Here is a 72089-nt window from a genome sequence, read left to right as displayed (position 1 = left end):
GAATTTGGGTCATATATTAAAGACAGTTACAATTTTGTTTTCTTGGTTGCCAACATAATTAATACACTGATGAATACACAAAACAGTAAATAATACTTCTTACATTAATGCCTATTTTATTAACTGTTCACAAGTCTCTTGTACTAAGAGTGATTTTACATACCATGAACATGAAAACTGATGCTGGAGAAAAAGTTAAAAAAGAAGACTGTCACAAAAAAGTCAATGCTTGAAACAAAGGTCTATATATATAAGCAGTATGCAACATCAGTAAACCTGATAAATCTGTTAAAGATAAGCATGCAGATGGAATTAAATAAAAAATTGACATTATACCAATATTTGACAAAACTAGGTGACAAAACTAAAGCAAAAATAATTCAAATAATAACCTGCAACAAGACCTAAGTAATTTGAGTACCCAGAAACTAGATAAATGTGTTGTTGTGATTTTTCAAAGAATCATGGGAAATTAGATCTTCCAATACTAATATCTAAAATCTTTTCCATGACATTATTTTGCCCTTTCAGAAAGTAAAACAATATTGGGACTTTCAGTGTAAATAGTGATTCATATATTTAGGCAACTGTTGAAAAGAAACTACATATAAACTTTGCACTATGTATAACTGATATACCCTTCCAATGGATTAACTACCCAAAAATCTCCTGAGTTGATAATGACACTGCATCCAAAATGTATTTTTTAAAATTCTGCAGTTTTGACTTTGCTGACAGAAAGATACAGATACATGTATAATCATCATATGTTTAGATTTATTCAAAAGTGCATTATATATTTCTACATCTCCTGACACCAAAATTATATTAAAAATTATAAAAAATTATATCACAAATGGGTAATGTCCTGTACATTTTTAATATATATCTAGTATGTACTTTATGGTGATTAAAGATCTGTAACACTTCCCTAGATACCACATATCTTTAATGAATATTTATTTCATCAGTTTCAGGTAGATGCATTAATATGTGGCACACTACAACACCATTTTTCATGATGACAGCCTCAGTACAACAGAATCTCCTTGGAACACTGTTTTATCACAAAGATTAACAATAGTAGTAACATTACTACAGTAATAAGTTGTATCTACAGTGGCAGGTGTTATCACTACATAAGATTCAATGTCAATCACATAGTAATATTACTACTTCATGTTATGGGATCACAGTGGCAGGAGTTATCACTACATAAGATTCAATGTCAATCACATAGTAATATTACTAGTTCATGTTATGGGATCACAGTGGCAGGAGTTATCACTACATAAGATTCAATGTCAATCACATAGTAATATTACTACTTCATGTTACGGGATCACAGTGGCAGGTGTATCACATAATAAGATTCAATGTAAATCACATAGTAATATTACTACTTCATGTTATGGGATCACAGTGGCAGGTGTTATCACTACATAAGATTCAATGTCAATCACATAGTAATATTACTACTTCATGTTATGGGATCACAGTGGCAGGTGTTATCTGTCATGGAATTGTATAAATTCTTTTATTTATTAAATACATGTACTCAGGTTTCATTTTTTGTGTACAATGATACCCGAGGGTGATTTATGTATATTGTGTTGTATTTCGAAATAGTGAGTTTGGTTCATCTTATACCGCACATGCGAAGTGCTTTCAATGGGAAGAACTGAATGCCTTCAGTGCACAGACGATATCTGTGTATAAATGCTTCACCGTAGGTAAAGCTCTTTACATTACGTTTAGTCTTGTTAGCCAGCGGTCTACTATAAGGACTTGCATATCTTCAACTGTAGAGGTATGTACGTTTATTAATTTCTTGTGTATAAGATATAACTATTGTACTACCACATTTATTTTTGTATGTTTGCTATGTAGCTTTGGTTTATGCAGTATAATGCACGTATTTCTATTCTTGTTTGCGATTTAGCAAGGGATTTATATTAGTAATATAAGGCTACATATTTAAGAAATGTTTAGTACAGTAGGATTCTTATCGAGCAGGATTAGGTTTATTTCTGAACCTGTTGTTGTGTAATTATTGTTCTGGTAATGTAATCCGTATAACTTAAAGTGTATAACGTCATTAATTTTATGCCCATATCATGTATAGTACACGGTATTGGATATATTTTCAGCTGTTCGGAGTGTTCCGAATGTTAGAAGTTTTCCGAGTGTCTGGAGTGTGTTAGCTGTCTGGAGTGTCTAGAGTGACCAGAGTGACCCAAGCGTTCACAGTTATCAGTGATCGGGGTCGACGTGGTGCAAGCTGTAAAGCCAACCACAGGAATTAACCGTGACAGCTGTGAAGCTAAACTGTAGCAGCTGTGGAGCTGAAATAAAGTGTGCTGATGACAGAGTGTATCTCCTTACATATAATTCTTTAGCCGTGGGCTAATTTTGGGGTTTGTAAAACCCATTGTATCTTTCGGGGCTGTAAAGAGAAGTTTTATATTTGTCTCTTTTTATCACCATAATTTCACTACCTGAGTGAATTCATTTTACTACACGAGTAAAATTCTACATTGTTTACTATCTGAGTAAACTATATCCATCGTTTCATTGTCAAATCGTTGTGAACCATCCACCCCTTGTCTTTGTAATTGCTAAATTAATTTATTTGTATTTCTCATCATTAAGTCTGTGCGTTCTTATGTTAATTAAATCCAATATTTGGATTATATATACACGCACATATTCATAGTTAATTGCTCATTCAAATCATTCATTATTAAACAATGAATTTATATCATCATCAAAAGTGTTCTGTTGTGAATCCGGGAATCCCACCTGGTTATCTTGTTACATTACCACTATGTAAGATTCAATGTCAATCACATAGTAACATAACTACTTCATGTTATGGGATCACAGTGGCAGGTGTTATCACTACATAAGATTCAATGTCAATCACATAGTAATATTACTACTTCATGTTATGGGATCATAGTGGCAGGTGTTATCACTATGTAAGATTCAGTGTCAATCACATAGTAACATAACTACTTCATGTTATGGGATCACAGTGGCAGGTGTTATCTCTACATAAGATTCAATGTAAATCACAGTAATATTACTACTTCATGTTACAGATCACAGTGGCAGGAATTATCACTACATAAGATTCAATGTCAATCACATAGTAATATTACTACTTCATGTTACAGGATCTCAGTGGCAGGTGTTATCACTACATAAGATTCAATGTCAATCACATAGTAATATAACTACTTCATGTTACGGGATCATAGTGGCAGGTGTTATCTCTACATAAGATTCAATGTAAATCACATAGTAATATTACTACTTCATGTTACGGGATCACAGTGGCAGGAATTATCACTACATAAGATTCAATGTCAATCAAATAGTAATATTACTACTTCATGTTACGGGATCTCAGTGGCAGGTGTTATCTCTACATAAGATTCAATGTAAATCACAAAGTAATATTACTACTTCATGTTACGGGATCACAGTGGCAGGAATTATCACTACATAAGATTCAATGTCAATCACATAGTAATAGTACTACTTCATGTTATGGGATCTCAGTGGCAGGTGTTATCACTACATAAGATTCAATGTCAATCACATAGTAATATAACTACTTCATGTTACGGGATCATAGTGGCAGGTGTTATCTCTACATAAGATTCAATGTAAATCACATAGTAATATTACTACTTCATGTTACGGGATCACAGTGGCAGGAATTATCACTACATAAGATTCAATGTCAATCACATAGTAATAATACTACTTCATGTTATGGGATCTCAGTGGCAGGTGTTATCTCTACATAAGATTCAATGTAAATCACATAGTAATATTACTACTTCATGTTACGGGATCACAGTGGCAGGAATTATCACTACATAAGATTCAATGTCAATCACATAGTAATATTACTACTTCATGTTAAGGGATCTCAGTGGCAGGTGTTATCTCTACATAAGATTCAATGTAAATCACATAGTAATATTACTACTTCATGTTACGGATCACAGTGGCAGGAATTATCACTACATAAGATTCAATGTCAATCACATAGTAATATTACTACTTCATGTTAAGGGATCTCAGTGGCAGGTGTTATCTCTAAATAAGATTCAATGTAAATCACATAGTAATATTACTACTTCATGTTACGGATAACAGTGGCAGGAATTATCACTACATAAGATTCAATGTCAATCACATAGTAATATTACTACTTCATGTTACGGGATCATAGTGGCAGGTGTTATCACTATGTAAGATTCAATGTCAATCACATAGTAACATAACTACTTCATGTTATGGGATCACAGTGGCAGGTGTTATCTCTACATAAGATCCAATGTAAATCACATAGTAATGTTACTACTTCATGTTACAGGATCACAGTGGCAGGAATTATCACTACATAAGATTCAATGTCAATCACATAGTAATATTACTACTTCATGTTACGGGATCTCAGTGGCAGGTGTTATCTCTACATAAGATTCAATGTAAATCACATAGTAATATAACTACTTCATGTTACGGGATCACAGTGGCAGGAATTATCACTACATAAGATTCAATGTCAATCACATAGTAATATTACTACTTCATGTTACGGGATCATAGTGGCAGGTGTTATCACTATGCAAGATTCAATGTCAATCACATAGTAACATAACTACTTCATGTTATGGGATCACAGTGGCAGGTGTTATCTCTACATAAGATTCAATGTAAATCACATAGTAATATTACTACTTCATGTTACGGGATCACAGTGGCAGGAATTATCACTACATAAGATTCAATGTCAATCACATAGTAATATTACTAATTCATGTTATGGGATCTCAGTGGCAGGTGTTATCACTACATAAGATTCAATGTCAATCACATAGTAACATAACTACTTCATGTTATGGGATCTCAGTGGCAGGTGTTATCCCTACATAAGATTCAATGTCAATCACATAGTAATATTACTACTTCATGTTAGAGGATGACAGCATCATTGCTTCAGACTTACATTGCAAACAGAAATACTCTGGTATTATCAATCAAGTAACACTACTACTGCACTGGGGACAGTATCAATCCATATCATTACACATCAGTCATGTAGTAATATTGCTACATTAGTTTTGTTACACTGTTACATTGAAAATAGAGTACTACTACTACATGGGTTTGGAATTTAACAAAGATTTGGAATTTAGTAAAGTAGTAGTAGTACTAACATACAAGTAAAATATGTATTCTTCTTTAGTTTCTTGACTTTGTGCCTGGTCCAACCTAACACAGGATCCATCAGTACAAAAGAACAACCCATAATATTGTTGTTTCTTTTATTCTGAAAGCACGTACATAGCAAAGCATTACAATTATTGTGTGCAGAATAAAAATTACCAACACATAATACTACACCAGTTTTATATCACATTATATTTATACATTTCCAGCTTTCAAAAATCCTACAAAAAAAGTAAACAAAGATGATGAGGAAGACTGTAACACTGTTAGATTTTTTAAAACAATGACTGCAATTACAACATATTCCTCCTCTAAGTCCATAACAAAGGGAGATGCTGCTGGTAACATCATGGGGCTGCATTTCATTTCTTTAGTCTCTGAAAAGTTGGGCTATAAATTCTGGATATCCATTTTGGTAAGTAAATACAACATATTAACATTTTATCATCTCATGAGTGGTAATTTACTTCTCAGCATGCAGGCAATGACAATTTCAAATGAGATCAAAGACATTCAAGCTACAAACATTTTGGACATATCTAGGCATAAAATGAAGTTTCTTATGTTTAAAGCAGCTGGGAACAGTACTGTGCAAGGAAATCCTACAATGCTAGGCAAAATTATGATATAATATCAAAGTGTTTCCATTCAATACAGCATACCTTCAGGTGTGAAAAACAGATGTAATGGTCATGAAATTCTTTGATGCTCCTTTCTAATACATGATCAACTCTAATAATATTAAAGCATTTTCTGCAGATTGTTTGCTTTCTTGATACGATCCTTTAATCTAGGAAGCCCATAAATAAAACTGTCAAAAAATAAAGGACTACACTCAACAGTATATGACAAAATCTTATGTGATAAAAATCATGTAACAGTTCTCAAAATAAAAACAATACAAAAGATGACATTAGACAATCAATTCTTTGTCACCATCATATACTCATACAAACAACAGAATTCTATAAATGACACCTTTTACCTACCATGTATTTAATAGTCCTCTATGCAGATACCTTCTATTTTTGTGACGAAACCATTTTTCTTGTTTCAGTGACAGTATACATGACTTATGACCTTTTGACTCCAAACTGAGAGGCTTCTTTCTTACCCAAAGTGCAAGCCATCCGCAAAATTTTGTCCAGGTCTGTAATGCAGACTTAATGTTACAATGCAGAAACATTTTTCTTCTTACAGTCACAGTAATCTTTACCTCTGATTCCAAAATCAGTCAGCTTCTTCCTTATACCAAGTCTAAGCTATACACAAAGTCTGGTCCAGGCTTATGATGTACAACAATATTATTGTGTGGTACCCATTTTCCTTCTTTCCACTACAGTGATATTAATCTTTGACATTTTGTCCCCAAAATTGATTTGTTTCCTCTTTATTTAGTGTGCAAGCCATTCATAAAGTTTGGTCCATTTAGAACTAGTGTCATTGTGAGGATGCGACCTTTTCTTTTCAGTCACACTTCTGACCTTTTGATCACAAAATCAACTGGCTTCTTCCTTATGCAAAGTGCAAGCCATTCATAAAGTTTGGTCCATTTAGAACTAGTGTCATTGTGAGGATGCGACCTTTTCTTTTCAGTCACAGTAATTTTCACTTCTGACTTTTTGATCACAAAATCAACTGGCTTCTTCTTATGCAAAGTGCAAGCATTCACAAAGGTTGGTCAAGGTACGTTATGTAGAGCTTAGAGCTAGAGTCAGTAAGTGACTCTCAGCTTTGAGGCTTTGCTTCTAAAATCAACAGTGTTCTTCTTTGCACCATGTGCAAGCTATCCGCAAAGTTCTGTAACTGTTAATGTTGGGGAAGTTGAGTTATTGGTGGAAACAATATTGTACCAGATGGATGGACATTATGGCAGGAGTATAAGATATTCCATGGAATACAGTTGACCTCTCACTGAAAAGTTTTATATTAACAACTAAAACATTAGGAAATGATCATCACTGTACAAAAGCTTCTAATTAAAAAAAGCCATAATTGTCAAAATCTTAAAACATAGTGAAAACTTGAAATACAATTATAGAATAAGAATGTCCAGCCATCACACCCCATTTGTGAACAACCCTACAGTCAAATGTACATGCAAAACTGAGCTAGACACAATTCTTAACTGAAGTAACTTAATCATAAAATCTAGGTCACAGTGACCCATTTTGAAAGGGTGGCACTAAAGACTTGTCCAAACACAAACACTGCAAGCCTCTGACCAACAATAGCTGAGAAACTCACCTGAACACAACACTTGACCAAACTCATTAAACACAGAATATACTTCACAGTGACTTAATTTTGATGGTATGGCATAGTAATAAACAAGACAATATTCACACAAATGACACCCAAGAAACCAATCTAATGCAAAACTTCTAAATAGTAACTAATGCATTAAATTAAGGTTACAATGGCCTACTTTTAACCTATAATGGAAGAAATAAAAGCTGTTGATTATGTTCCAATTGCAGCTCAGATGAAGTTTTTTTAAATGCAAAACAATTTTGTGTTTTCCACATGTCACTTCTATTTTGTCATTAAGACAAAATGACTTTCTTTCAAACATCAGAAATTACCATTTTTTATTTGTTGGATGTTATCTTCTTGAATTATGTAGGTATATTTTAGAGTAGTTTTCCTATATTAATATATTATATACATTCAGGTAACATTTAATGGCTATTAGCTGAACATTTATAATCCTAAAGTAAAGTTTATCCAGCTTTTGCTCATCACATTAAAACATATAGATTGTAAATTTAACACATTTTAGAAATACTGGTGCAATGAAATGTGTACTAATTGGGTGTCATTTTGAATTATTTTGATCGCATCTTGGCATGCCCTACGGAAATGTAATTTATCACACAAATTAACTTATTGTGTCACATCATACACATCGCATAACCAACAGTTACATAAATACCAGATCAAGTCACAACATAGATACTGAATAACAGTTATATAAATACCAGATCATGTCACAACATACACTGTATAACAGTTACATAAACACCTTATCATGTCATATCATAGATACTGCATAACACAAATTTACATGAAAAAATCAAACACCAATGTAACTGATAAATGCTATGTTTTATGCATGATGAGAAATGCATATTACCACCTACTGCAAACATCTTGTGACCTATGAAATTATTCAATTCGTATTCATTACATCTCTAAAAAGAACTTCTCTTTAAACTGTCTCTAATAAATAGATTATATCTTCTATTTAAACTATCTCTAATAAATAGCTTATATTTAAATTATTCAAATGAAAAGTTACCTGGATACTAAGATATCCTCCCCCAAATTTACTGAGTCTGCAGTTTGCACCATTTTCTTTAGTTGTCAAGGTATTGCTATGTTAAACAGCATGAAGTCACTGTTGATCCCAGCCTGTTTGTTATACTGGATTTTCACTGTAATATCGTCCAAAGTGGTTAAAACAATTATTGACAGATGGACTATGGATACAGGACCATGTATCAAAAAGTCCACTTTGTCTTATGGCCAGAAGAGCTAACAATTATCTGGCCATTTAATTACATTTATCTTCTATGACTAATTATCCTACAATTCTACAATACACTGTATTAGTGGTTGCTGGTGTTACAGTACTAAACACAGTATATTGCAGATGGTTAACTGCCTAAATTAAAATAATTTTCCATATAAAATATGATTAATCAGTATGTAACATAGCTATTTTTATGGCAAGCGGTGATATAATGGCTTTTTAAAAAAATCTCTCGAACATTAAAAATAATATCATATGCAGTTAATACAATGTGCCCAGACATGAATGGATAAAGTCTCATTTCTATATGGTGCCACACAGATGTGGAAAAAACCAACACCCTGCCAAAGAAACTTAAAAAATACATCCAAAACCAACCATGACAAACATCCTAAGAGACTTAAATAAAAATACAGAAAAAAGAAAACCAGTCATGTCAAACACCCTGCCTAGGATACTTAAAAAAAATAATATATAAAACAGTCATGTCAAACCCCCAGCTTAAGTGACTTTAAAAAATGCATATAAAAACAGCCATGTCAAACATGGATCTATTGCTGGTAGATTAACATAAATTAAATTTTCCTCTGAAAGATGGATTTTTTTCAAGCTGTCTAAATGTGTCAACTACCCTATATTGGAAAATGTTCATTTTTTGTTTGTTTTTTAATTGGTCACCCTCCAAAAATCTATATAGTGCAATGGAATAAACCACAGTGTAATGAATCATTACACAGCTCACCTCTACTTTTACTAGTCTCCAGTAGTGTTTGTGTTTACTATCACTGCAGAGAAAAAAACCCGAAGTGATCCTCATCCTTTTCTAACTCAAAATGTTTTGGTAATCTTTTATCTTTACACTTAGAACTATTCTTCATTTTAAAATCTGAAGGTCAAACTTTTATTCATTTTAAAATCTGAAGGTCAAACTTTTAATTGGCCATATATATAGCCAGTATTGTGCTGATATATTGTGAAACCATCTGCCTACCTACTTACCTAACCACCCACCTACCTATATACATACCTACAGTGACAGGGCATAAATACATCAGACAATATTTTAAAAAGAAAACATTCTTTACTACGATATCAAAGTAGTGTATTATAATAAACTGATACAAGCCAGAGATTAGTGCTCTTTAAATAGTTTTTTATTTTATTTCAAATCATTATTCTTAAAATCTGCTTCACAAACTTTAAGTAACCTTGTAGTGATAGCCAGCAGTACAAACATATTTCATGCATCGATAATTAAACTACTACAGTCCACTCATCTAATTATCGTACTCATTCCCATGTAAAACACACAGTTTACCTGTTGACTAACCTATCACAATCTGCAATGTAGTCATAAATATGGAAAGTTTACCTTCGAATACACATATCTATCCCTACTTCCAAAGGAACTGGACAAAAGGAAATTCTCAGCATGCTAGGATGTGTAAAGGTCTATTACAGATGAATCAATGTGATTGTAAGTACAAATACTTAACCCATATCAGCAAAGGATAAAATTTAGGTCACAATAACCTTTTGTTTTAAAGAGATGAATCAAATTATTATCAAATTTCATGGTTGGAACATAATTAACACCCAATAAACGAATTTTTAAATCAAAATTTCAACAAAATTATTGCAAAATAAAATGTAGGTCAAAGAGTTCTCATTTTGCAAAAAGTAACATATCCATTCACCAAATTTCATGATTTTAAGCACAACTGTATGCATACAACATGCCAAAAATGCATGTTTATAAGATAAATGCAGGCAAAGCCTGTAAAAGATGAAATACAGGTAAAAATGGGGCTCTTTTGTTGTGTGTTGCAGCAATGGACACACATCATCATCATCTAGCATGAACAGTACCTAAAAAATTAACATCAGACAGAAACTTTAACAGAAGTCAGTGAAGCATAAAATAACGACTTACTACTGAAATGACACAGGGATGCCCATCAGCATGAACCCCAAAGTTTCTGTTATGTAGATTGGATTGCCAAAGAATTATATAATCATGAGCTCAATGCAAAATATAAAATTATGCTCAGTGACCTTTATGGTGTAATTTTAGTACTAAGACATGTGAAGTCTAATGATGAAAGTAAAAACATAAAAGTGAACCAAAGTCAGCAAAATCTGAAAAATGGACCAAAGTGACAAATTTTAAGATGAGGTTGTAATACTCATCAAGATGCATCTTTTCAGAAGTTTCATGATTCCAGTATTACATAGTAGATCAAGCATCAATGTGGTGATAACTGCAAAAAAAGCAAATTTTTAGTAAATTGTGTTTCTTCGAGAATACTTACCCGATCACATTAACATTAGGGATATAAGCCTGCTAACTCTCGAATCCAGTCCTACTAAAAGACGAAAATTCGTCTTTTCAGTCTATCTCATATAGACCAAAGGGCAATAACTCTTGCCCCTTACCTCCCCTTGCCACCGCCAGGTGTCACTAGTTTTTAAGCTGAGCGATATATATTATACGAGGATGCTCACATAGCGGGGTGGTTGGGAGGGTTTTTAAGTAATGTGATCGGGTAAGTATTCTCGGAGAAACATAATTTACTAAAAATTCTCCTTCAAATACGTTCCCCGATCACATTAACGTTAGGAGAATAAGTAATAGGAGGAAGGAATGCTGAGCATCCTACCTCCACTCCGGGTACCTTCTAGGGAATGATGGCTGGATTCCCCATTTGAACAATAACCCATTCTCCTAATTTCATCAGCAACACAGCCTAGGGTCCCGTTATATGTGACCCCTATATACGGTTAAGAAGATAGTTATTGAAATCTTCTTACCTACGAAATTTCACTGGCGAATCCAGTGAAGCTGATGGCTGTGCTGATTGTTTTAAATGGGTCTGGTGGTCATCTGGGCTGCCGACACCGGACCTACCAGATTCAAGGTTTGCCTCTGCGAAGCCAAATCTCTGAGATAAAAACTGGAGAAGGTTGACTCTGCATGCCAGCCAACAGCTTCTATTTTATCTTGGATCGAAACATTGCGTTCGAATGCCAGGCTCGCCGAGATTGCTTTAATCTCATGAGCCGTAATCTTCATGAGGCGACTCTGATCTTGTGAGACCTCAGAGTACGCTGAGCATATAACCCACTTCAGCCATGAAGCAAGGGCTTGAGGGGTGATATCCCGTTTACCAGCTTTGACCAGAAGAAAGAGGCGCTTACGTGTGTCCCAACACGCCTCTGTGCGTTTTAAATAGTGCTTGAGTGCACGAACAGGATCTTGCATGGCTGCTGCTCTTGACTTACCTATGGAAGAGAGCGAGCGAATGATGATTCTTTGATTGCCAATGGATGGTAACCTATTTTTGGCTACAAAGCCTGGTTGCATCAGGAGGACCACCGAACCATCTGATCTGGACTGAAGAAAGTTCGGGTCACTGGAAAGGGCATGTAACTCGCTTACCCTGCATGCTGAAGCTAAGGCTATCAAGAAACATGTTTTGTATGATAGTAGCTTTAACGAAGTGTGGGCTAAAGGTTCAAATTTGTCTGAATTGAGCCATGTTAAAACCCAGGGCAGATTCCATTTTGGAAACAGGGTGAGGGATTTTGGTCGATTGAAATCAAAATTGGCTAAAAGATCTAATAGATCTTTGTTATGCCCAACATCACATCTACCATGATGGCGGAATGTGTCTGATATCATGGAGCGGTAGCCTTTGATAGTAATTGGGGCCAACTGTTTCTCCTCGAAAAGCCAGAGAAAAAAGTCGGCCAGTTGAGGGATTGAGACACTCAAAGGAACGATGTTACTGATATGGCACCAGTCCCTGAAAACACACCACTTTCCCTCATAAGCCTTCAGAGTGGAGGGCCTTCTTGCTCTTGAGATTCTCTCCACAATCGAAGGTTTAAATTGTTCGTCTCGCAAGGCTGCCCGGACAAGAGCCTTAAGTGTGAAGAAGATGGTCCGGGCAGGGGTGGAACACCTGTGACCGCGGTTGTTTGAGAAGATTTGGGCTGGTTGGAATCTTCCTGGGTAGATCTATCGCTAGATCGAGTAGATCGGTGACCCAGGACTTGTTCCATCTGAGAGGGGCAATCAGAATCATCTGACAGTTCTGACCCCTTAACCTCTGGATTATTTTCGGTACCAAAACCGTGGGAGGGTAGGCGAATGCCCACAACCCCTCCCAGCTGATTGACAGAGCATCCACGGCCCAAGTCTCTGGGTCTGGAACTGGAGAGACGAAGGTGGGCAACTTGCAATTCCACCTTGTCACAAAAAGATCGATCATTGGACGCCCCCAAAGTGTGCAAATCCAAAGAAAGACTGATTGATGGAGTGACCATTCCGTGTGAATGACTTGACCTTTCCTTGATAGAGTGTCGGCCAAGACATTGACTCTGCCGGGAATGTGTCTGATTTGTATGTTGATGTGAAGGTTGTCACACCAACGTAGAAACTGCCAGATCAGAATGCACAGGTCTGGCGATTTGGTGCCCCCTTGTTTGAGGAGGTAAGTCACCACCACAGAGTTGTCTGACATAATGAGGACAGTTTTTCCTGAGAGCTGATCCTTCCAGAAATGAAAGGCATTGATGACAGCCCTCATTTCTAAAAGGTTGATGTGGAGAGGCCTCTCCCTTGTCTCCCACGTGCCGCTGACTGTAGTGAAGTCCAGCAACAGGTGGGCACCCCAACCATAGGTACTGGCGTTGGTACATACTGTTATCTCCGCTTGGGGAATCTCCAGAGGAATCCCCGTGGACAGCCAACCGGGGTTGTGCCACTGACGCAGGAACGATCGTATCTTGGGCGTGATCATTATTGTTTGATTGAGGAGATTTGAAAAGGGGCGCCATTGTGCCAGTAATGTCATTTGTAAGGGACACATAAAAAGACGGCCAAGCGGGATCAAGTCCGCCGCCACATTGAATAATCCGAGGAGTTGCAAGAATTCTCTCGCTGAAATCCACGTCCTGTTGGAAACGGAATCAACTAGTTCGACGATCCCCAGATTACGCGAGCGCGAGGAAGTCGTACCAGATTCAGATCGGTAAGAACTCCATACCCAGATGAACAAAACACTGGGATGGATGGAGATCGGACTTTTCCCAGTTCACAAGAAAGCCTAGATGATCTAAAAGTGCTAAAAGATCGTTTCTGCCTTTGAGCAGAATAGAACTTACCATATGTTTCTGGAGGATGTCGTCCAAGTACACTGCCATCCCTGTAGATGAAGTCGAGCAGAACAGGGTGACGATGCAATCCATAAACTTGGTAAAAGCCCAAGGGCTGATGTTGAGGCCAAAGGGTAGGACCTGGAACTGATAAACCGCGTCACGGTAAGCGAATTGGAGAAATTTCCGTGACACGGGGTGGATAGGGACGTGAAAATATGCGTCAGTCATATCTAGACTGACAGCATACTCGCCCCGCCAGATGGAAAGACGGATTGATCTCGCCGTTTCCATCTTGAATTTCGGTGGTAAAATGTATTGGTTGAGGCGACTCAGGTCGATGATCGGCCTCAACTTGCCTTTTTTTTTCTTTTTTTTTCACAATCTCCACCGCCCATTTTTCTATGAGCAACCGTACCTTCTGTTGTAGAAAGGTATGCTTCTCCCGATTGGACGGAACATCCGTGAAGAGGGGAGAGGAGGACAGGGAAGGGGGTTGGATAAATGAAATACGAAGTCCCTCCGAAATGACCTGGATCACCCAATCGTTCTGAGGAAAAAAGGTGGTCCAGTGGTCCTGAAATTGCAGGAGGCGGCTGCCCACAGGTAGGCTGTCCGCGGGTATGTCAATTTTTAGAGTTAGGAGGCTTGAAGACGGAGAAACTTTGTTTCTTACTGCCTTTGTATGGTTGCCTCCTAGCTTGATTAGACCGTTGTCTCCTGGCATTGGGTTGGGATCTATACTGCACATTTGATTGTAAGGATCCCTTGTCCCTGGTCCGCCAATCATCCCTCCGCTGTGGCAGGGGCTGATTTTTTCTAAACGCCTGCGAGGGTTGGGCGGCAAGTTGGAGGGGCAGTTCCTGAGCTGCCTGCTTCCGAACTTCTTCAATTTTTCCTCCAAAGAGTAAAGGCGACCCAAACGGAGTCATCCATAAAGCCAGAGTATGATGGGCTTGAGCGACGTGGACCGCAGACATCCATCACTTCGTATCAGGTCTAAGTTGGCAGAAGCAATCAACGCATTAGCCATGGAATGGTGAGCTGTCCTGTTAATAACACTAGCAATAATGGCCGTCGCTTCCCAAGCATGGTCATTGTCGGATTTTTCTGCAAGTCAGAAAAATGGCTAATGAAGCCAAGTCTAACATTGAAGACGTAGCAACTACGTTCCGGACTAGCTTTGACGTGGCATGGAACACATTTTTGTCCACGTTGTAAAACAGTGGAGCGGACATGTGAACTGCTACCATATTTTTGTCCAGGGCCGGAAGATCTGTACTGAAGGCATCTGAATGAGTTTTGTACCAGCAACATGAGAACGTTGCTGGTACTTGGCTTTTTGAAAAGAACGCCTTAGCATTCCCCGGATCACCTATTTGTCCTGATAGACGATCATTTATCTCCTTAATTTTTGCCGACTGGGGAAGGAGCAGGAAGGACGGCGTCTCTTCCTCCCCGTCAAGATCTACAGACGTCTTAACTTTGTAGTCTTAAGTGGCGGTAGGAGGTGGAGGACATTCTGAAGTTGCCAACACCCTATAAATTTCTTCCACTGCCACCTTGAAGCCAAACTCAGTCCGTTCCATGGATGGATCTGTGAACGGCTGATTTGCAGGAGTTTCATCACCCTCACTGTGTGCCGAGTCGTCTTCTGTAATAGCTTGCATTTCTGGATAGAGCATACCCGGTGGCATAGATGACGTGATTCCGTCATCCTTAACACTGTCACTAACTCTCCCTTGTGGATAACCCGTGAACATATGGACGGCCGGCCCTGCCGGCTGGTTTGTCCGGCTTGTGGTCGGTCTGAATGTTGGCGATGGTCCTGCTATCACCGGTACCGGCTGCTCCAATGGTCTGGCTGGACGGACAGATTTCTCACTAAAATCTCCGCCATAGTATTGGTATGTTGCCAGCGGTACAGCTTGACAGACGGATTTATCACTAAAATCCCCGTAAGTCATGTTTGGTCGGACTGTTTTAGCAATAGGGTCCCCATGCTGAGACAGCCGGCCGGCCGGTGATGTAGAGGTTGTATAAAGAAATGGATCTGATGGATCCAGTTAAAACCCCACGTGTCCTGACTTACAGGCCCAAAGGCCATGCTCAGACATGCAGGGGGACTTACGCCCACTGGGCAGCCTAAAATTGGGGGAACATTCCCCCAAAGAGTCAGAAAAAGCTGTGGAAGCGAGTGAGGGAAATAAAGGTAATATCTGGCCTGATGTCAATAGCTGCGTCATTGTTTCCTGGACCAAACGACGCATCTGTTCAAAGTTGGACTGTTGTACCCTGTCAACATTATTTTCCTCCATTGCCGCTGATGTTACTGTGGCTGACGGTTGCAAATGACGAACTTTAGGTGGAGGGGGGGACCCCAACGTCCCCCACAAGGCTCGCAATGGAGGCTGTCTTCAGATGTATACCGAGGACATCAATGCTATCTTTCTTCGACTTATTCCGTCTATCCCTCCCTTTTGCTGCCTTCTGGACTACATCAGCCCACGTTTGCTCTGTCCAAGTATTACACACGCTGCATGGTATAGATGATGTACACTTGGTACATACAATACAAGAGTCATGGTTGTCTTCTTTTGCTTTGAACTTTTTGCATTTCATGCATTTGGTTGACATTTCTACTGAAACGACACAAGAAAAGAAAACAAAGCACAAATTATCAATTCAGCATGTTATTAATTCACTAATACCACAACCATTACTAACGGAGTAATCAAAATTAGTCAGTGTCGCGTTAACTCTTAATTGACAACACGAGTTCTGCGATAGCGTGTGTAACATGGTCTTCAGTAAACGAAATCCGTAAGGGTGATAAAGTCACTCAATTTTGAAAAAATTGTTAAAATAATGTATACAACCTGTAGAAGAATGATTGTCCAACACAATAAATCCAAATTTAACTTCGGATGGTCCAATTTAATGCTAAGATGGCTTGGATTGTTTGGAGGTATAATGTACATGTTATCAGTACAAGCGAAGCTTAAAAACTAGTGACACCTGGCGGTGGCAAGGGGAGGTAAGGGGCAAGAGTTATTGCCCTTTGGTCTCTATGAGATAGACCGAAAATACGAATTTTTGTCTTTTAGTAGGGCTGGATTTGAGAGGTAGCAGGCTTATATCCCTAACGTTAATGTGATCGGGGAACGTATTTGAAGGAGAAACATGCCAGTAAAATGTGAAAAGTAGGTCCCCATGACCTATTATTGTAAGTGTGCAATTTTAACAGCAGTGCATTCAAGCACCTAGTTTGATGATTTTGGCATGAAGAGTGCTTGACACTGAACCCATATTAGTGAAGTAAGAAATTGGACTGTACTCTACTTTTGTGACAAGGGTCTGATATTCACCAATATATATCCCCTCACCAAGCTGCATACCCCATGGCACATTATGTACATAGGTGCTTAAAGCATCCTGGGTCATGAGCTAAAACCAAAACTTATCCTAACCCAGTAAATTATGAATTGTATGTCACTAATATAAATGCATACAATCATCTAGTTTGATGATTCTAGCATAAACAGAGCTTAAGAAATAAACTTAAAATGCAACATTTAACTGAAGTTGGTTTTAGAACAAAATATAGGTCTCAGTGACTTTAACTTTATGATGAGGTAGAATACTCATCATATTGCATCCCCATAACAAATGTCATGAATTGAGGCATACTAGTATATATACAGGGTGCAAAAAACCCTACTTTGGCAGGAGCTAAATGATAAAACTTAACCTAAGCCAGTAAATTATGAAGTGAGGTCACCATGACCTTCATTTGTAGTAAGGGCATGGTACTAACAGAGATGCATAAAATCATATAGTTTCTTGACTCAAGCATTAAGAGACCCAGACAAATAAACTTAAACCACAAAATGTAACCAAAGTCAGTGAAGCATGAACTATTGGTAACAGAGACGAACTTTTCTGATTAGGGGTGCAGTATTCATCAAGCAAATATGCCTTCACCAAGTCTATTGATTCCATGTATAACTCTCTTTATATACTGTGCAAGCTAAATGCAAAAGTTTATCAAGAATGTAGAATGTATGTACATAGTAAGCCCGCTCATCCAGCTCCCAAGGGGGTTGATGCTATAAAATTCAATCCAAATTACTGCCTAGGACTTAGAAAGAAAGAATGGCTGACATTCAGTGAGGGTGTACATATGTATACGATTTTATCTGTGTGGCTGTTGATGCTGGATTAGTACAACTGCTTACCACTACTTTGTAGAGATGAGGTAAAAACAGCACAACTGCAAACTTCAAAAATCAACTGTTAAACAATGGTGAAAATTATCAAGAATCACCCCAAAAGTATGGCTTTCATATGATGGTAAAATACTGAATTGAAAGTTGATGGCAACTACAAAATGTATTACACTGAAATGAAAAGAAATTAGAATGATTGTAACAACATTTTTTCCATGCAAAATTCTGCTAAGCAAATATCATTCCCATTAACTACATAGAATCAAAATTGTTTTATACAGTGTGTTATATTTTGCATGTAAGAGTGAAATGAGTTAAAAGAATGTGTAAAAAAAAAATGACAATAATAGAAAAAAATTCATGGTATTTCTAGCAACTGATAAAATAACTAGTGTACAAAGAACATATAAAGTGCAACTAAAATAAAATTTAAGTCTAATTCTATTTCAGTGGACATGTAATATATTCACAATGACTTGCTAATAGTCCTTCCAAGTAAGATTGTTGAGTGTATGTACATGTACATGTTTTACATATTACTGCATGTAAGTACATAACATGATATGTTTAATGTTATGTAATACAACATATCTACTATTATATTTGATTTACTAACTTTGATCTTGTAAATAATTTGTATGAAATCCTGGTTTACTAACATAATACTGGCCACACCAAGTCAGAGTACAAATACTATTTATAATGACCTGGGTCATAAGAAAGTAATTTCAGCAATAACACTCTTTATGACTAGAAGACAGTCCTGTTATTCTAAAGGAATTCATGTCAACCACATTTCTCACCATTTTGACAAAAGGCACACAATAACAGCAACAGTTCAAATGTAAACTTTACCACTAAGGAATTAATTTGTATTTGGTAACCAGGGAATATGTTTAAAATACTTTCCGGCGTTGATATTTTTTCTGCAAGTAATTAATTCTGTAATGCCCATTCCTATCACCTCCAATAAATGTACTCTTGAAATTGAGAGAGCTATCTTCGGTCACTTGGTCAACTTTGTACTTCTTAAAGTTATACATCTCAATCCTTTGCAATTCACTGTATCTCTGTCGCAGCTCCAAGGAATTCATATTTCTCCACATATCTTTAATATCCAGTATAACTTGGTATATGTTCTGAAATGGAAATAGGTCTATGTTTTCAAAGTCAGCCATTTCTACCTTTGAGATGAAAACTCCACTTATTACAAAGTTATTTGTTACTATATACAACTTATGAAACATAATTCCATTATTTCATGATGTCACCTGCTGAGAATAATGGAAGGGTGCTCTGAAAGTCCCCTTTGTATGTACTACTCTTTTGTAGCAAAGTCAAATCAATCTGTGACCATTTTTTTTCTGTTGTTGTTTTAGGTTTAATGCCATTTCTCAGCACAGGATAGGCTATACAAGGTGGCCAGTATATCTGGTGAAGGAAGAACTTGCAAGAACCCTGGTAATAACTCCTGTAAATCAAGTTGTGGAATGATAGAGATCAAACCCACTCAAGGCCTCATCAATCTGAAGCCACATTTCATTTAAGTTATGTTATGCAAACTAAAGCCAGGAGGATGAGCAACTGAAGGGGCATAACTCTTCTGAATGAGGCTAATCCTATAAAAGATACATGTATGCCTATAAAAGAATGATCTTAAGGGAAATACTTTTAAAGCTATCTTGGTTACCAGCAATATCCCATGTGGAGATATTCAGTTATTTTCAAGAACCATAACTCCATCTAAAATGAGGCTGATGAGATAAATCCTATAAAAAGCTCAGATAACACCAGAATATGTTAAATGGTTCTTTATCTATGCTGGTTACAATCTGCTGTAGAGACTGACAATTAAAAAAATGCAGTAACTCCATCAAAATTGGAAATGAAAAGATGAAACTTGTAAATTTCATATCCAAATGTGTATGAGATGCTTATCAAGAATTCAATTAATATATTCATCATCAAGGAAATCCATCCGGAATGCAGGGATGCTGCCAAGAATTACTTGGTGAGTGGAGACAGGAAAATATTTAAATCTTGTACTTAACACCTGAATATGTACCATTCCATTTTTTGCTCAGAGATTCTCAGAGTTCCATCTCAACTATAACCGTTTCCAAGCTAACAATGACATGCTGATTATCCTGATCTGAGCCAGAAAACTCAACATGAAACTTGAAAGTAATCCATTAACAACGTATGACCCGACATCTTGGTGACCAAGACTAAAAAAGACAACGTGCAGCAAAACATGGCAAAACTGTTTTTGATTATTTGTGCATCATATTTTGTGCAGGTGTTCAGGTTCCATTGTGCAAGTTCTTGCATATAGCTAATTTCAAACTGTGGGATAATGTTGTGTGATTGGCACACTAGCATGACTTGGCAACACGAATGAAATATTTAGCAGTAACACGTTTATTAAGAGTAACAAACTTCCATACAATTATACTCCATGAGCTTATACCTATGCGCAATCAGTAACAATTAAGGTCTAATGAGAATAAATGCACAGCCATTATTCCAAATGAATTCCTTCAATATTGTTTTCAAAACAATAACCATAAACACTAGTTTGCTGCACTAATTATTCACCTTTACACTTCATCTCGGCCACAACCTCTTAGCCATGTAGAGTCAAGCTATTTTTCATTTATCTATAATCTGTTATTTACATTTAGAAATCATATTATATGTACCATACTGAATCTGAAGCACGTTCTTTTCTTTTAGTGTCCACCTATGAAACTTCCATCCAAACTTTTATCATACAAATTTTGATTTTCCAGAATTCAGTCAATTTACATGCAATTTGTAATGTGGAAGTTTCACTAATAATTATTTATAATTCCACAAAATCTGGAATGGCTGGCATCTCTGGTCTATATATAGATGGAATTCACCAAAGAGCATCCAATTATGCACAAGGGTTGCAGTGCTATATTGGCTGCAATAGGTGTAAAGGGAAGGACTGATGGACAAACAGATGGTGATTACTATAAAACTGACTCATCTTGATGTTGGACCTAATTATGTAAATACATTTATCAACAGAACAATTATATAATACTGTATTTCATGTCCTTTTTTCATACATGTAAAAATAATTATTAATTTCAGTGTATGAAAAATTATATGTAAAATAATTATCATTTGGTGGTACTGACCGTGTACACAAAATAAAGGGATTGTACCTGAACAAGTTTTATGGAATACACGCTACTCAATAACCTAACGGTACAAACATACAAAGTAAACATATATTTTCTATCCTATTCTGCTTTCATCTCAAGAATCTAATCACAATGAAAGCAAAAGTACTCAAAGATTTTTGTTGTTATTAGTGAGAGAGAGAGAAAGAGAGAGGATTATGTCTCAGTGTGCAAGCTTGTCTGCACTTAGAGCATATGTAGCTGTTATGTTGTGTAATGTTGGCAAAATGATTAAGATGATTTGAACATGTATTAGTTATGGGTATTATTGTATGCAACAATATAAGACCACACTGTCAAGAAAGTGCAATAAAAAATAAAGAACTTGAAATCGCATTTTAGTTACTGCGCACATGTGTGTGTGTGTGTGTGTGTGTGTGTGTGAGAGAGAGAGAGATGAAACAAAATTTTGTCAGTGTACAAGACCGTATTTATTTAGGGTTGTTTCTATTTGTAGCATTTGCAAAGTGAAAAAATGAGACTGTTACCTGATGATTGTGATAATCCTCATGTAATACAACCCTACTATATTCTATTATCAATAAACACATCTAAATCAACAATTCATTCTTGTTTTAATTACAGTGTACATTGTCACAACAACCACATGGCTATGCAGTGTTATTTACACAGTAATTAAACATGCTTAGCGCTTTGGGTTATTCCAGTTGAAACAGATTGAGTACAAGATTCGACAGAAGAGGTCAAATCAGCGAGGCTGCCAGTAGGGATATGAAAATCTGTCAGTGTGCTATTGAAGCCACTGTCCATACAGCAGATGTTATAAGGACAAGCAATCATACGCATTACTTGTTATTCAAACTCACCAATAAAGATAATAGTGTGGTATATTTTAGATTAGATTTCCAATAAAATGTTAATTATAACCAAGTCAAAACAGAACAAGTGCTTAAAAGATTGTTGTTGTTGTTGTGGGGTTTAACGCCATTTTTCAGCACATGATAGGCTATGCATGGCGGCCAGTATTAATGGTGGAGGAAGAACCCGGGAAAACCCCGGGAAGAACCACCGACCCACGAGAAGCTACTGGCAAGCTTTCTCACATACCCACATTGGCCAAATCCTGGACTCGAACCCACGCAGACAGAGGTGAGACGGCAGTGATCCGTAATGGAGAGTGCTTTAGACCACTCGGCCACTCGGGGCCCCTTAATTAAAAGATAATATATGTATATATACAAATCGATTTAAAGGAGTCTGAGACTTTCATGGACTGTGTAAAAGAAAATACATGAAATATGGTAAATAAAATAAATACTCATGCTCTTTACAAAATAATTATTTCATTATTAACTGGAAAAATATGACAACCCTCCTGTACCTACAAAAGTTCTTAAGAATTATGTTAAATTCCAATCACATGTGTTGTTTTTGCATTTTTAACATAGCTTTAACGATTTTAGTCATATTGCTGCAAGGTCTAAAGTGTGGCACTTTATAGTGATGTCTAGCACTGGTTATCATGCTGCAGACATGTAGCATCATGACTTAACCGTCATGTTATCGTGACACCAGGCCAACCAGTTCTAACCTCTTCATGCTGAGTGCCAGCAAGGCAGCTGCAAGATCCATTTTTATATGTCTTTGGTAAGACTCAGCCATGGTTTAAACCTGTGACTTCCTTCATCCAAGGTAGACACTCTAACCACTTAAGCCATTAGAGTGGTCAATTCCATCTGCAAGCTATTTATTTTGCTATATATTTCTAAATATAATTTAATGAAAATAAATTCTGTTTAAAACTGTTTAGATTTCAATGAAGACTGAATTCACTGAATAAAACCTAACTGTTCAATAAGTTTTTTTCAGTACCAAGATTTTCTGCAAGCAAGGTGAAATTAGAGACTAAAATTTGCTTGGCATGTATGTAACCTTAGGTTTCTAAGTTAAAAAGAATAAAATGTCATATTGCCTGCAATCAATCTAAGTATACGAAATTCTGAACCCATTATCAACTTTTACAACTTATTGTCAGTTGCATGTATAACAAAAGAAAAGGAAAATAAAAATAATGACCTGCACATTCTGCAGACAAAGAATGGATTGAAAGGTAATTACTCTCCTAAAAATCTATTTATTTTATCAACTGAACAAATGTATGTGTGTGTTTTGGATTTTTAACATAGCTTTAAAAATTGTTTAGTCATCTTGCAATGATGTCCCACCCAGTCATATTATCCTGACACCAGGCCAACCAGTCCTAACACTAACCTCTTAATGCTGAGTGCATAGCAAGGCAGCTGTTAGTACCATTTTTAAAAGTCTTTGGTACAAATCGGGTGGGGTTCGAAAAGAGTGACCTCTTGCATCTAAATCTGGACCCTCTAACCACTAGGCCATTTGAGCAGTCATCAATTGAAAAAAGTTGTAAAAATATACAATCTAGCATATTTCACAAGTCCCCATTTCAAATTGTATGCATGAAACTCATCAAACAATTTCTATCTTGTATGAGCTTTGGCAACCAAAAGCTTAAAATTATTTGACAAGTTTCATAAATTTCATTTGAAATGATTACAGATAAATGATTTTGTTTATTCCATGACAAAAGATTCAGATTTTATTTGACCAAACCACACAAGAAATTACTCTGAAATGCATTCAGATGCCCCTTTCCTTTGCATAAAGTTGTAAAATCCTCTGAGTGTGGACATGTTGTTATGTATGTAGCATATATAAAGAGTATGGTATGGGTACATTAAGGTAAACAGTACATTAGTCTTATGATAAAATGAGGACCTCCCAAGAGATCTCAGTCAAACTGAATTAAGGTGAATTATTTCTTTTGCTTGCAATCTTCAACTAATAAAAGATGAAATAAATAAATAATTATTTTTAAAATGTTCACAAGTTAAAGAGTATTCTCTTTCACAAGATTAAACCCAGCTTGTAAAATAAAATTCTGTAAAAAAAAACAATTTTTGGACTAAAACATTTTTTTTATAACAAATTACCTGGTCATAATACCTTAGGAGTATGACCACCAAATTGCAAATACAGCCCTCCATAACTAAAATTTCTATGTATGAAAAATGGAAGTTGTCTGCATGTGTGTGTGTGTGTGTTTGAGTTGGATTTTTAACATAGCTTTAACAATTTTTCAGTCATATCACTATGATGTCTGCAGTGTGGCAGTTTATAGTGATGTCAAGTACTGGGGCATCATGCCGCAGTCATAAAGCATGATGTCCCACCCAGTCACATTATCCTGATGCCAGACCGACCAGTCCTAACACTAACCTCTTAAAGCTGAGCACCTAGTGAGGCAGCTGTTAGTACCAATTTTGTAAGTCTTTGGTATGACTTGGCCAGGGATCGAACCCACAACCTCCTGCATCTGACATGGACGCTCTAACCACTAGGCCACCGTAGCAGTTGTCTGCTCACATAGGTTGCCATCAGACAGTGTGATTTCCCCTTGACACCTGGACTGGCACCAAGTCCATTGAATACTTCACTTAATACTGTAACGGAAAGCATAATCTCTTAGTATGATGTAACTTCAGGAAGGCTGGGAGGGTGTATCAATACTATGATCAGGTAAGTATTGTTAAAGAAACAAAGTTCACTCCAGAAATTGGTATTTTTTTCAATTATATTAATTAATCATAATACCTTGGCAGAGAAGGTAAGAGTCGGAAGGAATTACATCCCCTTATCCCAGAAAGGCTATCTAAAGTCCTCTGTGGTATGTGAGTCAGCTTCTAAATTGAGAACATGGCTTTCGGAAAAATGAAAACTTTTCCCTCCTGCAAATTCAGCAGATGTTGTCATGCCACATTTAAGAAGCTGCCAAACATCTGTTGTGCTGCAGCTATAGGTCCAACCAGTCTAACAGAGCCTTCTGAGATGAAAGATCTCTGAGGTTGAAGCTGGAGAAAGTCAACTTTGACTTCCATCCTATGGCTTGTATAATGCTAGCTACGAAGTTTTGCTCAAATGCAATACTTGTTTTCACTGCCCTAACTTCATGAGCATAATACGTTCATTTGATTAGGGCTTAATTCTCCACATGCTAAACAGATAACCCATCTTATCAAGGATGATACAGCATGCACTGGGATATCCTCCTTTCCCTCTGTCAGAGGTAAGAAAAGAACAGTGGCTGGATTCTTTTCACATACTGCTTCAATCCTCACACTGGATCCTGTAGTAGGCTCGAGTTGCAGGGCCCAGGCTAAAGTGAGGAGATAGAGGTTTAACCACAAAAGACAGATTCCTTGTGAGTGGAAGTCTATTCTTGGCAATGAAAGCAGGGGATGTCATGAGTGGCACACCCCAGAAGACCATCCAATGGCACACCCCAGATGACCATCCAGTGGCACACCCAAGAAGACACACAAGAACCAATCCAGGAAAATCCTTTCTGCAACAGCTAAAAGCCCAGCTGCACTCTTGCTGCCTCAAACTGACAGACTATTTTCAGCAGAACCAATAGTTCTGATATGGCAAGAGTTCAATGACATCTCCATCACCTACACTTAAGTGAGGTGAAATCAAATAAAGTCAACTTAGATAAGGTCTAATACGATGCAAGATTTATAGGTTCTGTGGAAAAAAATATCCCATACTCCATACCAGTATAAAGAATTGGACAACATCTTGGGAGATAGAATAGCATGATCTGCCATGATCGAACTCTGCCATACATATCAGATCACAACAGATCAACATCATAGATTATCTTAAACCTTAAGTCAAAGGAATGTTCAGTATGCCCACCCTACACCAAAATACCAGCTTTCTCATCGAGCAGCATAACCACTATAGTGCCACAAAATCCTCAGGGAATTCTATATCCAGTTCTGTGCCTGAGTGCCCACATGATATGGTATCAACTCATTCATATCCTACTCTGAAGACTTGTATGTATTTAACTTAAGTGGAAAGTGTACAGTGATACAGGTACAGTGGTGACTAAAATAACTGCTACAACCCTGAGTTTTTTATAATAAACATCAACTGCACATCAAAATAAAGCTAAAATTTACCCAAGCCAAGAGAACATACTTGCAACCCATGCACCTAAGTAACGGGTGCTTACATTTTACAAAGTTGCAATATTACAATAGCTGGAAAGAGTTTGTGAACGAACAGTGCAAGAAAAGTTTAATGTACTTTGCTGAGAAGAGACTCCTCCAATTTGCTGTAATATCACTCCAAAACTCTTCAAGATGGTTTGCAAGATCTCTCAAGAGCATTCCACTCAGAATAAGGAAAAGTAGTAACATGGTACTTTTAAGGTATTATCATCAGGTAACGTATTTGAAAAAATACAACAATTTAAGCAAGAAAACTGATTTGATGCACTTAATGTTACATGCTAATGTAGTCTGATGATGCACTTTTTAGTACCAAGTATAAATCATGTCATGGCATTTCACTAGACTAATTAACGTATAAAAAATACAAATTGCAACATCATATCGTATGTGACAAAATATCACATTTAATTCCGATGTAATTATAATAGTGTTTAGAAACAAAATTAAGAGCATATTACATGGAAGATTCCACTGTCCAGAAGAGGGGTGAGTAGGTCCCAGATAGCATTTACTTCTATGTACAGATGGCTTGTAGTGGATGACATGAAGTAATCAGTCATCAGGCTCTGTATGGACACTGCATCACTTGCCCTGGGTTCTCTGATACAGACAATACATAAGTATTATACATACAGTGGAAACAAATCAACAAAATCCTCAAAGGCTAATATTTATGGTGGCACACAACAGTTTTTGGCAACAGCCATAGTTAAGGATGTACCCCCTCATTTCTGAAGCTACCCACTCTGAAAATGAAGCTTTAAAACCAACATGTATACATTTTCAGACCTGTCAGGGAATGAGGAAACCAAATGAGTAAAATCATTGACATGGCTATGCTGATCATTCTATGATTACTCCCTATGAAGCATATGAAAATCTTTAAAACTCTAAGTAAATCATGTTTCTCCTTCAAATACATTCCCCGATCACATTAATGCTTGGATATAAGCCTGCTACCTATCAAGTCCAACCCTACTAAAAAATAAGAAAATTTATCTTCTCTATCTCAATATAGACAAAAAGGCAGTAACTCTTGCCCATTACCTCCCCTTGCCACAATCAGTTGTCACTAGTATTTGAGCAGAGTGATATACTAATGAGGATGCTCACATGGTTGGGTGGTGGGGCAGGTTTTTAAGTAATGCGATCAGGTATGTATTCTTGGAGAAACATAATTTTCTTAACAATTTGCTTTCTTCAAATACATTCCCCAATCACATTAATATTAGGAGAATAGGTAATAGGAGGAGGGAATGCTGAGCATCCTACCTACACCTCAGGGATCCTTCTTGGGAATAACAGCTGGATTCCCCAAGCGCTCTCCTAATCTGAAATGCAACACAGTAGGATCACTGTGAACTGTGACCCCTATATCCAGTTTAGAAGATGAATACTGATATAGTCTAATGAGAAATTTCCCCTGGTAATCCAGTGAAACTAATGGGCTGCGTTAACTTTAAATGGGTCTGATGGTCATTTGGGCTGCTGCCACCAGACCCACCAGATTCAAAGTTTGTCACTGTGAGGTTATATTTCTGATATGAAAATTGAAGAAGGCTGACTCTACATGCCAGCCAATAGCTTCTATTACATCTTGGATTGAAACATTATGTCGAATGCAAGGCTTGCAGAGATTACTCTCATGTCATCAGCTGAAATCTTCATGAGGTTACTGTCATCTTTTGAGACCTTAAAGTATGCAACTCACTTCAGTGAGGAAGATAAGGCTTGATATTTGTTTTGTTTTATTTGGTCATGCTAAATATAAAGATGTTTTTGTTTTCAAAAATACACAAATCATATCAGATTCCGGATATATAAACTATTCCTGGCAAGTAAATCTTTAAAAAAATGTATTTCAGGGATCGTCCTGGGCTTCGCCAATGTCACAAATTGCGATTTTTTTCCTTATTGGCGACAAAAATATCCCATCTGGCGATTTTTTTGGCGACATACTCTTTGGTTATTTAATTTGTACATACAATCATGGATTTGGACTGGATAAATTAAAAGGGAGAACGAAAGGAAGCCACAAACCTGACTAAGCAATGCATTGGAATCAATCTGTTACACAAACAATCCTTTGTCCTTTTTGACAACCCCATCTTTACAGTGCATTGTTACATCATAATCTGCTTATGCTGACATCTGGGCTGAGTACTGTATGCTGCGATACAGTCAATCATGCTACCGCACTATACCTACAACTGACCGACTTCTGAAGACGCGAATAGAACAGATACAATTAATTGTATGGCTGATCCTTCTGTTTTTTTTTATACATATACCAATACAATAGTTTTGCTGAACTTTCATAGAAAACTGATAACCTTTGAAGTACCGACTACTGTGTATAAATACAAAGCAAATGGAAAAAAAAAATCTCAATCACAATTATATCTGTCGCCAGTGCAGCATTTTACTCATTGATCTTTTTCTTTTGCCATCAATCCCGTGTTATGGCTGCAGAGACTTAAACTCCGCAACAAGAAATAGCAAAAAAAAAATAATAAAATAAAATAATAAAAAAAAAAACAGTTTTGCATAATTAATAATAATTATTTATTTCTCAAAATACAGGAGAGAAAGAATCCCTAAATTGGGTGTGAATTTATGCTTATATATACAGTCCAATATTGCCAGGTGTTGACTCGTGTAAGTTTCATTCGTGGGAATGGAGATCCTATTTTGCTTGTGGAGAAAATTTATACAGCATTCAGTGATCATTCTTGGGATTTAGGAAGCAATTCTCTACAAGCTTTGTGAAGCTAGCCATGGGGGGGGGCTGCTGAGAGACTACTGGTGTCACTTGTCAGCACTGTGGACTGTGAATGTGGATTCAGTAAGATGAACCTCATAAAAACTGACATCAGAAATAAGCTCTGCATCTCATCTCTCGAGAATTTAATGAGAATCAGCATGTACAGATGTGAAAAATTAGACTTTGAAACTGCATTCAACAAGCGGGCAGCCCTAAATTCGCGACGGATCTTCATGTAACACTTTGTAACATTTTGTTAATGCTTGTTGTAATTAAAGTATTAACTAACCCATGTTTTGTAATTTTCATTGCCTGTTACATTAATAGACTAAATTAACACTTGGAAAAATGTACACTACTTGTTTTGGCGACACTTTTTGAAAATTGGTGACAAAATATTGAGGTTGGCGATTTTTTTGGCGACAGCATTTTAAAAGCCAGGGCCATCCCTGTATTTCCATAGGAAACATACAGTGAGTAGTTGTTACACAAAGTGATGAGCTTTTGTTACACAGAGTGATGAGCTTTTGAGAATTTAACATTTGTCTGTTCTTCCTTGTCATTGTTGGTAGTCATTCACCCAAAACTTTTTCATCCATGTCTCAAGTAGAGTTTGGGATGAGCCTAGGCTCGAGCTTGAGGCTTGATAATTTTGGAGCATTTTCGGGGGCTCGAAACTCGACAAGCTTCAAGCTTATGCCTAGAAAAATTCTCCACTTTTTTATATTATTGGACCGGATAAACCCGTGCGATAATTAAATGACTGTGGGAATGAGTGGCTTTACAGATTCACACGGCCTACGTTTCCCCATGTGTTGGTCGACCAGTGGGCGGTCGTTGCCTTGCAACGGTCATTGCTGGGGGCTCATAAGATAATAATTCCGACTATTATGATTGCGGCTGATGGGGAGAAGGGGTTTTTCAACTTCTGCAAGCGAGAGAACCGGCGGTGAACTTCTCAGGTGTTTGGCCTGACGATGAGTGGTGCTGGAGGGGAAGTAGGCGCACAACTGACACCCGAGGGATTTCTTTTAAACTGATTTTTGAACAGTTCAAACAACGTAAACGTGTTATCAGCGATTTTTCATATTGTATCTGCTCTTTGTTTGTTAATTTTTACTTATATTTTATTTCTAAAGCAGTAGCGATGTCAAGAAATAAGAAATCAGCTGTTTGGACTTTTTTTTAACAAGCACGAAAAGGATAATTTCGCAGCTTGCAATGAATGTAAGCAGACAATTTCATGTCCACAAGGAAACACTTCAACAATGCGTCAACATCTGCTTAGCATTCATCATATTGACGTCAACAAGGATGAGTCTGAAATAGAGCCGAAGAAAATGAGAACAATGGATAACTTTGTTGACAAAACTTCACTGGAAGAAATAGTCTCGAAACTCGCTGCAGTTGATGGATTCTCAATTCGGAAAATCACTCATTCAGAATTTATTCGTCAATTGCTGTCATTAAGAGGAATGAAGCTACTTGCTGATGAAAGATCGGTGATGGCCCTTATTCGCGGTTTTGAAGAAAAAGTGAAGCAACAAGTCATACAGGACATTAAGAAAGAACTCTCAGAATCAAAGAGATTTTCAATATCATTGGACGAATGGACAAGTATCGGAAATCGTTGATTTCTCAACATCAACCTTCATACGATCTCATAAAAATATATCAATCTTGGTCTTGTCAGAATTTACGGAAGTTGCAATGCTGAAAGAATGAATGAGCTCAATGAGGAACATCTTAATTCTTTTGGTGTCTCATTCAAACTGGATATTGTTGCCTCTACCGGTGATGGAGCAAGTGTCATGATCAAGTTCGGAGAAAAATCGCCCGCTCTGTATCAAGCCTGCCTTGATCACAGATTGCATCTGGGTGTTACAAAAACTTTTTACAGAGAAAATTGCCCAGGTCAAGGAATTTCAGTTTTTTCATGCGAAGAAACTGGACAGACTGATGATTTCGACGAAAGCGACGATGAATTGAGTGCTGAAGAAGTTGAGATACAAAGCGAATCATGGAAGGAAAATATAAACACTGTGAGAGAAATCGTTAAATTTTTCAAAGGCTCAGCCATACGATCGGATGCGTTTAAAGCTAAAAGCTCAGAAAAATTTAACAAAGAACAACAACTGTCCCTCGACTGCAAAACTAGATGGAATTCCATGGTAAAAATTCTAGAAATCTTTATTAAATTATACAATGTCACCAATGAAGTGCTGAGTAAAATCGGATCCAAGCATCTCTTAACTAATTTGAACACAGAATTATTGAAATCCATAGTTTTGGCATTGAAACCAGCTGACGTTACTCTTAATGCTATGAGCAAAAAACAAACTTCTCTGAGAACCGCTTATGTTGCTATTAGCTTCATGAGGGAAAAATTGTCTGCACAAGGAACAGAGATCAGTCGTACTCTTTTAGAAAATATTGATCATTACATCGATGGTAGAGTTAATCAACAACTTATGGATCTTATGATTTCTCTGCACCATTTGGATAATGTTCCATTCAAAACTTCTATTGAATTAGCGACAAATTTGATGAAGCGGCTATTTCCATCGGCAAATACTGCAAATGAAGAAGCACATGATGAGAAAATAACAATTAACCATAACGAGCTCTCACTTGAAGATGAACTTAGATTTTGATTGGAAGCTTCAAGTACTCAGGGATCTCTTCAAACCAATCAATTTAAGAAATTACACCAAGAACTTTCCTTGTCAAAAAGTAATGGTGAACTGACTGAAAATTTGAGGCGATTATCAGATGCCATCAGTACAATCAAACCGACTTCAATTGATTCAGAAAGAGCATTTTCAGTTGCTACTAATTTCTGTACAAAATTGCGATCAAAGTTATCGGATAAATCTCTGCATGCTCGTCTTTTTGAAATACTATTATATTAACAAGAATGATGTTTAAATAAATTATAAAGAAAATTATTTTTCGTACAACTCAAGCTCGAAAGCTCAAAAAAATTATCAAGCTCGAGCTCGCACGAGCTTCAAATCCCTGAGCTTTCCTATACTCTAGTCTCAAGCTTCTCTAAAACCATAAGATATTTAACAGTCCTTGTTTAATCCTTTTCATTCATGTTGGGAATATGTTGTCTCTCATGTCATCAGAAATATTAAATATGGAACAGCATCATCTAGTCTTTGTAACGTCATCAATATATTACCATTTTTGTTGTCGACTGGATTGAGATGGACCTATTTATTAGGAACTTAATCCATCAATTTTAACATAACACACCATTCATACAGATAATATTTAAACAGGAGATGTGTACCATGAATTGCCTCTGTTCTCAAGGCACTAACAGGATCTTTCAAGTTTGCTGCTCTAGAAGTGTCTTTGGACAAAAGGGAGCACATGACAACTTTCTGACTGAAGGTGATCTAATTTTGGCTACAAAGCCTTGATGTGCCAAAAGGACAACTGAACCATCCAATCTGAACTGAAAATAGTTTAGACCAACAAAAAGGCATTTACCTCACCCTGTATGCAGAAGTTAATGCAATAGGAAATTTGTTTTGCAAGATAGACACTTCAGCGAAGTGTGGGCTAAAGTTTCAATTTTTTAATATCTTGACTGAGATGGTCAACACCAAGGTTAGATTCCATTTTTGAAGCACAGTGAGTGATTTTGGTCAATTCAGAATAAAATTTGCTAAAAGGTCTGATAAATCTTTATCTTTACTGATGTCACAGGAATGTGCCTGACATCAAGGAGTGGTAGCCACTGATGGTAATTGGGGCCAACTGTTTCTCCTCAAAGAGCCAGAGACAAAAGTTAGCTAGCTGAAGAATTATGACACTTAAAGTGATAATACCACTGACTCTGCACCAGTCCCTGAAAACCTGCCACTTTCCCTCATAAACCATCAGAGTGGTTAACTTTCTTGTTTGCAAGTTTCTCTCCACAACTGAAGGTTTAAATTCTTTCTCTTGCAAGGCGGTCCAAATAAGAGCCAAATGTGAAAAATAAAAGCCAGGGCAGAGGTGGAACATCTGTGACTATAGTTATTTGAAAAGATTTGGCTTGGCTGGAATCCTCCTGGGCAGATCTATTGCTAGATCAAGTAGATCGGTCACCCAGGAATCGTCCCATCTAAGAGTGCTATCAGAATCATCTTGCAGTTCCGACCCCTGTTTCTAGATTATTTTCAGTACCAGGAATGTGGGAGGGCCCACAACACCACCCAATTGATTGACAGTAAGTCCATGGCTCAAGCTTATGGGTTTAAACCAGAGAGACAAAGGTGGGCAACTTGTGATTCCACCTTGGTGCAATAAGATCGATCATCAGATGCCAAAGTGAGAAAATCTAAAGAAAGACCGATTTACAGAAGGACCATTCCATAAGAATGATCTGGTTCTTTCTGAATAAAGTTGCAGCCAGGCCACTTAGTCTTTCAGGAATGTGCTCAATTTATTGGCTGATATGGTGTAGAAACAGACAAATCAGAACACACTAGTCAGGTGATCTGGTGCACCCCTTTTTGAGTAGTAAGGTTACTGCTCTAGAGTTGTATGACATAATTAGGACTTTTTTCCGGTGGATAAACATAACAGTTGGCTGGTTTGCAAAGAGTATGACAGTCATGTGATAGGCAGTATGGCTGTCACTGGTACATGATGTACAGAGGATATAAATGGATCTTCATCCATTTTTCACTAAAATCCCCATAAATTATATGGCTACATTGCCAAAAATACATTGAGCTGGATCAATCTGTCACTAAGCAGGGCTCGAAATTAGTGGCAGTCTGCTAGCCCATGGCTAGCAGATTTCCTGTCAGACTAGTAACTTTCATAATGTTAATAGTCCAATTGGCTAGTAAGTTTCGGTTATCAATAGTCAGCATTTATTTATGCCAAACGCCCTAATAAAGACTTGACTTAGTAGATGTTCTGCAGAATCAAAGCAGTGGCCATTGTAAACACAGTCATAAAATATTAGCATGAGAAGATGAAGTCAATTTCTGCCTCGGAAAGGTGCGTTTCTATAACAAGAATCCATCCGATTTTGTGCATTTCACTTAACAGCGCAAATTATGGTCCCATCATTAACAACAGAACTTTGGTAATTGATCCTAATTAATCTGATAACAAATTAAATGAAAAAATGATGTGGTATCACACTTTATTCACTCGACCACAGTAACAAACTACAAAGCGGTATACCACACAAAAGAACATGGCAAAAACTATTCAAAGAAATCTGCACGTTTTTTTTAAGGTTCTTTTTGTTTGCTCGCTACCCAAACGCTCCAACAGTCACAAACAGGAAACTACATATTTTACATTTCCATCGAAATAATTATAAGAATTAGATCAATTTATTACGATTATGTTATTGACACATCCTTTCCATACAACTACGTTTTCTATGATGATAAGAATAGTTTTTATATTTTTCCTTTATAAGAATGAACAAATAATTGAATACATGTGGAGATATCCAAGCAGAATACCGTACATTTGTTGGTAATTAAAATCTCTGAGCATGGGCATCAAAGATTTGAAATTTTTTTGCCTTATTATTAATTTCAACAATACAATGAGGTTCGATTAATTAGGAATAATTACCAAACTTAGACTTATGATACCATAATTGGAGCTGTTAAATATATTGCGCCGAGTGTCAGATGGCTTCGTTTGATGGGAACACACTTTTTTCCAGCTGAAACTAACACTATCTTCTGATGCTAATATTTTATAACAGTGTTTACAATAGCCACTGCTTTGATCATGCAGAACTTCCGCTGAAGTTAAGTCTTTGTTAGGGAGAGGCCATTTAATTGTGGGAGGGGGCAAAGACACGTGTTTTGAAACGTGTTTCTTGCTCTGACTTTCTTATATAAAGGACACTGTGCCATTCCTTTTCTTGCTTTAAATAATTTGCGCTAGCTATACTATAACATCTCCTATTTCAAAACAGGCACAATTCCCTCCTTATAAGACAGGCAAAATGTGGCATTTGATAGAAGGTGTTCAGCCACCGGAAAAAAGCAAAAGTTGAATGAAAATGATGAGGAATAATTCTTATAATAGGGAAAAGCGTAATGGAAAATTTGAGAAGAAATTTGTGTTAAATTCGAGCCCTGCTAAGATCCCTGTAGTTGAATGGATCTATGAATAAAGTCCACAAACTGGGATGGCCCAGATGATTGGACGATTCTGGATAGCAAAGTCATCTTAAAAGATGGATATGGCAAAAACCCATGCACCTGGGCTTACACTACTGAAGGCCAAACTTGGATATGCATTGGAGTTGGGGGGCTTGTGCCCACTGCCCTGCCACAAATTGCAGGAAGATTCCCCCAATGAGTCTGGAAAACACGAAGAAGCAAGAGATCGAAACAAGGTTAAAGGGATAAAACCTGTCCTGAATGTAATAAATGTTTCATCTCCTGAAGCAGACAATGCATCTATTAAAAGGTGGCAGATTGCAAAATATCAATGTTTTGTTTCCACTGAAATATCTGTAGCTGATGGCTGCAAACATCATACTTTATATAGTGGGAGGGAACATCACCCACAAGGCTCACAAAAGATGCTGACTTGTGAAGTATCTTAAGGCTATAAATGTTAATTATTCCTTCATCTGCTTTTTGTAGAACTAAAGTCCAGACTACTTCTGACCACATGCTGCTGTGAAGAGATGAAGTACATACTTTACAAGACTCATTTGTATCTTCCCTTGCCTTAAATTTCTTGCCTGTTATGCACTTGGATGATATTTTACACTAAAACAACACAAGAGAAAAAAAGCCTTAACAGTATAATTCAGCTTGTTTAGAAGTCGCTAATACAACATCCTTTAATAATAGAGGAAGCAAAAATAGAGAGTGTCATGCTAAACATTAATGATAACATGCATTCAGTGATAACATCTTGAACATGTGGACTGATGACAAAGTTCACAGAATGAGACAAATTCACCCAGAATTTAGAAAAATGTTAAAATAATATATAAAACCTGTAAAGGAATGATTTTACATACGATTCAAAATTCCAAGATGGATGACAAAAACTGTTCGCTTATAGTGGTATGGATTACTGAGGAGGTATACCATACGAAGCTGATAGTATGAAAATCAAACTAAAAACTAGACACTTGTGGCAAGAGGAGGTAATCGGGTAAGAGTTATTTCTCTTTTTCTATGAGATGGACAGACAAGATAAATTTTAATCTTTATCAACTGACTGGATTCAAGAGGTAACAGGTTTATATCCCCAACATTTGTTTGATTGGGGGAATGCATTTGAAGGATCAACATGGGTGTCTCTTCATGCAAAAAAACACTATTCATATTCATTGGGATATTCCTTGTATTTCCATCTACCTGTTGCAGGAGGAACATATATAGGATAATTATGGGGCACAAACTGAGCATTTTTCCTATGTGAAAAAGAAAAAACATACAGCACAGAACCAACAAAAGATTGTACAACTACATAAAACATATCTGACCAAGATGAACTGTAATCGGAAGGAGCAAAATGTGCATTTCATTATGTAAATAATTAATATCTGACTGATTTAAAAAACATGTATTGTTACAGAGAAGTGAATAGGAAGTTGGCATAACCCAAAAAAACAACTAGCAACTGACCCAAGCTCTGTGTGTGTGTGTGTGTGTGTGTGTGTGTGTGTGCATACAATATATATACTTCCCACATCAATGTCTTTTCTTTTTCAATGTCATGACAAAATTTACTTGTAGCAAATAAACTAACATGGCAAAATTTTAATTTACCTAAATCACTTAAAATGCTTAGTACACCCAAACAAATAAGAACTTAATATGAACGTACCAATCTATGATATTAATGATTTCAAGGATGACCTTTACTAGGCTAATTAATATGGATGCATAAATGTGAATCTGCAGCATAATCAAAGATGGAGAACTTGATGACAATATGTTTATTCTTATGAAACATATATATGCCAAAGGGTGTTCAAAACTGGGTAATATAAATTTTACATACCAAGTAAAAAAATGTAACTTTTCCTGGACTGAATGACAAAGAAAACATAAGTATATAAGTTTAACCATTCTGGAAAATAACTGAATTATATTGCACAGACTTACCTTTTCTGGCTTACTTGAAAGAAGACATCTCCACCCTTGTAATAATGTACACTGAGATTAATAACAGAGCAGGTGCTCCCCGGTATAGCTGAGATTGAACTAGGATTATCTGAATTTCTGGAATGAAAAATATTTATTTATGAGCAGAAGAAGCTGTAAACAACAATGCATCCTATACAGATCCAGGTTATATCCAGGATACAGATCTAACAATGCATTCTATACAGATCCAGGTTAAATCCAGGATACAGATCTAACAATGCATTCTATACAGATTCAGGTTACATCCAGGATACAGATCTAACAATGCATTCTATACATATCCAGGTTACATCCAGGATACAGATCTAACAATGCATTCTATACAGATCGAGGTTACATCCAGGATACAGATCCAATAATGCATTCTGTACATATCCAGGTTACATCCAGGATACAGATCTAACAATGCATTCTATACATATCCAGGTTACATCCAGGATACAGATCTAACAATGCATTCTATACAGATCCTGGTTACATCCAGGATACAGATCTAACAATGCATTCTATACAGACCCAGGTTACATCCAGGATACAGATCTAACAATGCATTCTATACATATCAAGGTTACATCCAGGATACAGATCTAACAATGCATTCTATACAGATCCAGGTTACATCCAGGATACAGATCTAACAATGCATTCTATACAGATCCAGGTTACATCCATCAAGAATACTATTTTTAATTTACTGCAATATGAAGTAGCAGTCTTCTAATGAAAGCTGGCCAGCTCCACTTTAGCACTTGGCAGCTGGTCAATGTATTTTGTTCAAATGTGCAATGATGACATTACCTGTACCGACAGAGATCCATAAGTTGAATTTATCACTCCTGAACCACTCTGTTAATGCCATTGTTGTCAGAAAGTAGTTAATGGTGCAACTTTATGAACAGTGTTGTACGGAAGAAATCGTATACATTATTTTTAATAACAGATTTTAACTTAGTGTTGTTGGCTGCATCAGCTCCCTTTGATGGACACATCAAATGTTGACAGTGCTTGTTAACTGCATTGAGCAACTGGCAGTGGCTCACATGTGGAATGATGACATTATCTGAACCAATGAGGATCTAAGTTGAATTTTAATGAGGATCTAAGTTGAATTTTGCCACTCCTGAACAACTGCCGACCAACTAACTTTAACAAGACCTTCTTAACAAGGCAGACCAACCAATTTTAACAAGACCTTCTTAACAAGGCAGACCAACCAATTTTAACAAGACCTTCTTAACAAGGCAGACAAACCAACTTTAACAAGACCTTCTTAACAAGGCAGACCAACCAATTTTAACAAGACCTTCTTAACAAGGCAGACCAACCAACTTTAACAAGACCTTCTTAACAAGGCAGACCAACCAATTTTAACAAGACCTTCTTAACAAGGCAGTTGATTTGTTTTACACCAGATTTTAGTAAGGTGTAACAAAATAGCATGTACTGCTACTGCAGAGTTGGAAAACTTGTATTAAAAAAGTTTTGATGTTATATTTGAAACTGAGGTAGCAAGGTAAACATTATGTTCAACTTAAAAGTTTGTAAAATACTCTTAGACTTTAAACATCTCCAGTGTAGTTGCACAAAACTTCAGTTCCAGACCATATGAAGCTTAACAGACTGTTGCCATCTCTCAACTTGACATAATTCTTGAATATTTTTATGTATTTCACATTACAACAGCATTTTCATAGTCCTGAAACATACTCCAATCAACATGTGACAATATTTTTTAAAAAAATTTCTATAAGCAACAGCTTGATCATGAAGACATTTTGCCACACAAAATATGTGCTGGTTAAAGTATCTGAGATACTCCTGTAAAGTAGATCACTAATCAAATCTAATATAAAACTATGTTCCAAATGAATATGTGGATGGGAAAATTATCCAGATTTTACTGCAACAATCATATTTCTTTAATTTTTGCTTTTATTCTATATTTTAAAAGTCATTTTTGTAATACTTGAGGCAAAATTGGAAGAGTTGGCAGGTCTGTAACTGTATTAAGGCTATGAACATGAGAAAGTAATTTATGGAACAACTTTATGGACAGTGTTTTAAGAAAGAGATCATACACCTGTACATTAATTGATTAACTTAGTACTGTTGGCTATATCACCTACCTTGTGATGTTGCAAGTAAGTCATTGATTTTGACATGTGTTTTATTAGTGCATATACATTGGTAGTAATCTTTAATCGCTGAAACAACCACCATTTTTTGTCGGCATAGTCTTTATTTGGGGTTTTTATAGCAGTAATTATGCACTGTCAAATTCCTACAAATATGAAAACCTTTACAGGCAAAACCATGAAATTAGGCACCCACAAAAATATCTTTACTAAATACAAATACATTACACTTGAGACCCATGAAATAAATGATACTACAGTATTCCATTAATATGCCTCAAACTAAATTCATTGTATCTTTGTCAAACTGGCCATATAGTAATTATAAATGTGTATTTATTTCCAAAAGGTACATTTTTGCAATGTGTGCTCAGGTTACAAAATGTCTGAAAATTAAATGATGCAGAAATTTTCCAATATGAACATTTTTCAAAATGATACAGACTAGAAAATGCTTGCCTGGTCTGAATACCTGAAATAGGCAGAGGAAACTGGATAGCATGCAATATGCAGACAAAACTTTATGTATGTTTTTTTCTGAATGGGCAAAAAGAACAAGTTTGATACAGTGCAGGAATGTCAAGACTGTTAAGATGAGACTATGTACATACACTGTATCAAAAGAGGTCTATCCCCAAGCTCAGAATAAGACACTTATGTGGTTTTGTATTTATTACATATCCCCTTTTTATCCACACATTCTTTAAAAACAATGTTTAATGTATACTTTAAAAAAAATGAATTAGGCATTGTGGCATTTTATTAAATTAGACATTGTGGCATTTTATTAAAGATACTGTAGTACAGCATTAAAAATGTACATGTATGTAGCCGGGCATCCCTATATATGTACTGTGGCATTTGCATCATCAATTTCTCTACATTACAGATGAGTATTTACTATTGAGCTTTGAATTTTTGAAAACCATGTATGGGACATATGAATGGATTTAATCTGAAGTTGCAGGCAAGTGAATGTTTTTCTTCTCAAATGGAACACTGGTCTTGGACCAGACTAACAGTAATTAAATACATTCAGGTTTAAATAGAAAGCTCATTCATTTACAGTACATTCAAACTATCTATTTTTATGTTTTCAATTAATATACAAAATTATGGATGCAATGAACTTAAAGTGATAATTTATGCACACAATTAAGAAATCAAAGATTTGGTCCCTTGCTAACATCTGGACTAGATTTGAATATTCATGTGGAAAATTTTTAGCAATAAACTTCTACACTCTATTGCACTATTTATCTGTTTTCTTCTCCTTATTATCTGTTTGAAAAGTCACAAGAATCAGTGCTAAAAAAGAATTCTGAGATGCCAAAGCACGAGGCCCCTCTAATTTGAGATTGGGCCATCCTGTATTCTAAGTAAGGTGCCCATTGTGCTTATCAAAATTTTTAATTTGCCTGAGGAAACTTTGATTGTGCTGATGAAATGTGTAAATGTATTTTCAAGATATTGACATACCTGCCATCTAAATCAGAGCACCACTGTCCAACGCAAAATTGAGACCTGATTTTAATCAGATTGAAGCATGTCGTGTCATGCTGAAATTATGATTTTGTACTTCCAAACTTATAGACATGGTCATGTGTCAAGAAAACACAATACTTAGTAATCTTCAAAAAAAAAAACATTAAAAAAAACAAATAAATTACCCCACTATCAGTAATTGCCCATTACATCTAACAAGATTAGAGCTGATGTAAAACTATCCCTTGGACAGTTTAAATAGCAGCAATTAAAGGAAAAGAGGTCATACAGAAATCACCATTTCACAGATTACTTAATTGGCTGACAACAGATAGTGAAATGTGCTTGAAGGCTGCATTGGGTGAGCCCATTGTGCTAATTTGTAGGACCAAGAAGAGTAACAACCCATTATAGTACTCATAGCACTACAGTAAGCCAATACTTTGATACTAAGTTTTTATCTATGGTTCAGAACAAATGTTTCAATGATGAAGATCAAGCTTAGGTTGGTGATCAATGCATTGCATGCTAAATTGACAAAAAAAATTGTAATATTTTACACCCCAAGTCTGTCAGCTTAACTCAGTGCACATTTAGAACTCATTAGAGATATTTTAAGGCTTAAAAACATATTTTCTTCAATTTAAAGAAACAAAGAAATATCAAAGGTCTGACAGGCTTGTGCTGCTTACTTAAGACCAGTTCATTGCTAAAAACAGGGTAACCTTGGAAATTTTTCTTTGTGCCATGAAATTTGCCAAATTTAAAAATTTGGAGTCACTTTTCAACCATAGGTGCCATTTTATGCCATGAAGCAGGGACTTAAATATATGCATACTATTATATTGCCCCTATCTTTAATCTATATAAACATGACAATAAAACAGTTTTTACATGTTTTTTATTACATTTCAAATCTCAAGAATAATTATTAATAAATATAACAATACCATCATATACACGTAACGTTCAATGTATAGCATATGAAAAGCAAGAATGAATAAGAATGTTTCTTTATAACTGAAAATACAAAATATTAATCAGACTTTATAAACAATGTCAATGACCCTTCATCAATATCTGCCTCAAATTTTTCCCAGACCATTTCTTAAATGACTTCCTGAAATCAAAATTCTCAGCATGGGCCCATCAATAGAAAATCTTATTAACTTTTTCAGAGTAGATATACACATAGAACTTTGTAAGTTTGTTTTGATGAGATTCTGGTGATAGAACTCCCTCTTACAGTCTGCAGTAGAAATAGGGACAAGTAACCTGGTAGCTGCCTCAGATGCAGCTGGATATAAATCTTTGTTTATCAGAGCTAGATTAGCCATATTCTTTGTGCTTGATACCAACTTGTTTTATAAAGTAAATGTTTAATTTTTTATTGATATAAGCGACTCTAGCCCTTTACAGTCAACAAATGACATACTTGTTGCAGCATCCTGTGTTACTCAGTTAAGTTCAGACCACAAAAACGTGTTATCAAAGCAAATAATCCCCAAAACACTAAGCAGTCCTAAGTGCATCTCACTCACGTCTGCAATACACATAAATTAACACATGCAAATGACACCAAATCTTTTGCTGACCTGTTCAACAATAGCGTATATCCCTGGTCATTCCTTATTTCCTACTAATCACATTTAATTGCTTCTCAAAACCAACTGACAGCTTGCAGTTAGCTGTAATCATCTTTGAATAACATCTTATTCATCATCTACTGACAGGATCCACTGACTGCTGCAGATAATGAAAACAAGTATTAAGTGACCCAAGTCACTTATATCAATGAAAAACAAAAAATTTACTTCATAAACATTTGTCGCCAGCAACTTTTGCCAGTCATCTGGTGACAAATGCAAAGCCTAGCGGAGACTATGTAAAAAGAATTGGTCTTGGACTCTGGGATTAATATCTGTGCCAATTAGTCTGCCAATTAGTGTTGTCCATATAAAGAATCTTATCCCTTCAGTTAAATTGTCCTACCCTTCCCACAGAAGGAAGATTCTTTTTAATCTCAGATTTCTACAATTTGCCATTACCTGATGATGACCAGTTGACACTTTCTACCCTTATCTTTCTTCTGTTCCTCACGACACAGGTGTATGTGTTTGGACATTGGAAGGGCCACCTCTAGGTCATCAGCACAGGTGGTGTCTGTATCTTCCAAATAGTCCAGCAGTCTCTCCATCTCAAACTCTTCAGACCCTGAGTGACAGATCGATTGAATGATTGAAGCATGATGACTAAAATATTGATGACTTTTGAAATCTGTCTTTTCTCAAGGTTAATACTAAAGAGATTTTAAACATGCTTTATTTACCATATGACAACTGTACAACCAACTCAAACAGCGTCTATTTAGATCTTACAATGATTACAATGTTTGTTTAGGTTGACCACAGAGGCAAAGGAAATCAGAATAATGTGTTCACTTATAAGCCAAGTCCAACTGTAAACAACAAAGACCCCAACCTGCTGTTGCATAATGCATTGGCAGATCAGATTACTCCTAAAAGACTTCACAGACCCAGATCTGCTAGCACATAATGCAATTGCATGATCTTGACCTGCACAGTGTGCCATACCTGTCAACATTTCAAATGTCAAGAAGGGAGGTTGAATAAAAAAAAATAGGGAGGTTGGGACCTAAAATTGGGAGGCTTTTTGCGTCATATTTTAAGCCTGTTTTTGCTAAATATTGATCAATCTTTTTGGGTCGAATATGCATGAAATTCTCAAAAGACATGCCATTTATCCCTGTGACGTGCCTTTTTTCCTCCTGGACGTGACCTCTTTTCATATTCTGGTAGCAGTGGCCAAACTGCACAATAGTTTAAGGTTAGTCTTAAGTAAATAGACAAGAAAGCCAGTGTGACTAATTAACAGTTAATTCTAATCCATGCAATTGTATTGCAAAAAGGACTGGCCCTCCGACATATTATGTAAGCACCAGCAATTGATTGGGAAATAAACGATGTCCTATTTTGCTGCAACTAACGGTGCCCAAATGAGCAGTCTCAAGTGTACGCTTATGTCAACTATTGTTCCCACATTTTATATCCCATCTTATTTCTTTACTGTCAACTCGTAAGGCATTTAACATTTTTTATTATATAACATATTTATGGGTATTTTAAATTAATTTTTAAGGGCACATATTCTGCATGGCATTTTTCTAATTTCTTCTTTTAATTAAATTATGGTAATTAACATTTGTATATACAGTATGGTAATGCCAGGCATTTTACTTGTGTAAGTTTCTTTCATGGGAATGGAGATGCTACAGCATTCACAGTGATCATTCTTGGGATTGAAACTAATTGCCCACAATTTTATTGCAATGGTCTATTTCTTGTGGTTTATTTTCTGATTTTACTATTGTTGTGGGGATAAAAAAATCAAATTTACATGAATAATGTTTAAATATAACATTCTATTTACTGAAGAATTTTTTTATCACAACAATATTCACATGTGATAAAACAGAACATGGCTTCTGTGGATTGCATTCAATAATCTATTTATGTAGAATTATTTTTTAGGAGAAATGAAAACCAACAGACACAATGTAATAATCTGGAGTTATCTGCAAAAATTGGGAGATAATATGAAAGCAGGAGGTAGGCATGGAAGGACCTCCAAAATCCAGAATTTTTATCTCCCAGCATGAGAGGTGACAGGTATGAGTCTGCAATTATACTCAACTTCTAAGCAAGTATATATAGTACATTGCGAAAATACTGACTTTGAATGGGAAACCACACTTCTAAGCAAGTGTATATAGTACACTGAGAAAATACCAACTTTGAATGGGAAACCACACTTCTACGCAAGTGTATATAGTACATTGAGAAAATACTGACTTTGAATGGGAAACCACACTTCTACGCAAGTGTATATAGTACATTGAGAAAATACTGACTTTGAATGGGAATCCACACTTCTACGCAAGTGTATATAGTACATTGAGAAAATATTGACTTTGAATGGGAAACCACACTTCTAAGCAAGTGTATATAGTACACTGAGAAAATACCGACTTTGAATGGGAAACCACACTTCTAAGCAAGTGTATATAGTACATTGAGAAAATACTGACTTTGAATGGGAAACCACACTTCTAAGCAAGTGTATATAGTACACTGAGAAAATACCGACTTTGAATGGGAAACCACACTTCTAAGCAAGTGTATACAGTACCTTGAAAAAATACTGACTTCGAATGGGAAACCACATTACTTTTGCATGTGTCAGGATGAGGAACTAAATCTGGACCAAAGCAGTGGGTGTTATATGTATACAGCTACACCATACATGTCCCAATTGCAATACTTATTAGTAAATAATGGCAGACACATATCTGTCTTATCAAGCCAACAACCAGTAGGAATGGCTATTCAGATCTCCAACATGTATTGCTAACACCCTTAGAATACCTTGAAACAGCTCATGTTTCTTTAAGTTAATCATCAACCAATGGGGAAAGTAATTTTTTCAAGTAAAATATGTCTTGTGAATACTTACCCAAAAATACTACCTTACAAAAATTACTACTACCTTGCAAATGTATGTACTTTGGGTCATGTGATAGGGCATGTATTTTGCTGATTCTGCCTCCTGCTGCTAATGTGATAAGGAAGCATGTCTTGTATGAAAGGTGACTCAATTATGCCCTTGAAAGCAGTTCCAAAGGTGTTTTGTTTAGCCGGGTTAGTAGTATAGTGACAGCGTGTTTCTCAGCATGAACGGGAGTAGTAACTGAAATATTCATGGGTTTTGCCATGAATCTCTATATGCTGGGGAGATCACTCTGCCTTACTGACACCGAGGTAGGCAGGTAACTTTTTGCTCTTGTTAGCTAAAAGGTTTGCCTGTGAGGGCTGGATTTGTGAGGTAGTAGTTATCCTATGGTACTATGATTGGGTATTATGATTGGGTAACATATTTAAAGAAGAAATAAGACCACAGCTGGGCCAGGACTCAATTACTTACCTAACTCTGGCTGTGTACCCAACTACCCAAGTTATCAGGGATGAAAAATCTGATTTTGATGCCAAATCTCTGATCAAATTATTTATTACATTTGTTTATAAATGATATAAAAAATGTTTGACACAAGAATTTTCAAATATATAATTTGTCAGATCTTCTATACATGCTCCTGACATAAGAATTTTTAAATATAATATTCATCTGACCTTCTATACATACTCTTGACACCAGAAGTTTTAAATATGAGATTTATTTGACCGTCTATACATATTCTTGACACCAGAATTTTCAAACATAATTTATCAATTCTTCCATGCAAGCTACTGACACCAGAATTTTCAAATATATAACTCCTCAGATCTTTTATATTTACCCTTGACACAATAATTTTCAAATATATAATTCAACAGTTCTATACATCTACTCTTTAAGTACAAGAAAAATTCCTCTTAACACTGAACCAATTTTATTTTCTTTATGCATTATTGATTTCATTTCATCTTTAGGAGTTTCCTTCCTCATACTGTTTAATTATAAAAGTCACCAGAACCATTCTAAGTGGCCTAATTATTCCCACTCATAGTATTTCCCCTACTTTTTCGAAAAGAAAAAAAAATCACAAAATTATGTTAAAATCGGCACAACAAAAGTGCAATGAACGGTACAAGATACACACGGACATGTTTAATTGACCTCTATGCAAACTCTAGGTGCTCAGGGTTGACTCTGTAGATCATTCACCAACAGGTCTCAATGATTGAAATTTGTCAAGTTATACGGTCTTGAAATAAACGTATTGTGCAGAAACCATTACTTTCTTTACAGGCATATGATAACCATACGGTTTGACCGATGAACCCAAAATTTAAAGGAACTTCTGAAACAAAACTTACTATCCAAAACCTGTTTTACTTCGAGTCACAATAACCTTATTGTCCATGATCAATTGGCATTTTCTATGCATTAAATGCAAATGCCTCTGGTCAAGGCAACTTGTCTAAAACTCAAGTTCATATGCAAAACAACTTTTTTTCTTTCAGTGACACTGACTTGAACTCTGATCACCAAATTCAATGGGCAACAATCATACCCAAAGCATAAGTCATCCATAAATTTTTGTGAAGTTATATGGTTAAGAACCGAAACTTGTGCATAAACCACATTTCAATTTTCAGTCACACTTTTCTTGACCATTAACAATATGACACAAAAATCAATAACCTTCTAAATTACTCCAAGTGCATGACATACAAAGATCAAGTCCTGGTCTGTCATGTTATTGAATAATACTGCTTTGTATCGATGTATAAAAGAGGAATCGCCATTTGAAGGTATCCACGTCTACACTTATTTTGAGGTGCTATAGATGATACGATAGTTTGAAAGAAATTTGGTTCTCTAGGAATAGAAGTCAAAACATTATTTTGAGTAAAGATGTTCCTGGTGTCTCCTTCGGTACCTACTGTTTTATAATACTCAGTGTCAATATAGATTGTCAATAGCAGGGGTGGTAAATGGCGAAGGCTATGGCTAATGGACTGACAAGTCTCACACCAGGTTTAATGTCTAGCATTAGGAAGTCAAGATATCTGAGTGAGATTATAGGTATGGTTGACTCTTGGAAGTAGGTTTCAGAACTTTTGTAAACATTATCACCATACAAGAACAACAGCCAGTAGAAATGTTCACTGACTTTTATCAGAGTAATTCAACTTATCGCAAACCAAAGTCATCATAATCTAGAGGCCAGAGATTCTAACTTCTAACAATGTTAAGCAGGAATGTGAGCATTAAAAACTTGAAACCTAAACATAAAAATATTAATATTTCAAATGTTTATCCAAGAATTTAGTTTAAACATCCCTTGCTAAAGACCTGAAGGAAAAGGTAGCAAAAGAATGGCATTCTTCCAGTGCAGATGCCTTGCATATCCCAATCTGAATATCTGTAGGGGATAAACGAAAAATTGAAGATCAAAAAACTATCAAAGTCTAATCGAAAACTGTATGGACCTGGAAACTCTGAACTTAAAGTGATAAGAAAATTTACATGTGGACTGGAATCGAACAATGTGTTCAGTGTACACGACATATTTGTTGTAAAAGGACTGAATCAGGCACTCTTGGGCAGTCCCACAAGATTACTGAACAGGTAAATATATCCTCAGTAAATGCTTCAGATAAAAACTCACAAAATGCAAGTAAAATTCACGATAAATCCATAAATTTAAGGTCTAGGGAAAACAAAATGGTACTATAACATAACTCTGGACAAAAATGCCAAACCACATGCCTTATATCTACCCTAAGAAAGGTTGCTATCCCTTTATTGAATAAAGTTCAAGAGGAGTTGGACAGAATGGAAAAAAATGGGTGTTATTTCAAAGTAGATGATGGCAATGATTGTTGTTCCGAAACCAAAAGGTATGGTAAGAATTTGCATGGATCTAACTAACCTGAATGAATCAGTTAAAAGAGAGAAACACCCGCTACCGCCAGCTGAAGAATTCCTTTGCAAAACATGCAGGTGCAAAGTTTTTCAACAAACTTGATGCAAACTCAGGCTTTTGGCAGATAAACCTGTCAGAAGATTCACGCCACCTTACATCTTTTATTACTCCTTTTGGTAGGTTTTATTTTAATCACCTCCTATTCAGAATCAGTTCCGCATCGGAATTTTTTCAGAAAAGGATGTCAGAAACTCTGGAGTGACATGAGGGAACACTGTCACATGGACGAAGTTCTTGTTTTTGGGGAAACACGGAAACAGCATGATGAAAGACTAGAAATGGTCATGAAATCGATTCAAAAGGCCGGCATCACTTTGAATGCTGAAAAGTGTGAATTTTTGAGACCATCCATTAGGTTTCTTGGGTATGTTTTTGACAAAAATGGGTTGCCGACCTGATCAGGAAATGTCAAAGCTATAACTGAAATGGAAACTCCAAAATATGTAATAGAGATACGATGATTTCTCAGTATGGCAAATCAGATTGGCAAATTTAGTCCAAATTTGGTAGAATAATCAAAACCATTATGTGAGCTTTTGATAGGTAAAAACTCATGGTCTTGGGGTCCAGATCAAGAACAAGCTATCAAGCAAGAAATGATATCTTCACCAACTTTAGCGCATTATGATCCAAACAGAGAAATAACTGTATCTGCAGATGCATCTTCATTTGGACTAGTTGCTGTGCTATGGCAGAAGCAAGGTAGCACTCTGAGACCGTTGGTGTTCACATCGCAATATATGTCAGAAACTGAGCAAATAGAAAAAGAGGCCCTTGCAATCACTTGGGCTTGTGAACACTTCAGTAGCTATTTAATTGGGTCACAATTCAAGCTTGAAACTGACCATAAGCCATTAGTACCACTACTGGGCACAAAAATCTTGGGAGATTTACCCCACAGAATTCAATGCTTTAGAATGCGTTTGATGACATTCAACTTTTGTATAATTCATGTTGCTGGGAAAAAAACTATTAACTGCTGATGCTCTATCCAGAGCATGTTTAACTTATCACTCTGAGTGTGACAGAGAATTTCAGGCTGAAACTAATGCCTATGTTGTTTTGGTAGTTAGTAATTTGCCTGCATCAAATACTTGACTTGAACAAATAAAGTCTGAATATCAAAATCATTCGATTTTCAAACAACTTGTACAATTCTGTGTAAAGGGGTGGCCAGAGAAATCCGCTATTGATAGAAAACTTCAATCATACTTGGCAGATAGAGGTGAATTTACAATTCAAAATGGTCTTTTAATGAAAGGTTTGTGCCTGGTCATACCGGAATCACTTCAAAAAGAAATCCTAGAGAGAATTCACGAGGGTCACCGAGGCATAGTTAAATGCAGAGAACGCACCAAAATGTCAGCTTGGTGGAAAGGACTAAGTACTCAGCTAGAACACTTGGTAAAATCTTGCCAAAATTGCATCAAAAACTCAAGAGATCAAGATGAACCAATGATACCAAATGAATTTCCAAGTCGACCTTGGCAAAGAGTCGCTTCAGACTTGTTTGAACTGAATGGTCAAACATATCTCTTGGTGGTTGATTATTTCTCACGATACATCAAAATAGCAAAATTGCAAGGCACAGGTTCAAAAGCAATTGTCAATCATCTCAAACCAATCTTTGCATGACATGGTATACCAGAAGTATTGGTTTCAGATAATGGTCCACAATACTCAAAGAAATTGGGACAAATTATGGATTCAGGCATATTACAAGTAGTCTAAAATATCCACAGAGCAATGGTCTCGATAAAAAAAGCTGTTCAAACAATTAAAAGAATGCTTAAAAGAGCAAACAATCCTTACATAGCTCTTTTGACATATCGCGCAAGACCATTACCAAATGGATACAGCCCTGCCGAATTAATGATGGGATTTGTTGTTGTTGTGGGGTTTAACGCCATTTTTCAGCACGATAGGCTATACATGGCGGCCAGTATTAATGGTGGAGGAAGAACCCGGAAAACCCCAGAAAGAACCACCGACCCACGAGAAGCTACTGGCAAGCTTTCTCACATGCCCACATTGGCTGAATCTTAGACTTGAACCGCCGCAGACAGAGGTGAGATGGCAGTGATCCGTAACGAAGAGCGCTTTAGACCACTCGGCCACTCGGGGCCCCAATTAATGATGGGAAGAAAATTATAAACTACTTTGACAATGGCACCAAACAACTTAGAGCCGACATGACCAGATTTAATGAAACTGAAGAAATGGGAAAACTATCAAAAGCAAACTCAAAAGAGAAATTATGATTGTCAACATCGCACCCGAAATATGATAAAAGCTTCAGGTAGGGAATAAAGTATGGATTAAAGATCATTTTTCTTCAAGCATTATTAAATCTGAGGCATCTACACCTTGTTCATACATGGTAGTAATTAATGAGGGAGAGATATGACATAATAGGAGAAATTTAATTCCCATGCCTACTACATTATCAGAGCCTCTCAGAGTGACTTTTCAAAGCCTGATACTTTGACTGACTTAAATGAAAGCAAAGCAGTGCCAACCAGTCAAAACAGATATTTCACATGTTTGGGAAAACTGTCAAAACCACCTGAGAGACTGAACTCATAAAAATGAAGCTGATGTAGCTTGTTTAGAAATGCAGTCATCAGATCACCTTTTGTTTTAAATTAAACTTCTCAGGAGGGGAGATGTAGTATCAACCATAATCTCATTAGTTATGTAATATCACTTGACAGTAAAAGTAATCAGATATTCCACATGGATTAGAACTGATACACACCAACAGCTGGTTTATGTTATACATTCACTAGGGTTTATGTTCCATGAGAAACATACTCTCAGGACAGTCCTTACTTCCCTTCCTAGCTGTATTGATGTACTGTATTTAATAAATAGTATAGAATGCTTTTTACAGTTATTCTTTAATAACAAATAACATTACACAGACATTACTTCTAGGGATGGCACTGGCTTTAAAAAATTTGTCGCCCACAAAATCACCAACCTCAATATTTTGCTGCCAATTTTAAAAAAATGTCACTATTTTCATAATGCAGTGCCATCCGTTTATTGCAACATCCTCTGTACCAAGGTAATATTGTTGACATAAGCGGATGTTTAGATAAGTATGGGGGTGCCTGAAATTAAATTGAAATTTCACATACAAGTGAAATTTTAAGAGATGACCTGTCGTCAGTAACTAGGATTTATGCCAAGGAAAAAAATTGGAATTTTTTTATTAAACTAAGACACCTAGTATGAAATACACTTGTATATTGACAACTTACATTTGTGCAGTACACTCTACAATGTGTTATATAACATATATGCATATGAAAAATCCATAATTCGAGTATTCGATCATATGTTAGAAAATTCATGTATCACTGTATATACTCGCGTATAAGCTGACAAATTTAGGAAAAAAATAAGGCCTGGAAGAAGGGGGGTCGGCTTATCTGTGGGCCAAGGTCCAAGTCTGAAATTTTTAACGCTTTTTTCCCTCAATTTCCAGTATTTATTGTTTCTGTCAATCGCCGAAGATGAGATCACATGCCTAATGATGCCACATGGCTCATAAGATTTGTGCTGTCATGAATTGAAACAAACATTTTTTTTCTAACTTAAGTGGTAGGATAATGAATGAAAAACATGTTTTAACGTACTTCACGTCTATTTGACAGATGTCCATCCACCAGAAAATGCAGCCATACATGTTATTTAAGCCATGGTGGTACGTGTATTTTCCAAAAGAACCACCATATTAGTAATCTCCAGTCAAGTATTTAACCCTCAGCTAATCAGTAATCATTAAACTCTACGGTATCGTACAAATGCACACTAGCTTATTTCAGTGTAAATATGAAAAGAATCTACGTAAAAAAAATAAAAGAATTACGAAACTGAAGGTATATACGACAAACATTTTGATCGAGAGTAGAAATACATGTACGATAGTCTTAAAGGAACAATAGCGAGAGGCTCCATAGGGGTTTGTTGCGTGCACGCTTAGGAAGGGTAAATAAGAGGGCAATATATGAGTCAGCGTGAATAATTGTAAAACAATATAATTTGTGGGATTTCTTTGACAGGTGTTTTAGAAGTAATCGGCAGCCACAGTTTATATACTACTGTTGTTTAGTTGTTTGTAAAGCAAAGTGGTTTGTTAGCGGTTGAGTGTTGTACAATAGCTACCATATGCTTAATCTGTGGTAAATGCCTCGGGGATAATAGGTTTGTTTTGTTGCACAATGCCAATGACTTCACTAATACATGTTGACTCTTAGATGTATTGTTTAATGAGATATGGTAGTGGACATGGTTTCTGCTCAAAGTTATAAACTGTCACAATACACCGCTCCCTCGATAACTCGCGCCCGGATAACTCGCGATCCCGCTTATAATGCGGTGTCTGTCTTGGCTCCCCATTTTTTTCCAGAGAAAATGTATCTAAAATATCTTTAAAATATGCTGAACATGAAAAAATTACGATAAGAATTGATAAATTAAACCTTGATACATAGCTCATTTTATCATCGAAAATGGTGATTAATGCCCGTAAAAATATAATCCATATTTTGAAATTTTTAAGTTCTAAATAAAAATTAATTTCAGAGATCTCGAAAATGCTTAATTACACGTATTTGGATGCACATTTTTGATCTGCGACGCAGAAAATCACTAACACGGGAGTCCTCTGTACGCATGTAATAGGTGCGCAGGAAAATTCAAAGATTTGCCGGTCCTGTTTCAGCCACCTGCTTTGTGGGAAAATGTGTTGATCAGTTAACTGTGCTTATATTTACAACGACAGAATTCAGTGACTGAAAGACTCTTTGATGTACATACATGTTGCCATTTTATAAGAGTACAAAAAAAAGAACATGATGCAATAGCTAGGCAGCTAGTTCGAAGGCTTTGACTGGTGGCCGGGTGAGAAAATGTATTGATATTTAGTGATTGAATTCAGAGGCAGAAAGACCCAGTTTTAAAATCCTAGCGAGACCTCTGTTTAAAGATATCATATATTATGTAAGTTTTTATGATAAATAGTTGTCAGTATACTGTAAATAAACAGTCTGGTGAAATAGCGATCAATGAAAACTTCTGGTAAATGCTAACAGGTGGCAACAGAAAATGAAATAAACACCAGTTAAACGTCTTCCTGTGTGAAAGTCACATTATAATCCTTTAATTCCGTTTCAGTGTAAACATTGTAATCACAACATATTCTGTTCATTGAAAACATTAAAAGAGTCAATTGACTGTCACATCGAAACCCGTGAGTACTTTTGTGAGAACCTAATTACATGCTGGCTTTGTTTTGATCAACAACTTGGGGAAGTGTTTGTTGCATTAAAAAATTGATTACAAGAGACCTGGGGTGCCGGATTAAGGGTCTTGGAGCTGCCTTTGACGTAAAGCAAACCAGTAACAGAGACAGCGACGATGATAGTGACTTCGAAGGTTTCAGTGAAACTGATGTCATTAATGCCGAGGCTGTTTGGGAGAAATTCGTACAGACTCATGGTCCTGAGATGGGTGTTTCTCTTGATGATATGGAGGAGTGGATTTGTGCTGACAATGACTGCCCCACAGCTGAATACATGTCAGATGAAACAATAATTAATTCTATAACAAACAAATTTTCAGCAGAAGACGATTCTAAATGGTGTACCACAAGTGTTGAAAGTGATGCAGACGCAGATGTTGCACCACCTCCCCCCTCTGCACAGGAAGCAATCAAATATTTTGATATTGCCATAAGGTGGCTGGAGACCCAAAATGTTGACTACGTAAAGCTCATGCAGTTGAGAAATCTGAGGGATTTTGCTTGGCAGGAGAGAAACCAAGGAGTAACACAAAAAAAAGTGAATTGAAATTTGTCAAGCGTGGCACAAACGGCAAGTATTAACTTGTTCTAATTTACGTTGTTTTAAATTTGTAGACCAATTAAATATGTTAGTACTGATTAATCCTTGTTTTTTTGTTTTCCATTTTACTTCTATTGCATTCAAATCTATCTATCGTTCAATCGACACTGTTTCTCAAAAAGAGTCGATCTTTTGTATATAAAAAAATGTCTAATTTGGATCAAACAATAAAACTAGAATGTATCCAATTCAACATAAAAATTAGTGATGTAGTATACAATGTGTGAAGTGGTACACATGTTAAGCAAACGGAAAACACATGGAATAATGTTTTCGATGATTGCCTCAATATACTGTAATTTATCCTGAAATTAATGTTGCCCTATAAGGAAATAATAAATAAAGTACACCGTTATGAAGAGATATTTATTCACAGTTAATCTCAGCACGATTATAAAGTGAGTATTCAACACTATAATCTGCCTATAATAAGAGGGGGGCCTTATTTTTCCTTTATGTCATCGATCACTTTATTGGTTTTGGGCTTATTTTATAGGTCCCTCGATAACTCGTGCCTCACTTATAGTGCAGTCGATGTTTCTGGACCCTGATGTGCACGAGTTATCGAGGGAGTGGTGTACTTGAATAATGTCCATGCTGAAACCAATCATATTTTGATCAATTGAATCACACTACCAGTAGTTTAAAAAAAACACACAAATAAACAACACTGATAAATAATTATCAAATACAAATTGATAACCAACCACACATGGAAATAATTACAGGATAAGGTATATAAATAGTATACTACCACTATAAGAAATTATTTCAGTTTAATCTCTCTAGAAGTTTATATTCAATTCAATCAGATAAAATGAATAGTGTTGGAAGTAAAAGAAAATGCCATGGATGGAACAGAGGATGATGCTATATTTCAATCCGACAATGACAAGGAGAACGAGGAGGAGAACAAGACACTATTGGATGACCATGATGACAATCATGATGTATATGATGAAAGCACGCCTGTAACAGAAGCCGAGTTTCGTGAACTGTGTGGCGAGTCTGATACAGAGCCAGATTTTGAAGGATTCTAAAAGTGATAGAACTTTTATAATTCATGATTTTAGAATGAGGATTAATTAAATTTCCATTAAGACTTAACACTTTAGAATTGTTTTTATTTCAATATATAAATTAGCTTTCTTACTTTCATTTTATTTAATAATCTGATTTGCCTAAATAAACGTATTCAAAACTCACTTTGTGCATCTTGTGATGTACCGGTAGTCTAAAAATTATGGGTCGGCTTATACACGGGTCATGCACTTTATAACAGTTTTACCAATTCAGTTGGGGGGGGGTCGGCTTATACATGAACGGGCTTATATGTGAGTATATATGGTAGTCAAATCAAGTTAGAAAACACAACTAAAACCTATATATATAAAAAACAGTAGTCCTCGTTTGATCTACATCCCATAGTCAACAAACACGTTTCCCAAAACAATTCACTCTGATATTCATTATCCTAGTAGCAAATGGCTGCATAGTTGTTTATATACTGCATGTACATGTATATGCACTTAAATTGGCCAAGATTTTGGTCAGCCAGAGACAACTACCATGATGCCGAGGCTACCAAGGGGATGAGGCTATCATAAGGAATTGAAAACATGAACAAATTAAAAAGTTTCACATTCTTGTGGGATGTCCCACCTTCATCTAACTCGATGGCTAGATATCTAATTTTTCAAAATATCGGAACTTTAATTATGTTTTAAACCGCTATTGGTAGCGATCATAAGCATGAAGTTTTTTGCTGCAAATAGGAAACTTTCATGACACAATAAATATGTTCCAATCACTATGAAAAGTGAAACAATGCTTTTATTTAAGTCTGTTGTTAACTTTCTTTGATCAGTGGTCTACAGTTTACTTTGATGAAGGTTCATGTGTTATTGAAGGCGCAGCTAAAAGTGCTCTTTGAAGGACCAAACAAATGATTGTAAAACACTGACAGGGACAGAATTCTTTTTTCATTTGCTTAGTATATATACAGAATAATGAATGCTTCAAAGGTAATTATTTTTCTTTGAAGTTTCATCAGAACTATTTTTTCTGGTATGTCTTTCAAAAAGGGAAAAATTTCCATCATCTGGTAGATTGTAGTCATTCTTGTTTCTGCCTTCAGAGGTGGTCAACTGTAGCTGGTCAGGTAGCAAGACTATTTTGGTTACATTACAGCACAAAGTACATACATCAGTACAAGCAGATTATAGATATAACAATGCTGTGTTAGGGTGATTTGTCAATATGAACAAAGGATTTGTCTATGTAACAATAGATTCGAGTGCAATTTTATATCCAAGTTTGTGCCTTCCTGTCATGGTGCCTTTGAATTTCTCAACTCCAAACACAGACTGTATATACAATTTTTAACAGCCAAAAATGTTGTTGCCAGAAAGATCACCAGATGGTATATTTTGTTGCCAATAAAGAATTTTGTTTAGCAATTTACAACATTGGCTAAGCTGAGTGCGATCCCTGACTTCTATTTGTTCCATATTCAATCAAACATGACTTCAAATTGTTCCATATTTAAAAACCCCCATTTTCCAAGCTGAAGTCTACAGCAGGCTGCTACACTACATTCTCCTTGGTTTGTGATGTGTCCCTAATTAACAGAAGAGAGTGACAATCAAACATGTTTTGTAAAATTCAACAAATAATCTATTGCCATAAAAAATTTAAAAAGAACTTGCAGTATTGTGAATTAAATACCAAACAGTACTAAAAGTTCTATCACAAGTCATAAGGTATAGAGTAGTCCGTTTGAATTCTAATGGTGTTCTGTATTGCAATCTTCAATGTCTTGATGTGCTAATAGCCTGGAATAGTGTTCATGTGCTAACAGTATTTATGTATCACAATGATATAATCCAAAATGTCCCTAAATGAATCACAGTAATCCCAAAATAGTGATTTAGTCTGAAAATACTCTAGAGCACTTCATCAGATATCTCGCTAGGATTTTAAAACTAGGAGTTCTGGACTCCTATTTTGGGAAAAACAGGAGTCCCACTAGCAAAAGTTGCAGTCCCCTACCAAAAGTATATTGGGTATACCTAAATTTCCAGATAAGTAGAACCAGTGATTGCCATTGAATTTAATTTTCTAACTTCTTTACACCATTGACATATTGCTCTTATTTGTCCATTAGAGTGAGGGTGAATTATGCCAGGCCTTGGAAAAGTCTTATTCCAAGCACTAAGCTAGGCATCACACATAGTGTTCCATATGAAATATCAGTTCTAGTAACTTCTAGCACTCTGCTGAATCTCATTCCAATCTTTGTCAATTTGCCATTTAACCCCAAAATTCTTGTCCAAATTTGCAAACAACATTTTGTCAAACTTTCAACATGTCTTGATTTCGAGGTCACATGCACTACTTATTCAGCTACACTTGGAAACAAACACAATATACCGCTCCCTCAATAACTCGCGCCCGGATAACTCGCGATCCCGCTTATAATGCAGTGTCCATCTTGGCTCCCGATTTTTTCCAGAGAAAATGTATTTAAAATATCTTTAAAATATGCTGAACATGAAAAAGTTACGATAAGAATTGATAAATTAAACCTTGATACATTGCTCGTTTTATCATTGAAAATGGTGATTAATGCCCGTAAAAATATAATCCATATTTTGAAATTTGCAAGTTCTAAAGAAGAATTAATTTCAGAGATCTCGAAAACGCTTAATTACGCGTATGTGGATGCCAATTTTTGATCTGGGAGGCAGAAAATCACCGAGGCGGGAGTCCTCCGTACGCATGTAATAGGTGCGCAGGAAAATTCAAAGATTTGCTGGTCCTGTTTCAGCCACCTGCTTTGTGGGAAAATGTGTTGATCAGTTAACTGTGCTGATATTTACAATGACAGAATTCAGTGACTGAAAGACTCTTTGATGTACTGTTGCCATTTTATAAAAGTACATTAAAAAAAAAAAAAACATGATGCAACAGCTAGGCGGCTAGTTCAAAGGCTTTGACTAGCGGCCGAGTGAGAAAATGTACTGATATTTAGTGATTGAATTCAGAGGCAGAAAGACCCAGTTTTGAAATCCTAGCGAGACCTCTGTTTAAAGATATCACATATTATGTAAGTTTTTATGATAAATAGTTGTTAGTATACTGTAAATAAACAGTCTGGTGAAATAGCGATCAATGAAAACTTCTGGTAAATGCTAACAGGTGGCAACAGAAAATGAAATAAACACCAATTAAACGTCTTTCTGTGTGAAAGTCACCTTCTAATCCTTTAATTCAGTTTCAGTGTAAACATTATAATCACAACATATTCTGTTCATTGAAAACATTAAAAGAGTCAATCGACCGTCACATCGAAACCCGTGAGTACTTCTGTGAGAACCTAATTACATGTACATGCCGGCTTTGTTTTGATCAACAACTTGGGGAAGTGTTTGTTGCATTAAAAAGAAAATCAATTACAAGAGACCTCGGGTGCTGGATTAAGGGTCTTGGAGCTGCCTTTGACGTAAAGCAAAACAGTAACAGAGACAACGACGATGATAGTGACTTCGAAGGTTTCAGTGAAACTGATGTCATTAATGCCGAGGCTGTTTGGGAGAAATTCGTACAGACTCATGGTCCTGAGATGGGCGTTTCTCTTATGGAGGAGTGGATTTGCGCTGACAATGATTGCCCCACAGCCGAATACATGTCAGATGAAACTATAATTATTTCTATAGCGAACAAATTTGCAGCAGAAGACAATTCTAACTGGAGTAACCCAAGTGTTGAAAGTGATGCAGACACAGATTTTGCACCCCCCATCCCTCTGCACAGGAAGCAATCAAATATTTTGATATTGCCATAAGGTGGCTAGAGACCCAAAATGTTGACTACGTAAAGCTCATGCAGTTGAGAAATCTGAGGGATTTTGCTTGGCAGGAGAGAAACCAAGGAGTAACACAAAAAAAAGAACTGATATTTGTCAAGCATGGCACAAACGGCAAGTATTAACTTGTTCTAATTTACATTGTTTTAAATTTGTAGACCAATTAAATATGTTAGTACTGATTAACCCTTGTCTTTTTTTTTTTTTCCATTTTACTTCTATCACATTCAAAAATATTTATCTATCGTTCGATCGACAGTTTCTCGAAAAGAGTCGATCTTTTGTATATAAAAAAACGTCTAATTTGGATCAAAGAATAAAACTAGAATGTATCCAATTCAACATAAAAATTAGTGATGTGGTACACAATGTGTGAAGTGGTATACATGTTAAGCGAACGGAAACCACGTGGAATAATGTTTTCTCAATATACTGTAATTTATCCTGAAATTAATGTTGTCCTATGAGGAAGTACACCGTTATGAAGAGATATTTATTAACATTTAATCTCAGAACGATTATAAAGTGAGTATTCAACAGTATAATCTGTCTACCCGCTCCCCACTTATTTCTCCGTTATGTCGTCAATCATTTTATTGGTTTTGGGCTTATTTTATAGGTCCCTCGATAACTCGCGCCTCACTTATAGTGTGGTCGATGTTTCTGGACCCCGATGTGCGCGAGTTATCGAGGGAGTGGTGTAATGAGTACATCACTGGGTCTTATCAGTACCTTTTCCCACCACTCTGCAGCTAGTCAAGTCTTTGAACTTGCCGCCAAGCTATTGGGTCATGTTCTTCAGATGTACTCTTACAATGACAACATGTACATCTGAGGGTTTTTCAGCCACTGAATTTTCTCACTGTAAATATCAGCACAGCTAAAATGATAAACTGATCAACACATTTTCCCACTCAGCAGATGGTTGAAGCAGGATTGGCAAGCCCTTGAATTTGCTGTCCAGAAAATGCGTGAGTACGGAGGACTCCTGTATAAGTGATTTTCAGCGTCCCAGATATAAAAAAATTCATCCAAATATGTGTGATTACGCGTTTCTGAAACCTCTGAGTACATCATTCCAATGAATAATATTAATCATCTCAAATTAAAAACAGAACACAACTAAAAGATTGATTCTACTTTGTATGTTATACTTATTTTTAATATAAACAACCCTAATATAAAAATTCAAGTCACAAATAAGAGAACCTGTATGAAGATCATCTTAATGGAAATTTCCATCAAACTGTAAACACAATTCATTTCTGGAATCTTCTAGGATCAGAATCAAGGCTCTATATGTGACTCAAAACCAAGTAAACATTTTTGCCCAATGACATTAGGCATGTAGACCCAAATTCCTACCCTCAATTATTGACAATGTCAATCTCAAAATAAAAATTAAAGATACACAAGACTATCAAAAGCTACCACTTACCATCAATGGCAGGTGGGTATAGAATGAAGGTCTGTGGTCCTGGGTCTTTTATCCAAGACATGTAGTAAACACAGGACTCCATCAGTGTGACCTGGAGGCATAGGGGGTCTGAGGATGCTGAGTGGTACAAACGAAAGTTTTCACTGTGAAACAGATTATATAGGGCTCGGTACCAACTGTACAGGTAGTCATCATCTACTTTGTCTGCAAATTGCAAAATAAAAAAAGATAATAATAAAGCACTTCTAAGTGTGCAATATACATGATGTACATCTTTGAGAAGAACTTTACAAAAATTCAAGCTTGAGGCCTATATACATACCAGTAAACTGTTCACAAATGCAAAGGAACCTAAGAATGAACACAATGTCCTTGACATATTAAGCTCTGACTTGGATTTCTTCACTTATCCTGTACCAAGATACCACCTTACTACCATACACGTATTGTCTTTGGAATAAATATTAAATATCCTTAACTGAGTGTGTGTGTGATTTGGATTTTTAAAGTAGCTTTAGCAATTTTTCAGTCATATTACTACGCTGTCTGCAGTGTGACAATTTATAGTGATGCCTAGCACTGGGGCATCATGCTGCAGAAATGTAGCATTATGTCCACCCAGTCACATTATCCTGGCACCAGGCCGACCAGTCCTAACACTAACCTGTTAATGCTTAGGGCCTAGTGAGGCAGCTGCTAGTACCATTTTTATAAGTCTTAGGTATGACTGGGTGGGGTTCAAACCTGCAACTTCCCACATCCAAGTCAGAGACTCTAATCACTAGGCCAACAGAGCGGTATATCCTTACTTGAAAGACCTTCATAGAGATTGACGCCTCAACACTGCAATAACAAGTAATTCTCCCAACCTTTTTGACAAGATGCTAGAAATTAAAATAGTGGGGAAAAAAGGGGTGAAACAAGACAAGTTCAACCTGCTTTGGAAGACATCCTTTCTGTCAGTAAAATAGGATCTCTCAAGACAGTTGGTAACTCACTGGATGCTATTTCTCCATATAATAAATTAGTTTGTGTATTGAGAATTTGGTTTGTCAAGGTAGATGCCTTTCAATGCAGTGGTCTTTCAAGGCAGGTGTTACTGTATATCCTATTTATTTAGAAAAATAATCTCTAACATGTAATCCTATTTTATTGAACTATTCTAGAACATGGGAGAAGAGGGAAAGAGATATGTGTTTATATGCATTTGTGTATATGTTTATATATGCATGTGTGTTTGTGTTTATTTGCATGTGTGTATGTGAGTGCATGAGAAAATGAAGAAAGAAATGTGAGTTTGGCAATAATAATAATTAAGGACACCGTTACAAAAGGTCATAATTCTGACTACCTGTGAAACTATGTGGCATACAGCTTATAAACATAAATAAATAAAACTTACATACATAATACAATTTACTAACATACATGGATAAATAAACACAGCTTAACTAACATACAGAGGTAAATAATTACAACTTACCAATACACATAGATAAACACAACTTACCATCATACATAGATAAATAAATACAACTTACTAGCATAGATAAACAAATACAAGTTACCAACATATATAGATAAATATATAAAACTTACCAATATTCAATGCTCAAAGATTTTTTTTTGGACACAGGCCCAGTGCTAGTGACTTAAATAAACTCACAAGCCCTAACTGAAATTCCACAAGCATGGCCTCCAATGTCCACAAACCCGGACTCCAATGCCCACATACCCAAAATTTCCCCTTTATAATATTGTCACACAATGTTGCAATAGCTACAATTCAAATATAAATTCAATAGGGTAAAAAGGGGTTTGAAGGTAATGCCTGTCATTAGCATTCATCACTGTGCTTACTAGCAACTGGAGGGTCTCTGAATGAATCCTGGTCCAACCCGAGTTGACATATGTCGATGTGTTGTCTGCAGAATGTGCAACAAATTAATAGCACACCCCCCCCCCATAATTTTTTGGCTGGCATGCTTCACAAAGTAAAACTTCGTTGACCAAGAGTTCTGAAATTTATTTTTGCTGGGGTTTGCTGATAGCTTTCCAAATCAGCTTCAAAAATGAATTACACTTGAATACTTTTCCAACAAATGAAATGATCATGCTTTGCGTTCTCTATATTCAGTAAAATTGGACTTAAATTAACACTATTCACAAACTGTCCAAAATATGATACATATGGCTTAAACAATGTCATTCAAGGCAATGATATGTAATAACTTTTGTCCTTGTACACGCATCAAGCATCATTCTCTGATTTACCTATAATGGGCTATAAAACTTACTGACACTGCAAATTTGCACACTGGACTCACCCACTGCAGCCTTCAAACACATCTCACTAGCTATTGCCAGGCAATCAAGTAAAAAGTGAAGTGGTGATTTATACCTGACCTCTTCACCTTTAACTGCTGCTATTTAAACTGCTCAAGGGGATAGTTTTACATCAACTCCAATCACGGCTATTTGTCATCAAAAAACAAAAGCCGCCAACATGTTTGCTGGGCTTGGCGGTGTTATTAGACACAATCATTTAGCCAGTAGATAATGGCTGCTTTATAAGCTGGAAATTGAAAGGTATGAAATTGTACATGTGTTCAGCTTAATTTTTTTTATAAAGGTGACTTGTTACTATTGAAGGCCTACTGCACTTACTTGTCAGGTTTTACATGTGTATGGTGTTTGCTTATGAACTCATTATTAATTCCCTATTTTTTATAAAAATATTTTACCATTATGGAAAAGCAAGTTCACAAACGCAAGTCATTCTCTGCACTTTGCGAAATGATTAGTAAATTAGTTTTCACACGTTTCTTTCGATATTCACAAAATCTGAAGTAAAAGTTATATGCACACAGAAAGCATGTATTGATTGTTAATTATTCTAGCTGTAGTTGTTCAAACAAATAGGGGTACAAGCGTTAATTATTGGAAATTTACAATGGATAAATATATTTGAAAATGCATGAGAAAATTTTAGCAGTATGAAATTTGTACAGACACCATTCATAGACCCTGGAACGTAATGAACCATACATGTGCTTCATCTTTCTAAGCCTAATTTTGCTGTTAATTTTTCCCACTGAATTCAGACACACAATGATCTGTAAAAAATTATTTAATAGTTTAAATATGTATGCAATTTTTGCAATGGAATTACATGTATTATGGATTAATTGCAAGCCCAGATGGTATGATATCAGGGGGCAAGTAAACAGTGTTAATACTCTGTCCATGCTATATATTAGAAGCTGAATTCAGTCACAATGATCTGTGACAAAATTATTGAATATTTTAAATCTGTGTGTAATTTTTCAATGGAATTACATTTATTATGGATTAACTGCATGCCATAATGGTACGACATCAGACGGTAAGTAAACAGTGTTAATACTCTGTTCATGCTATATATTAGACGTTGAATTCAGACACAATGATCTAGGACAAAAATTATTGAATATTTTAAATGTGTGCAACTTTTCAATGGAATTACATGCATTATGGATGAAGTGCATGCCACAACGGCATGATAGTAAATGGTGTTGATACCTTATTCATCATATACATTAGACATAAATACACGTATATGTGCCAATGAGTTGTTCTCTGAAAAAAGTCAAATACTGTAAAACCCAGCATTAACACAACCCCACTATTAACATGGTCTGATTTTTTGGGACCCCAATTATCACGTTATAGCGGGATCCGCCATATTACTTTTCTTACCACTTACAAATGTTTCCAGTTTCTGAACATGTAGATTTATAATCAGTTAAATTTTAATATATTAATTTGGAAGATTGCCACAAATGTCAAATCTGAAGCATCAAAAATGTAAAATTATCATGAATAAGCACTTTAGCATAATTTTTTTAACTCACACTGGTGAAAGATTCTTCACAACATAAGCAGAATTACTAAATACTTACATGGCAAGAACATCTTACTGACTTGGTGTGAAGTATGAAGCTGATCATAGAAAAAGCTTGGCAATCAGGGAATACTTATACTGCTACCAAAGCATGTAAAAAAAAAAACGAACATACCTAATGTTAAGTGCAACTGGTTACTAATATGTGAAGCAGTGATTTGGATTCCATATTTTATGAAAGATAGAGAGTGAGGAAATTTATTAAACACAGCTAACGATCTAGAAATGCTTCAGAACAGGTTCATCTCATTTTTCTGTATTATGCATAGCATGCAATTGGAAACAGAGCAGAAAAACAAAAAAGTAAAACATTAATTTCATCTAATGCTCAAGTTTAGGTATAAATTGATGTAAAGTATTTAGATAAACCGAACCCTGTTCAACTAAGTTTTGAGATTTTGCAGCTAGATGAATTACTTATTACTTTTTGTTGGTAAATCGTAAAAAGAAGGAATTAATTTTGATAGAAGGTAGTTCAACAGAAAGGGGCCCAAACAATCAAGTGCTGTAGGTGTCATTTTTGATAACAAAAGGTAAGCAAGACCAGTGTCCATTTTAAACAACTAATCTGACTGATGTAAGAAATGGAAGACAATAAACAGACAAATGCAAAACTTTGATACTAGCTGTATTGAATAGTTCACAAGTTATCACTACATTTCTTTTACAGAATCAAACAAAGGAATAGCCTGTGGTCATACAGTATGATTCACTTATCTCCATGTGCATTGTTTATTGTCAACATAATGGCAAGAAAACAGAAGAGCTGCTGTGTTTTTCTTGTACTAAGTTATTAGTTCTAAGTTATTAGTTCTGCAAATGAGCATTTATCTTCCAAGCGTGTTTGTACCGTTTAAATTAAAATAAACATGAAAAAGCATGGTGTGCAAAAACTATTATCTGCAAGATGCCATGATAACTCTGTCAAGATATATGGAGAGATGGTACTTGGTCTTTTTCTTAATCCTCTCCTCCCCCACCGCATAGAATTGAGTTTTGAAAGATCATGTGAGCTGTACTGTATGTTTAGATATATATATATATAAAAAATAACTTACCAACATATATAGATAAATGCAGTTCTGTTACTCTTTGAAGAACACGATCCTTTATCATGTAATAAAATAGTTCATGAGAACGTGAAGTATCAAAGGGCAAATCTATTTTAAGAACATCTACCCTTGTATGATGCTGAGATTCCATCATGTTGTTGATTGTCTGTGTTCCATATGAATTTCTTCCAAAATCTGCTGGCTCATTAGGAACTATAACAGTCTGCATTACATAAGTCTTGTTTCCAAGTGAATAAATAATGTCTTTGGGTACTGGCAGATGATGAAATATGTACACATGAAATGACAAGTTGACAGCAAGTATCCTTTCAAATGAATAATCTCCTGAAGGTCTGTAATGGATAAAAAGTTTCATAAGTGTGGTTCTTGATTGTCAAAAACTGAGGATAAAATTGGGAAATCTGATGGCAATTCTTTTTATGACAAGAGTGAAACATAGAGTGTCTTGAAGAGACTGACACTCTAATAAGCAAAATATGTATCGTTAAATCTATAAGTCTGTTTCTTCTTTTTAACTGCTAAGTATCAAACCTTTTCTGCTATCCCTGGGAAATCCATAAATGCCAAATGTCATAAAAATACTACCTTCTTATATTCAAATCAACATGTCCACAAGACATTTAAATGCAGTAAAAATGTTTTAATCAGAGCCTTTGACACTGAACCTCACATCATGGATAAAAAGATCAGTGAACATGATTCAGTGTCAAAATCTATTCACATCATAATATTTCTGGAAAAAATAAAGTTACTTAAGCAGTGTATCACATTAGCATCATTTTCATTAATTACCATCCTACCACATGGTTTTTGGTGAAAATCCTAATACACCGTTTTAGCCATCCATTTAGGAAAAGTAGTGCAAAGCCCACTATGATATGCACAGCCATTGTGTAGAAGTTGTAAAGACAGCAAGCTGACAAATGTGGTGGCCATACAGGATATATGTACTTTGGACCACAATTTTCACTTAGGACCAAACAGAGATCAAACAGCCCTTTAGTGAAAACCCCATGTCAATCTGATCAAACAGCCCTTTAGTGAAAACCCCATGTCAGTCTGATCAAACAGCTCTTTAGTGAAAACCCTATGTCAATCTGATCAACTGATTGGGAAATGTAGCAATAATAATAATGCCTTTTCCACTGCATGCTACAAAAAGACCCTACCCATAAATAATGACCATTCTAAACTGACCTCAAACCAGCGGTCAGTATTAGTAACTTTGTCATAACTAGATTACATGTCATCACCAAACGCAATGTAATCCTATGCTATTAAAAATGACTGATCTTTAATTAAAAAAATTCTTTCCAAAGTTCCAAGAATTACATAAATAATTAGAATTGCTGGTATTTCACTAATAGTAGAAATGTTTTTAACTGTTTTTCAATGCCCAACTTTTATTATGATGATCTATTCTTTTTGTATATTTTAATGGATATTCATCTGCCATTAATATCACCTCCATGTCTCTTTCTGAGAGTTGAAATTATCCGATCTGCATCAGAAAGAAAGAAGGATACTCTGACTCAAATATTCTGTGCCACATCAAAAGAAGCACATAACAATGTTATATGATTTATATAAAAAATCTACGATGTTATGCAGTATGAAACATGTGTTCATTATATTTAAATTTTATGAAACCCACTTTAAAAAATTTGCAAACTAATATATGAAGCTTGTGCCTAATAATGCAATTTAGATTTTCTTCAGAAGGTCAATATAAAAAATGTGATACAATGGTAACTGACATAAAACACTTTTAAGCGACGTGAAAAATAGACATAAACTCCTTTACTTTCATAAGAATTTGATAAAGCAATAAGAGACCCAATAGTTATTTCCAATTTACACTATGTTTTCCTTTACATGAATTTTTCTATAGTAAGTAATTCAGATGCGTAACAGGTATGTATTGCTACTCAATAATAAAAGCATAATAAGACCAAGTTAAAGGGACTGATGCTCCACAGACCAAATGGAATTTCCAGGAATTCAAGAGGCAACCATTTCTTAATTTCACTTGCTAAATGTTGTAACCATCTAAGATATTCTTCAAGATGTTCTTCAAAATAACAAGATTTTCAAATTAGCTGTTTTATTTATGGACCATATGAAATCACAAGATGTCTTCTGGTGTAAACCCCCGTGTTGATATGACTTCTGTTTTGGAGGAATAACAATAACAAGACTTCCAAGACGCTGCTGTGGTGGCCAGATTGGAACTATATCATTTCGGACCAACTAGACCACATTTTCATTTGCAACTAACTATACATCATAAGAAGTAGTTTAGAAAAAAAACTTATGTTGATATAACCATCCATTCAGAGGAAGTAGCAAGACTTTCAAGATGACCTCTGTGGCAGACTTATTGAATGTTTAAAGCAGAACCATTTTCATTTAGGACCAGCCAGACATTAGACGAAGTCTTCTGGTGAAAACTCCATGGCATTATTACTTACTGTTCATGAAGTGCAGCATAACAATATTTTCAAGATGGCCTCTGTACCTCAGATTGGCACCATTTTCATTTGAAACTAACTAGACACCACAGAAAGGCTAACAGTGATAATATCATGTGGATATGTACATCCATTCAGAATTGGTAGCAGTAACAAGAATTTCAAGACTGAATGTTTCAGCAGCATTTTTCACTTAGGGTCAACAAGTCCATGGAATGAACATGTATGTTAAGTGTCATGGCTATTCTCCAAATACTAACAGTTGGCCACAAGACCATCCCAAAAGTGACCAGAAGAACTAAAAATGAATACAATAACTATAATAATATTTTTTAATGTTTGAAGCCTGCAGATAAATATTATTTTCAACAGCATATACTTTTACATTTCAAAAATATTTCATATCACAAATAGAAACTGCTAAAGAAATGTAATATTCTGGAAAGTACTAAGACCTTCCTCACTGACTGGGCCTTTTATCAATTAGTGAGAAAAAAAAGATACAAGGGAGATAAATACTATATGGTCTAATTATTTACCTAAAGGGACCAAAGATGACAAAGTGGTCTAAGGCACTTGCCTCTACAGATGACTCATATCTCACCTGTCAGATGGGTTCAAGTCTTGGCTCAACCAAGATGGTTATGAGAGAAAGCTTGCCTGCACTTCCCATGGGTCATTGGTTCTTTCTGAAGTTTTCCCAGGTTCTACATCCACAAAATGTAATGGCCACCATGTACAACCTACCATGTGCTAAAAAATGGCATCAAATCCACAAAACCGCAACCAATTACCTAAATCTTAGATGTCTCCTTTGAAATATAAAACCGACTAGAAAGACCAGAGATCTATTCCTTATTACTCATTTTTGTAAGTGTTATGTAGATTTAATTAGTATTGTGTGCAAGACTTTTGTCCATAATTGAGGGTATGAACTTGGTCTTAGGGTTTTTATTCCTGTTTGAAATTCAGGATGTGGAATCATTTGCTTTCATGTTCAGATATAATTTGAGAGAATCATTTATTTAAATTATTCAATGGAATTACGAAGTGTTCACTGATGTTTTGGACTAAAACGCTATTTTGAGATTACTATGAATTTGTTCAAAGACATTCTGGATTATATCATTGTGATACATAAAAACTTGATACATCTGCCTATTCAACACTACTGTGACATCAGAACATTTGATATTGGAATTCATTTGGAACACTCATTACTATTTGACCAGTGATAGAATATTTGGGATTATTGGGACACAATTCACAATACTATAAATTCCTCTTAAATGTTGACTCTGTAAATTTATTTTTGTTGATTTTAATAAACTTGTTGGTTTCTTTTAGTTCTGTTACTTAATTTAAGGGCATAGAGATGTAACAGAGAGAACATTCAGTCTGCTGACTATTATTAGTAATACAAACTAAATTTGGTAAAAAAAAGAATGCAAACTATGCCATAAACATGGAAGAATGGAAATGCCAATAATGAAAACAAAAAATTTAAGAAAATTGTTCTTCAAAACAAAATGTCTAACTTGCCACTAAAGCTGCCAATGTTCTGTTAGTTTCTTAAATTTTAGCATACTATTCACAACAACGAAGCTGCTGCCAGAAAATTTATATCTCATGATCTTCTAATACATTCAAGATAATAATCTTATTAGGTTTGGCAAGTCCAAAGAAACTTACCCGATAGAATATGCCACTTTTTGATTTCCAGTAAATAAGCTGCCTCCCATTGGTTTCTCCATACAGATGGGCCAGTTGGTCATATTGCCACCCTGTATGGTAGCATTACAATGTACATGGTAGAGAGTGATGAATTTAAGCAGCCTCTTGGCTTCACTTCGAGCATCTGCCAAAACCTGCAGAGGGCTGTATGCTTCATTGAAATATGTCACCTGAATTATAGCAAACATCAGAGCAAGACCCAGTCCACAATAAAGCAAAGTTTTCTTCTTCCTACCAGCTGCCATCATAGTAAGTCGCAGACACATTCTTATCTGCATTATCAGATTACAGTTAAACCTAAAACACTTGTGTTTCTTCTAACTACTATGTAATTCCATATGGGCACAGGCATATTATATCTGAATGGGAATTTAACAAAAAGATCACAAATAATTATCTAATTGGTTATACTACTTCTTGCAACAATGTCAATAACACTTGTACAGGTAATAGCAATAGGACTCGGTACAGATGTGTTCCAGTTCAATAGTACTCACTACAGATGTGTTCCAGTTCAACAGAACTCAGTACAGATATGTTCCAGTTCAACAGTACCCACTACAGATGTGTTCAGTTCAACAGTACTCACTACAGATGTGTTCCAGTTCAATAGTGCTCACTACAGATGTGTTCCAGTTCAACAGTACTCACTACAGATGTGTTCCAGTTCAACAGAACTCAGTACAGATATGTTCCAGTTCAACAGTACTCACTACAGATGTGTTCAGTTCAACAGTACCCACTACAGATGTGTTCCAGTTCAATAGTACTCACTACAGATGTGTTCCAGTTCAACAGTACTCACTACAGATGTGTTCCAGTTCAACAGAACTCAGTACAGATATGTTCCAGTTCAATAGTGCTTAGTACAGATAGATGTGTTCAGTTAAATAGTACTCAATACAGATGTGTTCCAATTCATATCTCGAGCTGTACATCATGCAAGTCATGATTTAGAGACATCCTCAGCATCCAGGCATCTGTAAAGTAAAGAATGTCATATAAACATATACATGCAACTAACTGGAAATAATCTGGATTAACCTGGCAATATTAACATATCCATGTAACTAACTGGAAATAATCTGGATTAAGTTGGTCACATGAACATAATAATGAAACTGATTTGAAATAATGTGGATTAAAATGTCAGTACCAGTGGCAAAGCACGAAATTCTGGGCCCCTCAGCAAAACATCACTCTGAGACCATCTTCCAATAAGAAAGTTATTTAATAGGAATCTGGACCCTCAAAATGCAAGCCTCATACCACAGGCTATGGAGGTTGTGTTGTTACTGGTTAGTACCAAGTGCTTCAAAACAACAATTCTTTAGCAAATGAATACACAGCAACAATAATTTTGCAGCCACATAATATCATATAACAAGTATTTCTGTGGGGATAAAATGTAATGATTTGGACTAGATTTATTAAATTTTGCAAACTCACCCTAAGACAACAAATTGCTCAAATTTATCCACCTCTAAAAAATTCTTGCTATGTGGTTTTATCTCTCCATATCTTTCTTCATTTAATCATACACATGGGACAACAATTCATAATCCTCATCTGCCGCTCTGGTGGCCTAGTGGTTAGAGTGTCCACCTTGGATGCGGAGGTCGTGGGTTCGATCCCTAGCCGAGTCATACCAAAGACTTACATAAATGATACTAACAGCTGGCTCGCTTGGTGCTCAGCATTAAGTGGTTAGTGGTAGGACTGGTTGGCCTGCTGTCAGGATAATGTGACTGGGTGAGACATGATGCTACATGTCTGCGACATGATGCCCCAGTGCTAGACATCACTATAAGCTGCCACATTGCGGACATTGTAGCGATATGACTGAAAAATTGTTGTTGTTGTTGTAGGGTTTTAATGCCATTTTTCAGCACACGATAGGCTATACATGGTGGCAAGTATTAATGGTGGAGGAAGAACCTGGGAAATGCCCGGAAAGAACCACCGTCTCTCAAGAACTGAAAAATTGTTAAAGCTACATTAAAAATCCAAATCACACATAGTCCTCATAAAGGTATATTAGGCCAGAGGTTTCAGTTGTAAATACAATATCACTGTGGTTCCTGTGTAGTTGTTTGAATCAATGCTCTACCAACCCATACACCATTTACTTCAACTGACATTT

General features: G+C 36.0%; 1 protein-coding gene across 1 annotated transcript; it reads right to left on the bottom strand.

The window, feature by feature from the left end:
- Positions 1 to 17096: 17096 nt before the first annotated feature.
- On the bottom strand, positions 17097 to 70224 carry LOC149804606 (uncharacterized). The gene is made up of 7 exons (XM_089942357.1): positions 69905 to 70224; positions 65727 to 66073; positions 60726 to 60929; positions 43047 to 43212; positions 37337 to 37453; positions 26917 to 27058; positions 17097 to 19316 (listed from the first exon to the last, which is right to left on the bottom strand). Exons 1-7 carry the CDS (start codon positions 70222 to 70224, stop codon positions 19074 to 19076), a joined length of 1539 nt encoding a protein of 512 aa, XP_089798483.1. The 3' UTR covers positions 17097 to 19073.
- Between the last annotated feature and the right edge of the window lie 1865 nt (positions 70225 to 72089).

The sequence above is a fragment of the Sinohyriopsis cumingii genome, chromosome 2 (assembly GCF_028554795.1).
Source record: "Sinohyriopsis cumingii isolate HCF-2022 chromosome 2, ASM2855479v2, whole genome shotgun sequence".
NCBI lineage: Eukaryota > Metazoa > Mollusca > Bivalvia > Unionida > Unionidae > Sinohyriopsis > Sinohyriopsis cumingii.
This window is presented reverse-complemented; position numbering and strand designations above follow the sequence as displayed.

Bases quoted from the DNA above. Each gene is read 5' to 3' on its own strand.
- LOC149804606 (XM_089942357.1), bottom strand. From the start codon at position 70,224: ATGCAGATAAGAATGTGTCTGCGACTTACTATGATGGCAGCTGGTAGG. The intron at 66,074-69,904 runs GTAAGTTTCTTT...TATCCATTACAG, and splicing joins AAAGTGGCATATTCTATCGG to ACCTTCAGGAGATTATTCAT. The intron at 60,930-65,726 runs GTAAGTTATTTT...TGCAATTTGCAG, and splicing joins GCATTTATCTATATATGTTG to ACAAAGTAGATGATGACTAC.